The 60,948-nt window shown below is 31.1% G+C and overlaps 6 protein-coding genes across 14 annotated transcripts; 3 read left to right on the forward strand and 3 right to left on the reverse strand.

The window, feature by feature from the left end:
- Window positions 1-5,097: 5,097 nt before the first annotated feature.
- On the reverse strand, window positions 5,098-11,646 carry LOC109599919 (homeobox protein CHOX-CAD). 2 transcript variants are annotated; one of them, XM_020015969.2, is made up of 3 exons: window positions 10,866-11,646; window positions 9,015-9,059; window positions 5,098-5,922 (listed from the first exon to the last, which is right to left on the reverse strand). In XM_020015969.2, exons 1-3 carry the CDS (start codon window positions 11,308-11,310, stop codon window positions 5,519-5,521), a joined length of 894 nt encoding a protein of 297 aa, XP_019871528.2. In that variant the 5' UTR covers window positions 11,311-11,646; the 3' UTR covers window positions 5,098-5,518. The 2 variants fall into 2 exon arrangements, with proteins under 2 accessions (XP_019871528.2, XP_019871529.2); XM_020015970.2 differs by lacking the exon at window positions 9,015-9,059 and having other exon boundaries at window positions 10,866-11,643.
- A 9,951-nt stretch (window positions 11,647-21,597) lies between these two features.
- On the forward strand, window positions 21,598-23,925 carry LOC109599918 (apoptosis inhibitor 5). The gene is made up of 7 exons (XM_049970238.1): window positions 21,598-21,785; window positions 21,844-22,005; window positions 22,061-22,384; window positions 22,443-22,841; window positions 23,035-23,409; window positions 23,465-23,624; window positions 23,681-23,925. Exons 1-7 carry the CDS (start codon window positions 21,717-21,719, stop codon window positions 23,752-23,754), a joined length of 1,563 nt encoding a protein of 520 aa, XP_049826195.1. The 5' UTR covers window positions 21,598-21,716; the 3' UTR covers window positions 23,755-23,925.
- A 77-nt stretch (window positions 23,926-24,002) lies between these two features.
- Window positions 24,003-36,867, reverse strand: LOC109599925 (GRB10-interacting GYF protein 2). 8 transcript variants are annotated; one of them, XM_020015980.2, is made up of 18 exons: window positions 36,729-36,867; window positions 33,408-33,512; window positions 31,763-31,901; window positions 31,372-31,704; window positions 30,053-30,319; window positions 29,848-29,997; window positions 29,620-29,792; window positions 29,386-29,560; window positions 28,952-29,332; window positions 28,467-28,547; window positions 27,699-28,067; window positions 27,032-27,397; window positions 26,558-26,974; window positions 26,319-26,462; window positions 26,121-26,256; window positions 25,778-26,068; window positions 25,393-25,636; window positions 24,003-24,313 (listed from the first exon to the last, which is right to left on the reverse strand). In XM_020015980.2, exons 1-18 carry the CDS (start codon window positions 36,800-36,802, stop codon window positions 24,256-24,258), a joined length of 3,903 nt encoding a protein of 1,300 aa, XP_019871539.2. In that variant the 5' UTR covers window positions 36,803-36,867; the 3' UTR covers window positions 24,003-24,255. The 8 variants fall into 8 exon arrangements, with proteins under 8 accessions (XP_019871539.2, XP_019871535.2, XP_019871538.2 ...); XM_020015976.2 differs by having other exon boundaries at window positions 25,398-25,636; window positions 31,372-31,701; window positions 36,729-36,866; XM_020015979.2 differs by having other exon boundaries at window positions 25,398-25,636; window positions 28,467-28,544; window positions 36,729-36,866.
- On the forward strand, window positions 35,359-37,668 carry LOC109599926 (histone acetyltransferase Tip60). Its single transcript, XM_020015984.2, has 6 exons — window positions 35,359-35,516; window positions 35,596-35,653; window positions 35,705-35,773; window positions 35,827-36,675; window positions 37,197-37,359; window positions 37,415-37,668. The coding sequence occupies exons 1-6, from the start codon at window positions 35,469-35,471 to the stop codon at window positions 37,629-37,631; spliced, it is 1,404 nt and encodes a 467-aa protein (XP_019871543.1). The 5' UTR covers window positions 35,359-35,468; the 3' UTR covers window positions 37,632-37,668.
- Window positions 37,669-38,712: 1,044 nt separating this feature from the next.
- Window positions 38,713-48,732, forward strand: LOC109599928 (coiled-coil domain-containing protein 170). The gene is made up of 10 exons (XM_049969707.1): window positions 38,713-38,877; window positions 40,508-40,809; window positions 40,858-41,065; window positions 45,661-45,973; window positions 46,047-46,219; window positions 46,387-46,587; window positions 46,673-46,816; window positions 46,980-47,057; window positions 47,762-48,034; window positions 48,088-48,732. Exons 1-10 carry the CDS (start codon window positions 38,788-38,790, stop codon window positions 48,580-48,582), a joined length of 2,277 nt encoding a protein of 758 aa, XP_049825664.1. The 5' UTR covers window positions 38,713-38,787; the 3' UTR covers window positions 48,583-48,732.
- Window positions 41,077-43,234, reverse strand: LOC109599927 (cytochrome P450 6a2). Its single transcript, XM_020015985.2, has 4 exons — window positions 43,113-43,234; window positions 41,910-43,055; window positions 41,606-41,857; window positions 41,077-41,284 (listed from the first exon to the last, which is right to left on the reverse strand). Exons 2-4 carry the CDS (start codon window positions 43,042-43,044, stop codon window positions 41,121-41,123), a joined length of 1,551 nt encoding a protein of 516 aa, XP_019871544.2. The 5' UTR covers window positions 43,045-43,055; window positions 43,113-43,234; the 3' UTR covers window positions 41,077-41,120.
- Window positions 48,733-60,948: the final 12,216 nt, after the last annotated feature.

Genomic DNA, 60,948 nt, shown 5'->3' on the forward strand with positions numbered 1-60,948 from the left:
CCTTCGTAAAATTTATTTTTGATGTCTCATTAAATACAAATATACAAGTTCTCTCTAAAATAAAATTGTTTTCTAATTTTTCTATTATTTTTTTTTAATAAATGAATTGTTCAAAAGTTTATAGATAAAAGACAACAAAAAAATATTTATAGAAATATTTATTTATAAACCGAAAGTTGATAGTACAAAAAAAAAAATAAAATTACTCAATAATTTTATAATAAAACTATGATTTATAATAGATAAAATTTAATAATAGTATTCTAACTAACCATAAATTATGATTTTAATTATGGCTTATTACCAGATTATTTATATAATTATACTTTAAAGAAAGATCATATTTCAAATTGAAGCAATGATTTCACAAAATTTTTGTAATTTTTCAGTGTTTATAAAAATGTGAACTAATCCAGACAAATTACTATATATAAAAAAAAATTACATCATGACACAAATTATTTTCCCTCGTAAAAGTTATGTTTCGTGTTTTATTAGATACAAATATATAATTTCGTTTAACAAAAGTTTCAAATAATTTTTCAATATAATAATAAACATTTGTTGCTTCAATTTAGTTTTTTTTTTGTTAAATATCTTGAGAGAAAACTGATAAAAGACTTAACATATATTTAGAAACTGAACATCAATAAACCATACATTGTTTTTCTTATAATAACTATTAGATTATTTATATCATTAAAAGATATATAAGCTTCGTTATAATAGAAGTTAATTTTTCAAAACTTTATATTTATTTATTGATAGACAAAATAAAATACAAAAAAATAGGTATAAAATGTATTAAGAAACAGAAATTTTACAGCTTTAAAGAAAAACTAAACCATCTAAAGATTTTTTTAATGAAACTAAAAAACCAAAAGCCCCAACCATTTACGTGGGTCCTTCTGCGGTGTTAAGAGACGTGTCCAACTATGTAGAAGTGGCCAAAAAAAATACGAACAACAGCAATAACACTTTTGTTTATATTATTGCATGGTGAGATGGTCCAATAAAAGCTTTCGGAATGTTATGCGGTCGACGGCGGTTTTCCGGCGTGCACATATTTCGCCGGGGAAACTCGTGGCTGGGGACGGCGTTCGGCCCCCGAACCGTTAACCCCGACAGCGCCCCGGGGACCTCTCAACTTGCGCCCTAACAGACAACTCGACAGCCTTTCTTTTACATTTAGAACAACTTTGCCGGATATTGCGTCGTTATAACGAATATTTTCACTTTTATTTTGCCCACATTCGATGCCAACGCGAGCCATTTTTTTTTGTGTAAAACGTTATTTTTTTTTTCAGTTGGTTTCGGTTACTGCTCGAAATTGCGGTGGGGATTTTCATTAAAATTTGTTTAGTTGCCATTTACAATTGAAAATAGGGAGTGGGCCAAAGTAACCACAAATAAATGAAGATTTCATCAAATGCAAAATAACCAAATATTTTTAAGATATACAAAACATTATTACTTTTAATATTTTTTTTCCACATACATAATCGTATGTTACAAAATACCAAATAATATTAATAAATAAATAATAAATATTTTTTCTTAACTTCTTAACTATTCTAATTATTAAAATTATGAATATATATTATACTAAAAATTTATGTATAACATATTTTTTTAAAATTTTTAAATATAAAATATTACAAATCATAAAAAATATAACGTTTTACAATTTTCAGAATTTTATTAAAAACTGTTATGAAATACTTTTATATTCATACATTTAACGAAGAAATAAAAAATAAGAATCAGAATAAATAAACATTGTATAAACCAAAAATAGTGAAAAATGAAAAAAAAAATTGTTAATTGTTTCAATTATTGCAAAATTTAAACAATTTACAAAAAGTTATTTTTTATTTAGTAAATTCTAATACATTTTTTATGATATTTCGAATGAAAAGACTATTTAAATAAAATATTTTAATAATATGTTTTAAATTTGATTTTCATATTCTTTCAATAATTTTTAGTTTTTTACTAAAGACTAATAAAAAATTCTTCTATCTTTCTACATTTAACCAAATGTTATTTAGAAAACGTTAATTAGGAACAAAAATTAAAATAATAGATAAACATCGGGTAAACAAAAAGTAATAAAAAATTAAAGGAAAAAGAAAAAAAAAAATCAAAAATGTAGCAAAATGCAAAAATAATTAGATTTTTAAAATTATTTCAAAATTTATATAATAATATAAATTTTGATTCTATTCAATAGAATAAAAATTTAAATTATTTCTAATTTTTAAAAAGTTAATATTAATACAATTTTTATTATATTTTAAAATAATAAATAGATTTTTTAAATAGTATATTTAAATATGTAATATAATTTTTTTATTGCTTACTGATTTATTTTTTATATTCTTTTAATTATTTGCAATTTTTTACTGAAGACTGTTTAAATTCCAATATTCATGCATTTAACAGTCTGTTTAGAATATAAAAATTAACAATTAGAAACAATAAAAAACATCAAAAGACCGGAAGTTATGAAAAATGAAGAGAAAATAAACTAAAAGAAGAAAAATTTAGTATAAAAAATTGCTATAAAATTTTTAAAATTATCGCAAAATTTAAATTCCAAAATAAATTATTAAACAGATTATTTAAATAACATATTTTACAAAATTTTCTTTTATGTTCTTTGATTTATTATTATAGAGACATTATATTAAGATAATCTTATCTTGATCTTATATACATTTAACGAACGAAGAAATTTTTGTTTAAATAAGATAAATAACCAGAAACAAGAATTTCAACAATAAAAAAAAGCATCGGGTATTATCTATGTATTGTTTATGCCAAATGTTTCTTTTTAAGTTTAGTTAGTTATTCCTAATTTTAAAGTATATACAACAAAATTGTTATAATAAACAATTAAATAAATAAAATTAAACAATGTAGGTTCCTGAATGTGATGACAAGTACAACCTCAATTTTAACCTCCTGTTCAGAATTAAAACTTTTATTACATAACAAATTGGACGACAAAAATTAATGAATAGATGAAGAAATATCTTAACAATATATGTGTCTCTAATACGACATATGGTCTTGCATTGTCAAGAAAATGTAGAACATCATTTTTATCATCTAAGGAAGTTTATTTCAGGAACTTTGTAGGCAGTAGCTTCTTGTTAGGAAGTCAACATGTAAAATTCCACACATGGCCGACAATACAGCCATCAAAATCTTTTTTCGGTGAATAATTTTTAAAATACTGTTCCATCTCGTTTATCAGATTCTATTAGATTCCATTGTCTAGTCTTACGATTCATCCCAGTTCAATGCCTGGCATATTTCCAAATTTCTTTGTTGGTATAGATTTCAGGTCGACCATGACATTGTCCATCTTCAATGCATTTATTGCCACTTTTAAATCGACAAAACCATATCAATTACAAATGCGATGTGTTGCTTCTGCTGATGATGAAGTTTAACCCGAAAATTATTTTAAATAAAATTTAAGAAATAAATGAATTGCGTAGTTCAAACAAAGTTTTCAAATAATAATCCAAAATTGTTATAATAGACAATTAGAAAATCTTTCATTAATCAATATATTAACATATCAGAATATTCAACGAAAAAGCTTCGTTTATGAATTAAATGATAATTAATTGTATGCTTTTTAGGTAAATAAAACATAGGTGTAATGCTATGGCATTAAAAATGCTTAATAATCTTATCAAGAATGTTTGTTGTGCTTATATTATTAATTGTTTGAGAAAACACATTGTTCCATTGGATTTTAATGATACAGCATCTAACAATTTCATTTATTTTTAAAATATAAAAGTAATCATGAATATACTCTACAAGTACAAAAAGGTAATAAAAGAAGATTTGTCCAAACATTTTCAAACTAAGGCAAAATATTAATTTTTCTTGCTAAAATACCCAAAAACCGTTTGATAATAGTAATTTATCACCATCATTGGATAAAAACTTACGTACGTGTTTGTTCCTCAATTAAAATTCACACAATTTTGTTTGAACTTTTGCGCCAGTGATTAACCGAAATTTAAATTTTATTATTTCCTGCATTTCTAAATTCTCACTCCTTTGATTGTTCTCAATTACAAAGAGCCAGTTACAACATTGATGTATTCACATCGCTCATCCCAGATTTAAATTCAATATTAATTCCAAACTATCTAAAAACAGGTTTTTGAAACATTGTCATCACGTGAAGTAGTTGTTGAAGGCAGCGTCACAGACCGACAAGTTTTGATGCGATAAACGCACGGGTGTCACTCACCTGTTATTTCTTACTTAACTTGCCCGGATAGTTTGCGTATGTTATTAAAGGGTGAACTGCATTTCAAAACGCAAAGGGAATAGAAATGTAACAGATGATAAATTATAGTTGTCGGCAACTGCATATTTTACATACAAGTCTTTGTACTTACTTTGGGCTACAAGCGGTCGATTTTTACCATTTTAAGTTGCTTGAATATATTCCTACGATATTATTTTTCAGAATGTATTGAAAAATCTGTAACGAAAGCTCCTTAATTTATAGATTATTTGAAGATTATCCTCCTTGTTTATAAATTTATAAAAATCAATCAAAAACAGGTCTTGGCATTGGTCTAGTTCTTCTTGAGGTATCCCAAGCGTCCTATCTTGGAACCTCCAAAGTCAGTAGGGGCTTGTATAAATTTCCTAGATTTCTACTCATCATATCCCAAAAATGTTCTGAAAGGTGAAAGGTTGGGGGATTTTACAGGCCATGGCATTGGATTCACATGGGTCTCTTCAAAAAAGTTTAAACTAACCCTGGCAATAAGGACTACTTCTTGAAGAATGTCGCTGAATACTGCTTCCAAATTTTAATCGTGTTACTCCTTGTTGTAACATCTATGTTTTACCAAAAGAATATTAAATTTGAACAGTTCCTTCTTGGTGCAAATTCTTTGTCAGAGGGTATACTTACCCAACTTAAGTTGGAAGAAAGTTACAAACGAAGTTTACTTGTACTTAAATTAATCTAAAAATTGTTTAATCATGATGGAAAAATAATAAATCAAAAAACCAATAAAGATATGATGTGGGGATTAATAAAAGTCAACATTAAAAAACGATAGAATTTATTTAAGGAACTACTTACATTTAAAATCTTTTTACAAATAATTTAATATTAAGCCTGAAACACTTCTCACTAAAAAACTCAACATCCCGGAATGATCGTCGGGTGGAAATCAATCACATTTTGGTGAGTTTTCGTGGATTGCGCAGTTGTTCACTGCACAAAAAATAAAAATAAAACAATTCTGATTTGTTCATCTCACTCGGTAAGTCTTTCGAATTGGCTTCGAACATAAAAACTTAAAACATAAAAATTTCACATAAATATTATAACATATACTAAATTCTCTTTGAGAGAGAAAAAATTGCACTCAATAAAAAGTTTTTAAAAAAATTGCACATTGTTTAAAGGACGGGTTCAGATCTATCACTCTGAATCGCTTCAGCACGCGCACGCGAATCGCGTTTAACCCATTTGATCACGTTCAGCTTCGAGGTTCTCCAGCTTCATCTGGTTGTATTTCTCCATCAGCTGCTGATTCTGCATCATAGGCAGCCTGCTATTCGTCATGTCCATCTGATGCATGGCGGGATGCTGGGTCATTAGGTTGGGTTGGTACTGTGGCGTCGTGTTGATGGCGTCGATCTGATGCTTTTCTTCGTTCCTCTTCTTGTTTTGCTTTCTTTCTTTTGCCCTCCGGTTTTGGAACCAGATTTTGATTTGTCGTTCCGACAGGCCCAGATTGGCGGCCAGCTCCGATTTTCTTCTGATCGTTATGTATTTGTTGTTGAACGTGAACTCCTTCTCCAGCTCGATCCTCTGGTGATCGGTGTATACAACTCGGTACTTGTCCTTTGTGCGGGTTTTGCCTGGAACAATTGAAAGTGATGATGAGTGGTTGTACGAAAAAAATTAGGAGATTAATCTGCAAGTACGTTGTGATTTGTGTGTTGTCAGATTTTTGATTGATGAATTGTTCAACTCCATTTAAAAAGTCCATCATTATTAGGTACAATAATTGAACCAACACCTAATTTAGATAAAATTTGAAGTATCACGAGAAATATTGAACACATTTCGGCAAACTCTAGACTGAGATCAAAGGGAAGTCGTTAATCCCAACGAATTTTGTCATCAGTATCTCAAGCTAAACCAGGATAAAAACTTGGAAACGTATTTCGAGGACGGCGGCATTAGTTGTCCAAACAAGCGGTCTATCGAATGCAGAGAATTAATAGGTAATTATAAATACGGTTCAGTGTAAACATGACTGGTAACCACGGCGTAGATAAGGGCAGATAGTTGATCCCGGGATTAGAGTTGCGGTTCACATTAGAGGCGTCGGCGTTTTTGTCACACCGATAAAATCTACCCAACACCTGACAACGTTGCCCCGCGACAAGAAAACAACGGACGCTGTGTCTTATTGGTTGTTTGCGCTGGGTTTAGGTGCACCAACATCCTGCCAGAAAAGCCGGCCCATTGTACGGACGGACGATGGTTTCGAAAATCGATTCGGCACGACCAATTCGGGAACGTGCGTGGGGCGGTTCAGGTAGCGTGCATGTTTACACCAAATTTCCGATTGTCCTGTGACAGCCGTGTCCAAACAGGGGGCTGATAAACTGCCCTCGTGCGTCAAAACCGGATTGAGTTATGGATCTGCACCATATGTCCGTGTAATTCACCGTAAATGTCGACTAAGTGGTCTTGTTCAAACATGACTTATCTGGTTCTGATATGTTTTTAGTCAATGTTTAAGGACTTGCGTTGGATTACTATTTTTAGCACTCGCAGAATTGGATTCCCATTAAACACGGATAAAAACGAACGTTTTGGAAGGGCACGATTGTGATGAATGAAGATTTTTGCGTGCACCGTTGATTTATTCAATAAGTGGTGGATAAATGCGGCCTCATGGTTGCTGTAAACGCTAAATAGGGTTCAAGATGGCATAGGACGATGGCCATAAAGCGGTCGAAAGGCCTCTTTATGACGACGCGCGGCCATCCGGCCTTAATGCGCAGACAAACCAGGTTTGATCGTTATTTTCTCGCTGTGCCAACTCCCGTTTTTATCACGTAAAGCTCGTAACATAACTGAGGAATTTAATTCGTTTTGTAGGTCGAGTAGTCGAGTATTCTAGTTTGGAGTGGAGTTGGATTTGTGTGACACATTTTAAACTTGGAACTTTTTATGATCTACATATTTTATCCAAACGTAAATGGAAAAACAAAATAAAAACAACAACTTTATCTATTAAGTAAATCTTAACACAACACTATATATATAGTATGTCATTAAAGAAAATAAAACTGTTGGTGAAAAAGGTTAAATAAAGGCAAAAATTTGTAGTTATCAATCAAACATAGACTTTTGTCTATGAAAATAAGGTTTAAATCTTCAGAAGAGTGTCTTCGATGAATGCTTCTATTATAAAGAATAAAAACTCCGGAAGGGAAGATAATGTTTAGCAGGAAATATTTTAAACTAGAGACTTTTGGTAATCCAAAAACTATATCCAAATGCACTGAGCAAAGGAAAAGGTTAAATAAAGGCAAAAATCTGAAGTTTTCAATCAAGCATACTTTTATCTATGAAAATAAAGGTTAAATCTTCAGTTGTTGGATGTATTCGATGATTGCTTCTATTATACAGAATAAAAACTCAATTTTTAGGTGGAAAAGATATTAAAAATTATGTCTTCTAATGTGTTTATTTGGGAAGATAATGCTTTGAAGGAAATATTTTAAAGTAGAAACTTTTGGTGATCCCAAACTTATAACCAAAAGCAATTTATAGCTAAATAAAGGTAAAATCCTAAATTTTTTCAACAACTATTTGCTTTTATGTGTGCTTTAGATTATGTATTGAGACAACAATTCAGGAACGTCGTCGAAGAAATCACCAAAGTAGAAGATCGGAGCCTCTAACTGACCTATTTCAAAAGTCATACGAAAACGAATGATGCAAAAACCATAAAACATGCGTAATTATCCAGACCAAGAGGGGAGGATCGTGTTTGCGTGCGTGACGCGATGGCAGAACACCTCCCGATTGCAAAACCCATTATCTAAGTTTAAACAAGACCGTGCAAACATAATTAAACTTGGCCCATACATATTAAAATATTTGCGCATGTGAGCGTGGAAAATCGGTTTCGGTTAAACCGTCGTACACTCGACAACGATTCCGCCGAGTATTAACATAAATCGCACGCCCCGAAATTATTATCAAAGGGCAACAACAACAACGCGGAAACCGAACTCGCGACACTGTAATAGCGAAAATTGGTCCCCGGGGCGGCATAACCACCGGCCGGGGGACGATTCCAACCACCCTCGGTAATTATACGGCGGGGCGGCTGGCGCCACCCGAAATTGCCCCTATTGTTACGCGATGACAAATTGGGCGGCAACTGTTAACGTTTTTCGACGATTGTGCGACAATTTATTCGGTTGGAGGGCGCGATTATCTGATCACCACTCAATTAACCCTCAACGATTTGAGTTATGGGGCTCTATTAACTGTTAACGTTTGCTGCACCACCAATTACGTCAACCGGTCTTCCTCGCAGTTGTTGCAGGACGAGTACAAAAGTTTTTTGGACTTCCTTGGCTTAATGAAACAAATCCTCGTCAAATATTTATATAGAGATGTCAAAACACGTCCGAAAAGAGGATTTCTCGAACTGTCCCAAACATTACCATTTTACTGCCCCCTCAATAAAGCACCGATATTACCGATAACCGGGGTCTAATTGCTTGCCTTCCGACGTCCATAAAATTTCGGAAAATCGACCGTTTGATGGGCCGAAAAATTCGTGGAAAAGCCACCGATTGTTCGGTGTACTTGCAGGCGTCACAACACAGCAAAACATGCACAAATCCATGCCAAGTAAAAAATAATATCTATCAACATTAATTGCCCTAACATGCTTAAAATTTGGAAAAAACCCTACCAGCAACCGATGTGGAATATTCAGAATCAATAAGGTTATCTAACTCTATAACAAAGAAAAAAACGTACAGTAAGTGAAATTGGTTTGGAAACGAAACATGTTGTACATGATTTATGTACTGGTGAATTACTACAATAATAACGCCCGGCTAGATAATAAAAAGATTATTTATTAAATTATTATATTTGTTCAAGGCGTGCTATAAATTGAAATGCACCGTTTCCGTTTCTCTAAGTACAAGAAGCCTTTTTTCCTTAATATTTATGTAAACACAGCCGTTCGTCATGTTTGTCTTAGTCATTTTCGTGTGCGCATCGCTAAATTGGGAGTTAATTAAGGATCTGAGGTGCCGACAAGATAAACAGCCGAAGGAATTCGGAAAATTTTTCGATTGGGTTGAATTAAACATTTGGGGCGTTAAGTAAATGGACAAATGCAATTAAAAAGTATCGTAATTTTGGGACGACTCCTTAAAAGTACAAATTTGTGAACTTATATGTTATTGTTAACATCAATAATTGAAAAATTATTTCTCATTATTTAGAAATTTATAAATTAAAAACGGATATTATTATTAAAAAGTTGCTCCTTTCATAAAGAAGAATTTACTTTTTTCAACTTTTTTAAAAATATAAAAATAATTGTTTAAATAAAATGGCAAATAACATTATGCACTTGTAGTGATATTAAATATTACGACTTTAGTAATTTTTAAGATTTCAATGAATTCTAATTACGTATCTTTTGATAAAGGAGTTCAACGTGCAATTTTTACTATGTTTTTTAATATACAGATGACTTTGTTTATCCTTTAAAATAATCACAATAATGCTTTTGTTTCCTTATATATGATAATCAATCTTTGTTTAAAAAAAATTGTTCAGTCCTAAAATTAGTGGAAACATAATTTTAAACAATTGTGACCTTTAGAACTTCCAGAGCTGTAAGTACAAGTTCATTTTTCTTTCAGTCATTTTGGAAGGTATTTTAATTATTTTGTTATTAGAAATTAAATTAGAAATTTGTCATTAAAACTTTTTAGATATTAGATAATTCTATTATAGAAAAAATAGAAATTTGTTATTAAGCCTTCTAGACATTTGATAATTCTTATTAAAATTTAGAGATATTCCTTTACAACTTCCAGAGCTTTAGGTATAACTTTTTAGGTTTATATCTTCTAATATTTTAATTATTAATTAATTAAATTAGGAATTTTAATTATTAAAAATTACCATCTAGTTATTAGATATTTCTTCAGTTATTAATAGAATAGTTAATATATAGACACTCCTTTTTTAAATATTATATAATCCTAATAACTTAATTATTAGATAAGAAATTAGAAACTTTTATATATTTCACTTATTAAAAATTTATTATTTTATATTAATGGCATAAAATGTACAATGGACAACAAAGTATAACTTTTTAGACATTAAATAATTAAATTAAAAATTTAATTATTAAAAATCAGAAATTTAAAAGAAATTAAATATTAGACAATTCTTCAGATATTAAAATTAAATTTAATAATTGATATTAGTCCTAGTTAATGGCATAAAATTTATAGTCACTCCTTTACAACTTTTTGCATTAAAAATTAATGTATTTGAATTTTAACATTATTTAAAAATGGCAATAATATTAATAAATAATATTTAATAATGAAAATTAAACTTAGTTATTTCATCGTTTTACTTTGTTAAGAATTTTAAAGAATTCATCATCATTTCATTTCTTGAAACAGTCATGAAGTTTTAAGACAACTTTTGCTTGTTAGTTTAAAGTTTAAGTTAAAACTCGTTCTCGACACTGTTTCACATCTTACACAAGAGGTTAGTTACTTACCGGGTTGGGGTTGCTGTTGATAATTGTTCTTCTTGATCCACTCGTAGGGGCTCCTCGCCTGCACCGGTCTGGTCATCTGACCGCCCTGGGGCGACATGTTGCCGCCGGCGCCGGGCGACGACATCTCGCTGCCCGACACCGTGATCGGCGGCGACGGGAACTGCGTCTCCGGCTCCAGGTGTCCGCCGGTCGCGATCGCCGGATTCGGCACATAGTCCTGATAGTCGTGCTTGAAGACGGCCGGATGCGACGGTGCGGGGTGCGAATGCCACATTTGCTGCTCCTCCAAACAGGAGGGATACTGTCCGGTCGGCGTCATCTGGGGCGATTGGTGGTAGCCCGGGTACCACGCCATCGGTACGTTGCTCTGGAAGTGCGACTGGGCGCCGGCCACGGGCTGCTGGTGCGTGTACATCCCTGTGCCGTAATACGATACCATTGACATGGGTAACCCGTTTGCACTTGTCACTCGTCACACAAAAATAAAATATAAACACTGCGTTGGATTGTTTGAATTCCGCTGTTGGGCACACCAGATAACCGAGTCTACTGCGTAACTGTCTGTGACCGATGAGCTGGTCTCGGGTCGAAACTTTCAAACGGAATGATCCTGAGGGTAGATAAGCGTTGAGGAGGGAGTCTCGATAGGCGGGCTTAGCCGTGCGCCAATGGTGGAGCGGGAGTTTTATGGCCGGGCAGAGTATGGTGTTCTGTGGGGCGTCCCACTTGCCGTGTTCTTGACAAAGACTTCTATAATTACAAGCATATGGTGGACGTGTAACTACAATAAAAACCATACAATTTTATTTTTTACTTAATTTTTTCACTTCGCTACGTACACAACTGATTTAAGATCTGTAGTCGCACCGTATATATACTTGAAATATTGTAATTTGTACAGGTAGGTAGGTAAACTTGGACCTATAGAATTGAATTAAAGGGATTTTGGGAAAAACTTCCAAACTTTCAATGGACAACTCCCTATTAAATTAAAATAATGCATATATAATCTTGCCATTCTTAATCTTCCAATTCTGAGTATACCTTGAAATGTTAACTTCACTTACATAATTTTATATTAAAAGTACTATTTATTGGCTCATTTTCAATATTTCCGATTAAGAAATTATTAATGTCATTAAATATTAACGTTTATTTCTATATTTTTAAACAAAAATTGGTAAAGAATATTTCTTAAAATTATTATTATTAATAGTTTACACGTTTAAAGCATAAAAATAATAAAAAGTAATTAATAAATAGTAAAACAATTAATTGAAATACTTTTAAATATTTATCTGACTTTTTTAATAAAATTATGGTAACTTATTATGATAATTGTTAATAATGTATAAATAAATACACTGAAATTGACAATTGAAGTTTTTTATTATATTTTTACATAAAAAATAATATTTTATTTATTATAAATAAAATTTTATTATTTTTCACTAATTATTTAACTTACCGCAAATAGTCTGAATAAATCAATTTCATTTTATAACAAAATTGACTAATTTTAATATTTTTTGCAGCAATCATTAAAATAATAATATAAATAATATTTGTGACGTTATTTCAATTTTTTAAACAAATATTTGATTAACAAATAATATTTATATTTATTATTATTTATCGATAAATTAAACATTTAAAATAATAAAAAGCAATAAAAAAATAAAAAGATAATTTAATCTAAAAAGTCATCTAAAACTTATTTTTATATTAACAGTACCATTGCTTAATTTTAATATAAGAAATTACTAAAACCATTTATCGAGTTTATTTTATTGTTTAAACGAACTGTATACAAAATTATTTATTTTTATAATTTATAAGTGAGAAGAAATCAACATATATTTAAATTCATATCTAGAATAATAATAATAATAATAATAATAATAAATATAACAATAAACACGTTTTAAACATTAAAAATAATAAAAAATAATTAAAATAATATGTACAATAATTTAATTTGATTATGTTTAATTATTTTCTTTTTTATTTTAATTGTAAGACAATTCGTAATATATATTAACATTTATTGAATTATTTTATTAATCTAATTTATTTTAAATAATAAGATATAATTATGAAGTATGGAATTAACTAGAATTTTCGGAAAAACTCCCAAAGAACAACTTTCAGTGTATATAAAAGTATAATTATTTATATTTTTTTAAATTATATATATCACTAATTTATTTTAAATTATAAGTAAAATTATATAGTTTTTAATATTTTTAATAATTTTAAATTAAATAAATGTACTATTGTCAATCTGTACAAGAACAATTCAGTAAAAGGTCCAAAGTTGTATATTTTTTAATTAATTTATATAAATAATGGTAAATTATTGTTCTATAAATAAATATGCATCAATATTATGCAGTTAAATTTCAAACACAAAATTTAATAACAATAAAAAAATAATTTAATAAATAAACACTTTTAAAATGCTTCACATAAATTTGAATTGAATAAATGAATTATTGTCAATCTGTTCAAGAAAAATATTTCAGTAAAAAATCTAAAGCTTGCATATTTTTTTAATTAATTAATATAAATAATGGCAAATTATTCTCCCGTAAAATACTAATATATGTAATTAATTTTCAAATACACAAAATTTAATAAGAAAAAACTTTAAAGATAACATAAATTTAAACTATCGTCAATCTGTTCAAGAAAGAATATCTTCAGTAAAATGTCTAAGTTCATATATTTTTAATTGATATAAATAATGGTAAATTATTCTCTTATAAAATACTAATATATTTAATTAACAAAATTTAATAAAAATATAATTTAATAAGAAAAGACTTTAGAGAAGCTTTATATAAGTTTAAATTGAATAAATGAACGGTCGTCAATGTGTTCAAAAAAATATCTTCAGTAAAAGGTCTAAAGTTTATATATTTTTTAAATTAATTTATATAAATAATGGTATATTATTCATCTATATGCAATTAAATATCAAACACAAAATATAATAATGAAATGAACTATTGTCAGTCTTTTCAAGAAAGAATTTGTTCAGTAAAAGGTCCAAAGTTTATATTGAATGATTTAATTAATCTAATATATTTTTATATCTAATTAATATTATATGATAATATTTATAAATAGTAATGTGGATCTGAAGTATGGAATTAACTAGAAACTGCATATTGTTTAAATTTCGTAAATAATTTATTTTAAATTGTAAGTAAAATTGCCCAATTCTTAAAGTTTTTAACAATTTTAAATAATAATTTTAACTACTTATTTAAAATAATTAAAACAACATTATTGTTCATTTTACTGGACTTATTAATTATAAAAACTTATTATAATGTTTTTATATATTTAAAAATCGCAATTAAAATCAATACAGAAATCTTACGATTGAATATTTTTTAAAGATTAATTTAAATTAAAATTACCTTTTTAAAATTGTTATAAACAATTATACATACAATTTATATAATTCAATGTTGTGTTAAAAACTGAAATATAAGTTTTATAAAATTTAATATTTAACTATTTAAGAATAAAATAAATTAACTAAATTTTCATAATTGTTGTATGTAATTCAATAAATTTTTTTAGATTTATAATAGGTATGAAGAATTTTCAATATTTCTTATCTATTAAAATAATTTAATTAAATATTTTAGTGTTAGTTAAATAATATAATGAATTTTTAATAAATGTACGTATATTATTAATACTATTCAAATAGTTAATTATTACTATTTTGTCGATTTTAAATGTACCTATTATATTAATTAAGGAACATAAGTATTTATTAAAAACATGGTAAATTAGTTGTACTCGTTTACTTTAAAAATAATTTACTATAAAAAAATAATTTAAACAGTAATTATTAAAACAAGACAATTTTGACAATATAAAAAACAATTTTGTGTGTGAATAAGTATATTAATTTCTTGTTTTCAATGTTACTGTCTCAAATTATTATATATAAATTAAGTTTTTAAAAGTTCGTATCTTCTTATTAATGAAAAGAATCTAATCCCAGCATTGTATTAGTATATTATTTTAATTTATTTACAGGCCAATCTAATAAAACTAAGTATTTAACACAAATTATTATAAATTTATAACTTATTAACTTTTACAAATGTTAAAAATTAGTCCCCACCATAAATTACAAATTAAAAATATAACATCAAACATTATAAACAGATAAAACCTTGATTTTCATAAAAAAGCAAACAATTTCACCAGGATGTCAAGTGTCTTATCTATACAGGAACAAATATCCTTCAGAACAAGACTGCCTTAGCTCTTTAAGCATTTTCTGCACAATCACTGTTGTTATACTTACTAAAACATAAAATGAAACTTTTTTGTGTTAAAATGCTTTATTAAAAATTAATTGTGATCATACAAAGAATAATTATTCCTTATAGAATAATATATAAACCTTGTTGTTCCTAGAGTTTACGATTAGCTACAATGTGTTCGAACTGTTGCTTATAAAGGTCAATTATCAATTAAACCATTAAAACTGTTACCATAATCATATAATTACTAACTATTCAATAATGAACCCCCACAACAATGTAACGGAGGCAGTTAAAACTGTTATAAACATTTAATAAAGGTCGAAACGGTCGGTTTTCGCCAAACAAAACAAAACAAATCGAAATGCACCGATGATGCAGTCTCACACAGAATGTTTTCGACCGGACGATAATTAAATAACAGGATCTAGCGAAAAAAATAAATGAAATCGGGATGCTGGAGAGGATTTATCGTTGCGAGTTTATCTTCTCAGAAATGTAACACTCGGGTGTTAAAATGCGGGTTCATGGAAACGTGTTGTTTAGATCCAAAACTTTATTGGCGCGACTTTAAAGTGATATATGGTGGCGATTTTTTTTTTTCACATTTAATGTTTTTCCCCCGACATATTTTCCCACCGCAAATGAAGGACGGTTTCGTTGTCGGATGGAAATTTCTGGACGGTACTCGACCCATCAATAAACAACGTGCAATTTTTCCATTGTCCAGAAACCCCGGTCAAAATTGCGACCGGTAGCAGAGTCCGTCTGGAACGCAGCAAAATTTGCAAATTTTATTGCGTCTGCCCTTTTCGGTGCGCCAGGAAAATGGTTCATGGATACTTAAAATGTAAATTTACAATACGGTTGTATAAATATTCATCTGGGATTATTATTTGTGTAAACAAACACGAACCAGACTGTAAGAGTTGCAGAAAAGGGTGAATTTTATGTAAATAGAACTAGATTTCTGAAATTAGGATGCGTTTTTGGGTAAATGATGCGCAACTGGTTTTATCCCTTTTCCAACGCCGTCAACCTGCGTTTTATTGCACCAATAAACAGATTTTTGTTTATTTTTGTACTTGAAATATTTCATCTGTAATTTGTCCATGGATTATTAATATTATTATTGAATTTCTTCAGTCAGAAGTCTAAAGTTTAAAGTTTTTTTAATTAATTTATGTAAATAATAGTAAATTATTCTTCTATAAAATACTAATATATGCAATTAAATTTCAAATACAGAAAATGTAATAAATAGACTTTTAAAATGCTTTACATAAATTTAAATTGAATAAATGAACTATTGTCAGTCTGTTCAGGAAAGAATTTCTTCAGTAAAAGGTCTAAAGTTTACACATTTTTTTTAATTAATTTATATAAATAATGGTAAGATATTCTTCTCTAATAATAAAAAATTAATTTAATAAATAATGACTTTTAAAATGTTTCACATAAATTTAAATTGTATCAATGAACTATAGTCAATCTGTTCAAGAAAGGTCTAAAGTTTATATATTTTTTTAAATAATTTATGTAAATAACGGTAAATTATTCTCCTATAAATATGTAATTAATTTTCAAACCCACAAAATTTAATAAAAAAAAATAATTTAATAAGAAATGACTTTAAAAAAGCTTTATATAAATTTAAAAAGAATAAATATATATTTTTTAAAATTAATTTATGGAAATAATTGAAAATTATTCATCCATAAAATACTAATTTATGCAATTAAATATAAAACACACAAAATTTAAAAACAATAATAAAATTTAATTTAATAAAAAAAGACATTTATACTGCTTCACATAAATTTAATTTGATTAAATTAAATTAAATATAAAAAACACTATAAATTATTAGTTATTGAGCTGTACTAAAAATGTTAATGTTCTGTAATAATTATATACAAATTATACAAGTTATATATATACAAAAGCAGAATATTAATGTACTTATTAGAATAATAAACAAGATAACAATTACATCCAACAAGATTATAAGAAAATAACAGAACACAAACGGTTTAAACCATAAAACTGGGCGGAAAGGCTTGATAATCCATTCGCAATATTTAGTAGAAATTCAATTAGGCGACAAATGTACCTAACAAGATCACAAGAAACAAACAGTTAAGTTTGAAAAGAAACACTTTATCGCCCGGTTGTTATTTAAAAGGCTTAGGATTGGTAATCTTGTTAAATCAACTGCGTCTGCTGAAAGAGACGAGAGTGAGACGGATCGTCGTACTGTGGGCCGGACCAAGGTAACAAGATTATGTTGTAAAACTGGCGAATTTTTATGGATGACTATTGTAAAGCCTTAGTCCCAGCGATTATGAGACTCTTTGGCAAAAATTATTTAAATGAGATGCGACAATGGATGTCTTGCTTCAATATTTCTGACGCCCTCGGGGATGAGAATATTTAACATATTTGTCTACTTATAAGCAATATTTTTTATATTTACAGTTTTAATTGTACTAAATTAAATGTTAACAATTTTAATTGTATTAATTAATTATTAAAATGTTATAAAATTGATAATTCTATAAATTTCTAAAGTTATAACTGTTTTTGCTAAAAGCTATTTAATTACAAATTATTTTTAAATATTCATAATAAAATTCATTAAATTATAAAAATGACAAATTATAAATTTTATTGTATTATTAAAGCATCTATGGATTAAAAAAACTATATTCATTATATTCGTATGATTAAATTCATTAAATTAACATTTTGAAAATCTTAAAAGTTGTTAATTTCTTCATATTTCTTAATATAAACTAAACATTTCATCTTTTTTAATTTTTTTGAATAGAAATTTATTAAATTTAAATTTATTTTTAAAATTTTCATTTTGAAATATCATAAAATTTATAAATATATTAAAATTGTTTTTATGACAAGTTATAAATTATTGTAGAAAAAAAATTCTATTCTAATAATTTAATATTAAATGTATACTATAAATCAAAATTGTTGGATAAAAAGTATTTTTAACTGTTTTTCTATATTTATAATTAGTATTATTACCTTAAATTGAACAAATATTTTTCCCCATTTTTTAATATTTTTTACTGAATATTTAATTATTACATATTGCAATATATATATATTATTATAGTAGTATATATAATTTAATTTTAGAAAAATTATTTTTAAAATATTTTAAAATTGTTTAATTTGAATTTATTAAAAATGTTTTATATGATATTATATATGTATCAAAATGTACAAAAATTTTTATAAAATATTTTAAATTTTTTCCATTTGAATTTGATTTTATATGAAAAATAAAATATTAATTTTATAATTAATATATAATTAAATTATTAAATATTTATTGTACAAAAAAAACAATTAATTCTACCAATAATGTAATATTAAATGTACATCGTACAACAATTTTATTTTTATTTATTTTAATTTTTTCCATGAAAAGTTATAAATATTTAATTTTATAATAATTATTAAGTATTTATTGAATAAAAAAAACAACTAATTAGTAGAATAATATAATATTAAGTGTATACCATAATTCAAAATTGTTTATGAAGTACTTTCTTTAATCAATTTTTTGATAAAAAAATTTTCAATAAATATAAAATTTTAATTTCTTAGCATAAAAAATTAAGTATTTAGTGCATTTTTGATTTTTGTAAATTTGTAATTATTTGTTATTAATTTCAATCATAAATTGAAACAATGTCTACTTCCTCATTTTTTAACCATTCTATAAATTTATAATTAGTATTAAAATTGAACAATTTTTTTTTTAATTGAAAAAAAAATTTTTACATAAATTTTTCAACGATAAAAATTTTTACTATAAAGTTTTTAGAAGTTAATTTAATTTGTAATTGGGTTAAAAATTCATTTTGGGGTTTGTTTTTTATGATAAGTTATAAATTACAAATTTTATAATTGATTATTTAATAAGAAATTAATTGATAAAAATAGATCTTTATACATTAACTTGAAAAATCTAATAAATTTTATGGTAAGGTATGGTATGATATTAAAAATATCCCTTAAAGCAAAAAATGAACTAATGAAAAATTATAAATTTAAATAGAAAATCCAGATTTCTTAGAATAATCCAATCCTAAGTAAATCTGTAAATATTTTAATAAATTATAATAATTATATTGAATTGTAGACCAGGTATTTGAACAAGGATAATCCCGTTTAATATACTTAAATATTTTATTAAGCCCTAATTTCACTAGGTTTAAACATCCGTGCCAAATTTAAATAATCGTAACAGAAACAGAACAATCGACGTTTCCGTTATTAATTATATTAACAAAATTTGACTAAATCGTGATTAATCCTTGAAACGAGCACTCACGTGTTTGCCTTTGGTGCAATAAAATAAAAATTTTAAATGACATTTTGCCATCGACACTAGAACATAAAAAGTGCCGTTTTAGTATTAATAAAACAATTATAAAGCATTCGGGTATTGAGACATAAAACTTTAGTAGTGATTAAGTTTACGACGACAAAAAACCGAAAAGACTTTTTACCTGATTTAATGCATTTGAGGCGCGTCAAAATTGTTTTTTAGTGGCGCATTTGATGGTTTTTAGATGCATTTTCTCGCTAATTACTCCCGTCAAAGATTGATGATGGCCAGCAACAATCTTTAATATGTGGTCCAGACGAAGTCTATTACGTCATCATTATTTTATGCTCTCTAAAAACTTTATGCACGTACTATTTGTGTTGCATGATTTACGACAGTATTAATCCATACTTTGTCCAGCCACACTATTGTTAACGTTGAATTTTTGGCTAAAACAATTGACAATGGGGACACACAGAGTGATGATTTTTCTTTGTGAAGTGAATCGGAAGGTTTTTACCCTGAACCTCAGACAAATATGGCACGTGTTGTAAATCAGGCAATAAACACCTGATAAAGACGAACCTGGGCGACGTCACAAAGTTAGAATACTAAAAAAAACGAGAGATAACGATAGATAAAGGGCAAATAAAAAATGGTTTTGGCCCGAATTAGGAAAAAAATGCCGACAAAGGTATGAAAATGATGCCGCAACTATTTTCGTTGTCGATAGGCACGATGAAGAGTATCAGGTCGGAACGATCAAAACTGATAATAATTGATTAAATTATTATTTATTTATATACGAATGTTATATACAATTTTCAACAGTTCAATGGTACTTCCTTCTAGAAAGTCTCCAAAATAAATCACAAGTAATTGAGGAAAAGAAACATGGGTGAACAAGGCACAAAAATTACTGACATAATTCAAATAATCAAGAGGACAGTTAAAAACAAATCGTCGGTCATTAAAGGGGGCGTCCCACCGGATCGACGCCGCCACAAAAATATTCCGGACGCGGCGCATCGACACGATATGAAATCTCGGGGGGACGTCTACCGCCTACGGTGTATAAATCAAGCGGGGTCCCGGCGACGTTAAGCGACCCTCGGGGACGCATTTCAAGCGACGAAAATCGCGCTATATCCCCGATATGATTCATGGACCGACAAATGTTACTGTGGCGATTTCGCGGTCGAGATTTGTCTCTTGTCGCTCTGGCAAAACGATTGGGAAATTTGATCTTGGGGCCCGCTTATGTCGGGAGTGGGTGCTAACGGGTTTCCAGGTCGTTTCTTTGGTTTGGTTAAGGGTGATTAAGCTATTGCTGCTAATTTTAATAATGGGTTTTATGAAACTGGCTATGAAGAGAAGGAATATGAAGGAATGAAAAACTGTGAAAGATGCTAAAATTTATTAAATTAAAAATATACCAACAAAATAGTAATATTAATTTACTATGTTATTTTACACTGTATAATAAAACTATTATATTCTTCTGAATTGAGTGGATTTTTTAATTTAACATTCATACATTCTGTAATATAATACAAATCCTACAAGAATTCTTATTATTAAGAATATTGTTAAATAATTGTCAACCAAATCAGATTAATATGTTTAAAGTAATATTTATAAGAGGTATGGTATAAAAAATATATATTGAAATTTATTTTTTATAATAAAATCACAAAATTTGAATTAAATATCTTAAATATTTAATTTTAAATATTGTGCTATTTTTCTGGCCACCATTGTAATTATTTATAAAAATTTAACTAAAAAAATACATTTGGCGCTATATTTATTAGTAACATGAATATAAAAATAATAATATTAATTATTATTTGTGCAAGTTTAATTATATAATTTTGGAACAAATTAAGTATGCAAGTGACAATACACATAGTTAACTGAGATTGCCTAACCAACCAGTTTTAAAAGATTGTGTAAAATTTTATGGGGCAGTACACTTTTTAAATAGTAACTGGCGACATCTATTAATCAAAAGTTGAGCCAAACAATTCGTGCCGATAAGGTGGCTACCCTGCTTGCCGTTCGTTAAACATGGCCATTGCACGCGTTTGACTTAAGTTGTACCGGTTTTATTTTTCCGCGTATAATTGCCCAGAAATCGTTCATTTATGATTTAGATTTTCTGTTCCGGCCCGCATTATTATTTTGACTGTGAACATGACGGACAAACTGGCAGATCTGTACGAGAAGTACGGTAAATTGGCGGAAGCAAAAGACGTCTCCCAGGTTTGTGTTCATTTATAGTTTTGTATTGGTTTTTGTGACTTAGCCGTTTGGGTTTCAGCTAAGCGATCACTATGTTTCGTGTATCGAGGGCACTAAGTGCGGTGACAAGGAAAAGCAACTGGCGGCCCAAATAATTTCAAAATTTTTCAAACACTTTCCCAGTTTACAAGATAAGGCTTTGAACGCCGTTTTGGACTTGTGTGAGGATGATAACAGTCAGGTAAGTGTTTTAAAACCACCAATCAGTTATGTTTTAATTTAATATTTTATTTTAGATCAGAATTTGTGCTATGAAACAACTGCCCATCATCAGCAAAGACTCCAAAGAACATCTGTCAAAGATTGCAGACATTCTTGCACAGTTATTGCAACTAGAAGACCAGGATTATGCTGTGGCCTGTAACTGTTTAGTACAAGTGTACAAACAAGATCCCCTGCTTGTGACAAAAATTATTTTTAATTCTATGCACTCCACAACGGACTACAACTTGAGGGAAAAGTGTATCTCTTTCCTTTTCCAGAAACTGATCAAGATTCCTGAGAAAATGTCACAGGAACTTGAGGAAGTTCTCATTGAGGAAAGCAAAAAATCTATTCTGGTTAGTTAATTCAATGCCAACATATACGGATTGTTTATTAATGTTTGCACTTTTGTAGGAGTCTAGTCCCACAGAGTTTAGTGTTCTGATGTCTTATTTGAAGACATCAAAGTGTGGCAAAACTGTCCAAGGTACTTATGAAGTGGTGAATCTGGTGGCAGATAAGGCAGAACTTGACAAAGACTTTGATCCACTGGATGAAGAGAGCAATGATACTGCCAGAGTGATTTTATGTGTAGAAAGTGTTTTACCCTTTTTCAATGCCAGTGTACATTCAGACAAGTTTCTGATTTATTACTGTGACCAGATTTTGCCACAGCTCAACAACATCATCAAAGTTAATGATGGAGAAGCTATCAAGATTAGATTATTAAGGCAACTAGCCGAGTTAAGTTTCCATTGTGGGAAATTGGAAAATCCTTCTCTGCATGTTGTACAAATTTTTGACAAACTTAAGGTAATATATATTAAAAATTAAACTGTGTTATCAAAAGTGTTTTATCTGTGATAAAGTAAATAGTTATGTGTAAAAAGTTTTTAAGCATAAGTAGGTGGATAAATATTGATAAACTTTATTTAATTATTTAAAACATTTTATTTTCCATTTGAATATAAATAAATTGGACGTTTAATATTGATATTTTTCGCAGGATTACATGCCTCCCCCGCCGGCAGAAATCGTGGAAATGCCGAACCTGGACTTCACATCAGTCGAATGCCTGCTGTACTCGTTCCACCGTTTGGCACGTCAGTGTCCCGACTTTCTGACCGCCGATCCGTCCGTTCTGAAGGACTTTAGGTCACGTCTGACGTACTTTTCTAGGGGCGTGCAGGGCTGCAAGAAATCGTTGGAGGCGGTCATCGGTTCGAAGGTGCCGCTGGCGAACGAGAACGCGGTGAAAGCGAAACTAGCACCATCCGTTCTGAACAACATCAACACGCTCATCAAGGATCTGTTTTACACGCCACCGGTTTACAAATGTAACGTGACGCTGTCGTTCAAGGGCGAAGTCACAGAAATGAAGGTATGTTATTGTTATTATCTCTTTTGAGTAAACAATAATCCTTTTAAATTTTCAGGCGACAGTGGAGAAATCGGTCACAGCACAAAAACGACACACCCCAATCACCTTCGATGCCAGCAATGGAAACACGAAGCACCCCCGTAATAAAACCAGCGAAAACATTAAATTATACACCCCACCCAGTGGGAAATTCAGTAATAATTTCCAAAGTTACGGTAAGAGTTCACTCTCGTTAATATTTTACCTTGTTTAAAACTCAAAATTGTTTCAGATCGTTCAGGCGGAAGGCCGAGAGGTGGCAACCGAGGTCGAGGTGGAAGAGGACGTGGCACATGGAGGAAATAGTGTTCTAATATTGAGTTTCATCGAATTACAATTTGTTTTTTAAAGTCGATGCGATGAAAATTTTTGCAATAGTCTAATTTTGTAAAAAAACAAATTTTAAAATTATTGAATTTCAAACACTAGTATTTTGTGTTATATTTAATAAAACAGTATTTCTGTTTCTTAGATTAATTTGCTGTGACCAGAGTTTTGAACGTTTTTATAAATAAATAAAATCACTCATTGAGCGTGTAAATAAAACAAACCAGTCGTTTTTTATGTAAAACTAATATTTAAACAGTAGAATTGTAAAACATAAAATGTATTACATATAAATAAGCCAAGTAAACTGAAAAAAAAAATATTAAAAAAAACAATTATATATGTATATATTAAAGGTACATCGATTATAACAATTTCTGATTCTGGTACACATATAACTATTTTTTTTTATTTAAGAATTATCACCATAATCTCTATCACCCACATTGATTCGGTCTGGAGCAGAAGTCACATTGAATCCTAATATTCTTGAGTCGACTTTTTGCATTTTTGATTTTTTGTTTTTCTTGTTTTTGCCCTGCAACAAAGAATTGCGATCGAAACAGCATTAATATATCGAAAAAATGATTAGTACTCTTCCATAACTAATAAACTGGCAAAAAAGCGTGTAAACGTCATAAATGTGTGTCTGTTTGCATGTAAGGCTGACAAAAATGACAATGCGCATTCAAATTATAATAATTGTCCCATGATTTATAATACGTTAATTTTTTGTATTATGCAACACCAATCTATGGGGGGAATAAACTCATGTTTAAAAGTTAGATATATTAAACTATTATGAATTTAAATGGGTCCACTTTAATTGTACTTGATTGTATCTACATACATAGTGGCCATAACTAATTATAATAACTAACTAAAAATATTAAATACATGAACAATTCAAGATGCTTGAAGGAATACAGATTGCTATAACTGGACTAAAACTATAAAATAAAAAGGATATTATACAATGTGTTAATTAATGTTAAATTAAACAATAAAAATTTAATCATTGAAAATCCTTTTCAATATTTATGTCCAGCCCAATTCAGAAAAACATGTAACATCTTATAGAACAATAATTTTATAATAATCTTTATAATACTGTATATAGTAAATTAATATTATTTTAACAGTTCACAGTAACTAATTGTTATGGTTAAAATATTTTTTACATACTTTTTGAATGTAGTCAACTTTTGAACATGAGTTTATTGAACAGTAACTTGATTCATGTTACAAATTATGTAATGAAAGTTCATAATACATTAGTTAAATTTATTTATTATAAAGTTAATAATGCAGCAAAAAGCGTTAAAATAACCACCAAGATTAATCATTAACTTCAAGAAACAAAGCTCCTTTATTGAAGTCTCTTCAAAAATCATTGGAAAGTTCTTAAAATTAGCTCAAAGCAAAGCGTACCACAGAGGCGTGACACTTCATCTCGCCTCTTAATGTAAAAAGCAAATATTACATCTCAGGGTTAATTTAAATTAACATTCCCTAAACCAGTACTTAGTACTTATTTAAAGAAATGTAAAAGAGGCGAGATTTCTAGTGCAGATGGGGTTGTGAGTGGGGGCAAATAAGTAGAAGCGACACCATTACCTTACCTTGACCTCCTGGAAGTCCTGGTTGTGGTGGTGTCCGCCCGGCGTGATCGCCGGCGCCGGCGAACACATGTCGTCCTTCAGGGCGGCATTACGTTTACCGGCCGCCAGCGCCCTCCGCCGTTCAAGGAACGCGGCAGCGAATTGCTGAGCGGGCGCCCCGTCACCCAGGTACTCCTTGCAGTAGTCACGGACATCGGAGCCGCTCTCGATGTCGCGTAGGAAGCACACGAACGTCGGTACTGGAAAATCAACGTTCACGTGTGTATAAATTAAATAAAATACATCTATTAATTGTTTGACAAATCAATAAAAATAAATTTAAAAACGGAATGAATGCTCTTTAGTTTTATTGTAGGCACCTCAAAACAAACGACACTCACTGTCCACATCGTTATTCGTGGCAATATTCGCCAATGATTTGTAGCACCATTTCATGAACTCGTCGTTTGGTCCATTGTTATTATTCGTTTTGGCGTTTTGGCTATCGTCTTTTCTCTGTTGCTGCTGTTGCTGCTGCTGCTGCTTAGGTTGCTGCTGTTTTTGCTGCTGCTGCTGCTTTTGTTGTTGCGTTTTGACGCTGTTTACAACGGTATTGCTCTTAGTCATGCTGGACGGTCGGTTCGCAGATTGCTGCTGTGATTTGTGACTGTTGTCGTCCCAAAATCCTCCTGCTACAAGACACACATCATATATAAATAATAATTAAGTGCAAGTCTGTCTTACTTGAGTTGGACGAAGACCACTGAGACTGCGCAGCCGCAGTGCTTGCCCAACTTAAGTTGGAACCATTCCAAATACTGTTGGTGTTTGTGGTGACTGGAGCCTCCTTTTCCTTCTGTAAACGAGCCTCTGCAGCTTGCTGAAACGTTTTAAAAATAATGACATAAGGTTAATGTAAAGTTCAGTTTGATTATTATTTACCTTAGCCATTTTCTCCTGCTCCTCAGCCTGAATCTCTGCTAGAGATTTCACTTTTTTGGGTTCTACTGGTTTCTTGGCCCAACTGAGATTTAACCCGCCGGAACTCTTTTCCTGCTGCTGTTGCAACTGCATTTGCTGCTCCTGCTTAAAACACAACAAAATTTCGAATATAGCAAACGTTTACGTCTACAAATTATAAATTTTTTTGAGAAATCTATACGAATATTAAATGGACCAACCTGCATCTGTTGTCTTTGGAGTTGAAGCGCCGCCTCCTGCGCCCTCTTCTCCCTCTCAGCTTTCTGAATGTCAGCCAAAGACATGCCCTGTCCGGCCGCCGATTGCGACCACGGCGCCGCCTTGGCCGCCTGCTGTTGCCTTATTTGTTCCTGGGCGGCAAGGCGTTTCTCGGTGGCGCGGGCACGTTCCTCCTGTTCGCGTGCCTCCTTGCGCTGTCGTTCCTCGTCGGCACGACGCTGTTCTTCGGTGCGCTTGCGTGCCTCCTCTTCCGCCTTGCGCTGCTCCTTGGCACGTCGCTTTTCTTCCAGTTCGCGCTGTCGTTTCTCTTCGGCGTCGCGTTTCGCACGCTCTAGTTCGCGCTTGATGCGCTCCTCCTCTTTGCGCTTCTTCTCTTCGGCCGCCTTTTTGTCAGCCTCCTATTAAAAAAAATAATTAGTAACTGTTATAATTGTATAAATTTTTTGAAGTTTTACCTGTTTTCTTTGTTCTTGTTTCCGTTTCTCCTCTTGCTCTTTTTTGGCCTGTTTCTCCTCCTGTTCTTTCTTCTTTTTCAGCTCTTTCTGGTCTTCTTTCGCTTTGGTGGCCGTTTCTTTAGTCGGAGGCGACTGTTTCTCACCTTGGTCGACCGGTGGCTGTTGTGTCATTTGTGGAGGTGGTGGTGTGGACTCCCCGATTACTGATTGTGGCGGTGCGTCCCACATGCTCAGCGGCACCTCGGGAGGCTGCTGACTTTGTGGTGGCTGTTGGTGTGGGGATTGTTGTGGCGCACTGTTCACCGGTTGTTGCCACTGATTAGGAGGCGAGTTTGAATACTGGTTCTGGTGCCACAGTGTGTCGATCTAGGAGCAACAAATTTTGGTAGGTAAGTGACATTTGTGGGGTCGATTATGAGGTTTGAAAGAAAAGGTTTCATAGAGTCTGAATGTAATAAAATGAACTTGTTGTGTTCAATTCACAATTCTCTCATGAGAGAACTTGGCGATTGTCAGTGTTTTTCCTTCCAGTAATAATTAATGTTGTTTTATTTAGTGTCCATGAAGTTGGAGTAGTTAAATGAACTCAAAAACTCTGGCCAAAGACACAACTCCATTTTAAAGGGTGATTTACTGCAATAAACCAGCAAACAGAGAGTAATCTCACCTTATTGGGTGCAGTGCTCTGACTCAACTGTTTCAGTAAGTTACGCAGCGGCTCGTTATCCGGTGGCCCCTGATCCACCGACGGATTCTGTCGCATCAGTCCGATGCCGGCCAGTCCGGGTATGCCGGGTATGGGCATCATGCCCGACGGCCCCAACCCGCCCAGTCCGGCAGGCAGGGCGTCGGGCGCGAGAGCGCCGGGTACGCCGCCCGGTCCGCCCATGTGATTGGCCAGGCCGGCGGCGCCCGCACCCGGCAACCGGTTCTGCATCATCAGATTATTAATGTGCATCTGGTATTGTGGGTCCATCGGACTCGGGATGGTGGCGGGCGGCTTGTCGACCAGCGGCGTTCCCTGCAGCTTGTTCACCTGGAAAACGGGGCGGCGTTCGGTTGTGAAACGGTACAAGCTGGGGTTTTGCGGATGATAAAACACAGGTGCGGGGTGAACTTATTGAACATTCTCATTTTTAAATTGTACGGTCCAGACGAAACCAAAAATAGATTGGAAGTTTGGAATATAAACAACTTAATAATGTACAATATCCAACAAAAAGCACAATTTTAAAAAATAAATAACCAGCACCTCAATATTATACCATAATACCAACAAAGGGAACAAGTAGGTAAACTGATAAAAAATTTGCCTTATCACAAAACTGTTCATCATTTTAAAGGCTGTAATATGTAAAGATTTTACATTACTTTTTGTTTTACAGTTTTGTAAGTCGACATATTTCAGATATGTTAATTTAACAAAACTACTTACTTGTTGCATTTGAGATAACATATGCATTAATGGATTAGCAGCTGGCGCTTGCTGCATGAATGACATTTCTTGAGGTACCTGCTGTATTAAATATCAAAATTGTAATGAAAAACAAAAATAAAATGAAATCGCACACTACACACAATCATGATGTGTGCAAACAAAAAATCTGTGATGTGAAAATATATGCAGCAACATGCAACTTATAAATTACATTTTTTATGGTAATTTAGGTGTGCAGAAAATCGAAAAACATGTTCATTTTTGTCCTATGGAAGTAAATTGTCATAATTTGTACAATTACAAACATTTTAAGCTCCAGTAGATTAAAATCGGATAATAAATGAAAATGTTACGACAGCCAATACAAAAACTACCTAAAAAATGTAACTCTCCCTGTACATAAACATTATTACACAAATCAGCAATTAGTGCAAATATTTTACGTCACAGCCACACAACCCAAACGAAATCCAAACACGGACCTGCTGCATCAGCATCCTCTGCGCCGCCAACTCCTGCCTCTGTTGCATCGAAAGGGCGGCGGGGCCCCAGTGCTCCGGTGGTACGCGCCCGTGCTTAAGCGCCATCTGCAGATACTGAAACTGCTGCATCATGTCCACCTCCGAGGCGGTGCCGGCCGTCGGCGGCACCAACTTCGGCATTGCGGGTCCGACGTCGTTCTTCTGCACGGGGAAACGTATGCCGCAGGTGAACGGATTACCGCCGGCGCACAACGCCACGATCTCGCCCAGCAGGAAGAATCGATCGTCCACCGCGCGCCGGATTTTCAACTGGTTACTGAAGTAACCTGCCTTGAACCATTCGGCCATCTCGAGGTTCGTGAACGGGCCTTGCATTTGACCCTAGACATAATTTGTTAAATTGTGGCTATGTGTTGATTGGATTTGATAAATACCTGTGGATCCTGATAGAACCACTCGTCATTGAGTATTGGTGCCAGGTTTGGTGGAGGTTGCACCGGACCTCCTATGTCGAAATTGTTTGGCGTTGGTAGAGTTTTTATTGGTTCCTCGTTATCAACAAGTTTCAATACCAAGTCCTCGTGTAATTTTTCAAGATCATCATCCGCCCTACGCCATAAAACAAGTTAAATATGAATATTATTAAATTGATTAATTAAAAACCATACCTATTAAGTAAAATGGAATTCGGTTCGTGTAGCAAATTATTTGCTTCAGACTTATCTGTTTCGCTTGGGGGCTCCTTATCAAGTTTTTCTGGAATATTTGGGTTCGACTTTTCCTTGTCCTTTTCTAAGCTGCCATTTTCGTGTTTATTGGAATCCTCCCTCTTTTCCGATCCCTAACAAATTCAAACAATATAAAACACATTAACACAAATAATTGATATAACGGACCTCCCTCTTGCGTTCCATATCGGGGGGTTTGCTGAGAGACAGGGCCGATTTCGATGAGGACAAGGGCGGCTGATTTTTGGCGGAAATGTGCTGCTGCGAAGTGGACTTCTGCAGCATTATTTCTCGTTTGTTCGGCGACCGATTCTCGAACTACAATGGCACGTGAATGTTTCAAGATGAAGGAGACAATAAAATAAGATTTTACCGTCGATTCGTCGTCTGAACCGTGGAAGGCGCCCCGCTCGTCGAACGTGCCGCCACCTTCTGTCGGGTGTTCGGTCGCCCATTCGGGTAGGTGGTCGTCGTTGTCCCACGTACGACGGCCCGGTCCGCCCAGCGACCGATCGCTGTCGTGCGCCCAACTGGCACGGCCGCCCCTCTCGGGCGGTTGGCTGCCCCTCTCTTCGCCCTGGTCGCCCTCGCCCCGCCAGCTTGTCGACCTTCCCCATTTGTCGTGATTTCTGCCCTGTATCTTTATAAAAATAATAATTAACTATTATTCAAAAATCTTCATTGTAAAAAAATTATTAATAACAATTTACCCTAATTTTTATGTTTAATATAGAAATATTTATTTTTTTTAACTTTCTACTTTAAACTTCTTCTTTCACAAATTCTTTTTAAATACTTTAAAATTTATTAAATAAAAGTTTTCTATAAAGTACAGTTGAACCAACTTATTTTAATAAATTTTCTTCACAACTTTGATCACATAATAAATCATTTGGTGTATAATTAGTTCAGAAGTTGAATAATCTTTAATAGAATTGAAGGATAATAAAAAATTCTCATAGTTATTTATTTATTTGAAATTTTTGGAATACTCTCTCTACGTAATATTAAATACATTAATATAACAAAAATTAATTTTTAATTACGAAATATGGTATAAAATTAACCATAAAAATAATAAAAAAAAAATTAAATTTTGGAAAATAATTTCAACAAAGGAATACATTTAGAATAAAAAAATCTGTTGAACTAAATATAATAGATAAACAATATGTGAAGAAAAAAGAATCTTTAAAAATTATTAAACAGTACAAAGACTGGAAGAATAGAAATATATACTACAAAGACTGGAAGAATAGAAATATATGAAAAAAGTCGAATATTTCGAATAAAACAATAAAATACTTAATACTTATATTGCTTTAAAAAATTTAAGAATACAATTTTTTTCTTAAAAAATATTAAATTTCTAATTAAAAAAATGGGAGATAGATATAAGATTTAAAAAGAATCTTAAAAAAAAACTACTAAATTAAACAGTGTTTTAAAAAGTGTAGAATAATTTTTTTAAAAAATTAATTAAAGAAATTAATATATTTTATAGACTTTTTGAGAGAAGAAAAAACTCAAAAAAATTTTTCTACAGTATATCAAAAAAATGAAGAATATAAATAATTTACAATTATAAATTATAATTGTATATTTTCAAAAATAAAAAATCTTAAGAATTTTAAAGATTCTTAATAATAAATCAAGAAATTTAAAGGATTCGGAGTACCATCGTTTATATACCTGTGACACGTTTCTCCATCCGTCGTCTTCCTCGTGGGAGCCCCTCGCGTTCCTCCTCCAGTTGTCCACCGAAGAGCCCCTCGCCGAGTTGAACTCCTTGCGCGGACTGCTCCAGTCGGTCTGTTCGGCGGCGCCTGGTCCGCCACCGCCGCTGCCGTTGTTGCCTACGTGGCCGGCCGCCCAGCCGCCGTCGTAGCCGGTGGCCGATCTGCCGCTACCGTAGCCCTGGTAGCCGCCGCGGCCCCGTCCCCTGCCGCCGCCACCCCTTTCCATGGAGCCGCCGCCCCGGCCCCGGCCCGACATGCTTATCGGTCGTGTTTGCCATGTCCTCTGCTGGGGAGTATTCAATTAGTAACGATAACGAAACAAAACCAATATTAATCCAGTTTACCTCTTCTTCTGTAGGTGCTTGGAGTGTCAATGGTTCTAAGGTCGCTTCCGAATATAAGTATTTAAAATTTATTAATGAGGCCGGAGGTCGAATGCTCTTCGAGCGTTCGAACAACGCCAACATCTCCTCTCTTCCATATCTGCAAAACAAATTTATCTGGGGTTAGTTCGTATCTACCGCAATCATATCGTTCACCAACATTCAATGTTTTCATGTGCAATTGCTTTTTTTAAACGCGACTACATTGTTTTATTTTTGTAGAGCAAATTGAAATTGTTTCGGCGATTCGAAACAAGTCGACAGCTATTTTAAAACAGCTGTAACTAATGATTCATAATCCGTGAAGACCGTCAATTGACTAATTAAAAATAATGTATTCGCTTTTCATTTAACCAGTTACAGCAAATATTATTAAACAATTAAACCACGAAAAAAAATCAAGTTAAAAATGTTTTAAATAACACGATAATTTTTTATGACGTGTTATGTAAATTTTGTAGAAAATCTGTTTAACATTCAAGATTCTTATCACATTTCTATTAATTGGAAAAATCCTATTGGAAACGATTATGATGCTATAAAACTGAAAAAACCAGGAGACACAAGATTAATTTGATATAATTAAATGCAGATACTGAAAGCTGTGATCAATAGGCAAATATTTAAAAATAGATAAAATCAATTTCACCATTTCTCTCAATAACTTTCTCCAAAAACAGTTTATATTTATAATCTGTAAAACTGTTTTGGTGACAGTTATTTTGTTGTTCCAAAGTTATGGAAACCCCTTATAATTAATAAGACAATCTGTGAATTATTAATGCTAACTAATGAATTTTTAATTTGAATCAATAAAAATTACTATTAATGTTTAATTATTGTGCATATATAATTGAAACAAATTAAACACTTATACAAAAATTTTGAATTCAATCAAATTTTTGTTTTATTGTTAATAAATTATGCTTATCATAAAGTTTTATTTTATTGTTTTTATTTAAATTATATTGAGATAAAAGATAAAATATTGAAAGTTTATTTCACGTTTACTTTTAATATTTTAGTCAAGGAACTATTTAAACAATTATAATAAAGACATAAATGCACGTGATTTTTCTAATATGATTACTAAAATAGATAGATAATAAATTAGTTAGATATGAATACTATTTATACACTGCAATATATTATAGGCACTACTTATGTAATTTTAACAATATATAAAATAAATAAATAGTATCTTCTTGTTATACTTGCCAGGTACACATGACTCATTCTGTCTTATTAGAGTGTAATTTATTTCTTCATTTTGATGTCAAATTCCAGTAATAATTATGGATTACCTCATTTCAGGTTGGCAAAAGAATATCCATATAGTATCCAATTTTCTTGTGGGAAATATGACTAGACTTCACTTAACAATGAACTTGTATAACTGAATAAAAAATGAACATACGTAAACCTATCTAGGATTAAATAAACATTAACATTTTGGTCAAAATTAAAGTAACACTCAACACTACTGACACATACATGACAATTGTCAATATGAAACATTTGGTTATGAAATATGTCAAACTTAAAAAACCTGTGATTCATTATGGAATCTGGACTAACGGTCATATGAAAATCAAAGCTAACTTACCGATAATCAGCTAGCTGATATCTTGTACCTGTGCCTCCTGAAGTGTTACCTTCAGAGGACAGATTACGAATCCAATCTGGACCGAAATTCATTGAATCAGTCATACTGGAAATGAAAACATACATTTAATGTTTTGCACTGAAAATGCAATTATAATGTGACAAGTTATGTGCTGCACCACCTGACAAAATTAAATCAGTGTAAGTCTTACAGACAATCAACACAGAATGCAGATTTAAATGTATCAATCAACTGATATAAGATTACAGCGTTTGTTGTAACGAGTATTACATACAAAAATGGAGGTAACTATTTATAGACACCAGAAATTCGTCAATCCAACTGGTTGTCTTCGACACGGACGCTACTCATCCAACATCACGACCGTCTTTGTTGTCGGACCTAACAGATACCACAGTTGTGGGCACGCACGAGTGTGTACAGAGCCCCAGGCTAGATTAGGTGGCACTCAAAAATATAAATAAACTGAACTTTTTAAATGACTCGCAACCCCAATCGGTCGCCGGACCGACTCGATCGGCCTTTGAACGCGATCCTCCACCCATTCGATTGATAATATCAAACCAGTTACCTGAATAATAACGTTTTTGAGACGATAATCTGCGAACAACAAATGGCTGCAACGAAATTTTAGGTTACGGCGCATGTGCCCGAACGTCAAAAAACACACGGACGGAAAAAACCCTACGTTTGAATTTGAATGTCCGACTGCGTGTTTCGTCGGAACGATTTTTTAACTTTGCCGGCCAATTGGAAATTACTAGAAAAACAACTCGCAATAAAAATTATGAGGGAATTCCGTCTAATTGGATGCCCCAGGCCCATTTTTATTGGTGGAGAAGAAAGTACTAATGGCGCGAATTTGACTGGCGCAATTTAAATACGTGTAATAGTTCGGACGAATATTTTTATTTTCCACGCGTGAATCACAGGTTTATTTATGTGGAAATATTGCATCAGTAATTAATGAATTATATTACAAGAGATAATAGTTTACGGTATAATAAATAATAAAATTTATCATAATAATTAAAATATTTTACTTAAATTGATTCTCATACAGACTTATTGATTTTTAATTAATTCAATTTTAATTTTGTCATCATACATTTTATACGTTTAATAAAATAATAAATAAACAAATAAATTATAAAATTTAATATAATATTAATAATAACATGAGTAACACCTGTTAAAAAGAGACATACTGTCAGGGTTTATACAAGTGCGACAAAGATGAATATAGAGCACTCCCTCAGGTTGTTAATATTGATCATGACATCACTGTTTCTGCTTTGTCCCACCTATTTAAAAAGTATCTTCATTTCACATACACATATTTCTAGTCAAAGACATCTTCATTTTAGACAACAATTGTTGTTGCTGAAATACCAATCATTTTCAAGTTATAAACCGTCATTTTGACGGTTGCAAATGACAGTTTGCAATATTGCTTGAACCATTTAAATATTTCTTGGCTGTTAAAAAATGACGTGTCATAGAACATTAACTAAATTTTGTCCTGTAAGTATAAATTAAAACAACTTTTTAATATAAATGCAAATTTTATTCAAGATTTGAATGTCACGTGACCGAACTTCTTCGCGGTAATGTCAATTTCCAAATTAAAATTTAAGAATAATTGAAATTATAGCACAATATAATAGTAATTTTTTATTAAAACACGTTACATACATTAAATTTTCTTTAGAATTTGAATTTTTATTTCTATGCTTGTGATCATAGAAGTATAAAATATAGAAAAATATTTTTTAGAAAAACAAAACGTCAACATATTTTCCATGGCCAACGTGATAAGAACAACATAAACCATGTTTGCGACAAATTATTTTATTTAATGAAAGGTAAGTATTAAATTAAATTAAAAATTTAAAAATTCAGCGTTCGTACCCCATCTACACATTTCATTTCTTTAGTAGGTTTTAAGCTTGACATTTCCTTGTTTTTATTTACGAAAATTTTTAAACTATTTTATACACATTATATACATTTTAAAAATATTATCAGTCGCGCAACCTGATGAAAGTGGAAATGGAAAATGATTATAATACGATATGTGATTCAGTGGTGAGTGCAAGTGGCAGTAAACATAACCTAAAACAGACGGTATCAATTTTGTAACAATATTTTCAATGTTCAATTTCAGTCGTCTCTGGTTGAAGGATGTCGTTTATCCGTGCGGATGAAGGGCACAAACGATTGGCGTAAGTGCACAACCGTTTTTGTAACATTTATGATTAAATATTTGTTTTTAGCCCTGGCTGAGATAATTAGCATTAAAGAAGTATGTGGCCAAAAAGGATATTATGTACACTATGTAGACTGTAAGTAGACTAAAAACTCAATGACACATCAGTTAACCATAATGTAAACACAGTTAACAAGAGATTGGATGAATGGGTGACGGAGGAGGACCTAGACACGCGGAAGGTCCAGTTCCCGAGGAAGGACGGCGGCGGCAGCAACACTGGCGTGTCGACACCGAAGAAAGCACAATGCGCTACTCCCATGGTACCTGGAGCCAACAATACCAACACATCACGACCTTCGAGCCCGATCAACAATGTGGAACAGATCAACGGCAATGCCGTTTTGCAAGCGGCGCTGCAAAAACGGATCAACAGGAAACGCAAGGTGCCGTCGTTGGAGAGCGAAGACTCGCAGGATGGTCCCAAGCCACAGCCGGCGGCCGGTCCCAGGCAGTCCGGCAGCATGGTCTCCCACCACGACGATATCGTGACCAGGATGAAAAACATTGAGCTCATCGAGCTGGGTAAACACAGGATTAAGCCTTGGTACTTTGCGCCCTATCCGCAGGAGATGGTCGGACTGGACTGTATATATATTTGCGAGTTCTGCCTGAAGTACAGGAAGAGTCGGAAGTGTTTGGAGAGGCACCTGGCAAAGTGCAACTTGAAACATCCGCCGGGCAATGAGATCTACCGCAAGGATAATATATCGTTTTTCGAAATAGATGGCAGAAAAAATAAAGTGTATGCTCAAAACCTATGTCTCTTGGCCAAACTATTTCTTGATCATAAAACTTTGTACTATGACACAGATCCCTTCTTGTTTTACGTGATGACGGTGCACGATAATCGCGGATTTCACATAGTGGGGTATTTTTCCAAGGAAAAGGAGTCCACGGAAGACTACAATGTTGCCTGTATCTTAACTATGCCGCCTTATCAACGGAAAGGATACGGCAAACTTCTTATAGAATTTAGTAAGTGGGTTCAATTACATGTTCACTAATATTTTGTTAATAAAATCACTTACCTAACTTCAAATAAGGTGTAGTTTTGTTTGTACACTGTGCTGCACCTTTTGAAAAGGAAACCAAATGTGTCCATTTTTTCTTATTGTAGTTAGTGTGAAAAAAGTAAAAGTAACACAAAAAATTTTAATGTTACAGGGTGTCAAAATATTATAAAATGACGTTGACAAGAGGCCTAACACTTAAGGGGCCAAAATTAAAATTTATTTAACTCTTAATGAATAAACATTTTGAAATTGTTTCACTGAATAACTTTCATTAACAACTGAATACTACACTAAGAAAAACGTAAATAGAAATCTTTCAAAACGTCAAAAAGTACTTTTAATTTGTTGTTGGTAGTAACCATAGCAACATGAATTTATTTAAATTTCATCAAAATTGGTTCAAAATATAAATTAAATGACAACTAAGAATAATGTTCCAATAAAAATTGACTTAACAATTGGTGTAAATGGAATTTTTTTCAGGTTACGAACTCTCGAAGTTTGAGGGTAAAACGGGATCGCCGGAGAAACCCTTATCGGATTTGGGACTTCTGTCGTACAGAAGTTACTGGGCGCAAACTATTTTAGAGATATTGTTAAGCATGAAGCCTATTGGAGACCTTGAAAAACCTCAAATAACCATAAAGTAAGCATTTGCCAAACAACTTTCGACTTTAATTTTCGTAAATGTATTGTTTCAGCGAAATATGTGAATTGACAAGTATAAAAAAGGAGGACGTAATATCGACATTACAAAACTTAAACTTAATTAATTATTACAAAGGACAGTACATAATAACTCTGTGCAGAGACACAATAGAGAACCACTATAAAGCGATGGAGCTGAGAAAAATTCGAATAGACCCCAAGTGTCTGCACTGGACTCCCAAGGATTGGGGTAAAAGGGCGAAGTGGTAAATATCTTTTTTTAAAAAATAAATGTGAGATAAATGTGGATTTTGTTTTAATTGATGATTTTCCTTTTTACCTTTTTGTTTTATATTTTGTGGCGACCAGCAAGTCCTTAATGAATTTATATGTTGCATTGGATTTCTGCCTAAGAGCTTGTTTATGTAACTAAACTACGGTTGCGTCACTAGATTTTTACTAATAAAATTCTGACGTATGTATTATATATAACGGTGTATTTTTATAAATTTTAGTTCCAGTAGATCTTTCAGATAGACGTTTATTTTGCAGTTTAATTGAATTTACCGTGATTTATTAGTAATAAATTCTTGCTTGTTATACATAATATTGTGTAGCATTATTATTTCATATCTTCAACGGTAAGTAAATAAACAGTTATTTTTTACTGAACATTTTCAGTAATTTTAGAAATAAAACTAAAAGGAAAATTATATAAATTATAAATTGCAGTTGATAAATGGAAGCTCATTTATGTGTGATTTTTGTTACAGAAATTTGTAAACATAGTGACCGCAAAATTCAAGCTATAATTTATGTATACGCGTTGTTAAGTGGACTGTTGAATATGACTAATTGTATATTATACTTGTGATAAATAAAATTATGTTCTATGTAAAATAGTGTATTTTTTTATTCCTTAAAATATGAAAATATATTAAATGACAAAGAAATGCAACACTAAGAAGAGGGTGTTCAAATTTAATATTCTTTTGGTAAAACATATTAACAAGGCTAGTTTAAACTATTTTGAATAAATGAAAAATTATAATTTTGGGTACCAAGACCGAGAGAAATAAGAAGAGTAAGAGTTTATGTCTAAATAAGTTAATCGTTTCTTGTATTATTAAAAAAATTTAGAGAAACTTACATCACACCCGATAAAAGCAGCTTAATACAACCCATTAAAATTAAAAAAAATACGTGTTGAATGAGCCTTTGTACCGCATCAACCTGTGGGATTCCTTTGAATGAAACCCCCACAACAAAAACCCCATAACCAACTCCTAGGTAACATCGATTATATACCAGAGATGGCGTGACCGACAAAACAATCATACACACAAACCTTAAGTGACTGTACACAAAAATCACCTCCTTGTAAATTTTTTTTTTGCAGAGGTGTGAGATGATGTGATAGTGTGCGATGGCAGCCCCATCGGAATCTGCAGCATCCGGCAACACCGAAGAGGACTGGCAAATCTACGAGGTTCTGTGCAAAGACACTGAAGTCAAGGTGATGTTTGCGTTTAACTAGTTTCAGAGTATTAGCGTATTTTTAGATTGGGGATTATAGATTTGCTGTTTAGATGCGAATTGTTGATAAACACGGTGCTGAAAGTAATTATGCCACTGAGAAAATCAATGTGAATTAGTCATATTTATGGTGAAAAGTTAAAATGAATATTATATTTTTAGGAAATTAATTTTAAAATAAAGATAAAAAATATCTCAATTGTCATCTAATAAATAATATCATAATAAATAAAATAAATAATAATTTCGGTTTTAAAAAATAATAAATTATTATTATCATAAATATTAAAATAAGTTAATTTGGATTAAATATTATTTATATTTATTGTATTTAGTTCATAAACAATATTTTATATTAACACAGAAAATTTTTTCTAACTATGGTTATAATTAAAAAAATATATAGGACATTTATTATATTAATATATGGATATTGTTATATTTATTACTGTCTGGTTTAATAATTGCTTTAAAAAGGCTTATTTTTGCTATAAAAACGTAAAAATCAATTTACTATTGATTAGTTATTTATATCCAGATAATCAACATAAAATTGTTATCAGTTTAACCTATTTTTTGACGTTGTTACGAAGATGTTCGGAATTTGGGAATAAAATAATCAAAACGTACCAGGACATAACGGCCACCGTATCGATTCGCGGAGCGCATAATGTCAAATTCATCTGAAGTTTTCGGTATCACTTGCCGAAGGGCTGTCGCGAAACCTATGTTTGTTTATTTTTTCTTGTGGGGTAAATATGGGTAAGTGAAACGTGCATCTAAAGATCTCCATTTATTGCATTTCCAATATGTGAAAAGAAAATATTTATTTTATAATCTCAATATTGGATGTATCACTTCTTTACAAATTAATTAATTGTTAAGTATTGTAATTATTACTTGTTATCTTAGTTGTCATTAAGTTAAGTAATAAAATTTATCTTTGTACAACTTAAAACAAAAGTTTCAACAAAATAAAGATTAATAGTTTGATTTTAATTTCTTTGAATTTTCAGTCCTCAGTAATAATTATTAAACCTTTAGACGTCAACATAAATTATAATATTATTTAATGTATTATTGAGTTTAATTTCAGTGAATTAAATTAAAATTTAAAACTACCTTTCAATAATAATTATTAAACCTATTAAAGTCAAACCAATAATACCAATTATTCATGAACAGTCAATTAACTTAAGTCTATATATAACTTTGAAGTAGAAATCGCAATAATCACCATGAAAATTGATTAGACAACAGCAATTCGTTTATTCGACGATTGGGGATGAAAATTCGTGCGCAGTTGTTGCGTTTTTGTGTTACTGTTTACTGAATTGATCATAAAACTGTGATATCTCCCCCTAACCGTACAACACGGGCACGACACAGATAATGTGCTGCTATCGTCCATTTTTTTAATGATTGGTAAGTTTAAAATGTAAACAAATAATTAGAAGCGTTTGCAATAATTAGTGCAACTCTGGATCCGGTTATTTCACTGATAATTCCATGTATCTTTACGACTTCATTAACGGAATAAATTTTGTTGACATGGTAACCGTATATAATATTAATTTAAATTATAATCCAACGAAATATTCGAAAAATAGATGGAAGAACCTGACGTGGACGTAACAACCGCCCTTAGAAGCGAACTAGCAGCCCTCCAGTACAAGAGAGACCGTCTCTCGTCCGATCTGGAAGAGATGAGGAGCCAACTCAGATCCAGAGAGCAAAGATGCCTGGACTTGCAGGTGGAGGCGGACCAATTGCGAGAACAATCCGCTCGACAAAACTCCATCATATCGTCCTTAAAGAAACGCATACACGAACTGGAACAAAGAGAAAGAGATCTGATTGGTGCACAGGGTCGTAACGAAATAGCCCTTCAAAACGCCCACAGGGATGCCAGGTAACCACCACCACCTATATTCGGTACAGTTTCTAACAATTCTTGAAGGTATCAAGAGGAGAAGGCGAAGGAACTTGAGGTCAAAGTTAGGAACTTGGAACTGGATCTTAATGCTCAGGAGCAGAAGAAGGAGTCGGCCCGGTTGCAACTGCAGGACTTCGTCAGAAGACTTTCAGTTGCTTTGGGATCCGACATTATTGATACCTCGCACGTGTCGCCCGAAACATTGGTTCACAAAGCGACCGAATTGGTTCAAGTAAGTTTGCTACTGTTTAAATTTGTTTATATAAATTAAGTTACAAGGAATAGTGTTATATTTTGGTGAGTTGAAGCCAAACATCTCCCTTTGTTCTAAGTATGATCCCGGAAGTGTCAAACTTGAAAGGCTGAATTGTCTTTTTGCTTAAGGAAACTTGGTAGTTCCTTATAATCCCGATAATGCCTGCTTTAGACTGGAGCAATCCAAACCGTTTACCTAGAAAAATATTCGATTAATAGTTCACAGTTCAACTATTGCTATAAATTACTAAATGGTGTCAAACAAGAATAGTTGCTGTGTATTAGTGATTTAAAATTAATATAATCAATGTAATTAATTGTTAAGATAATGTTATAATGTCCAAAATATGGATAATTATTTTATTGCTTAAAGTTCATTATAGCAAGGTTCCTTAATGATGAAATAGTTTAATAACAAATAAATATTTTCTTGCTTAAATGAATAATATATTTATTTTGCGACTATTTCAAATAATTAATAAATAAAGATAAGAATATTTAGATACAAAATACATACCAATACAAATCCTTGGACCATCTCCAAAAGGCATATAGGCTGTGGTAGGTCTAGTGGCCTTATTTTCCGATGTAAATCGATCAGGATCGAAAACTAGAGGATCAGGCCAAAATTCTGGATCTCTGTGAAGGCCCATCTGACTCACTACTACAAGTGTGTCCTTTTCTAACACCAAATCAGTACCGGGAACTTGGTATTCTTTGTTACAAATCCTTGGAAGAATCGGGAATACAGGATATAAACGCAGAGTTTCTGCAACAAATACATTTTTTAATCAATCTTTGGTTTATAGAGCAATTTTTACCATCTACAACGTTTTCCAAATACTTCATTTCCAACATAGCGTCATAAGTGACGACACCATCGTATTTTTCCAGGACAGTCTGAATTTCTCTCCTCAAATTTTCCTGGATGTCTGGATTTTTGGCCAGTTCATACAAGGCGAAGGTCATTGTTGAGGAGGAAGTTTCGAAACCTGCCTCGAAGAAAACGTAGGCCTGGGCGGCGAACTCGTTGAAATTCATCGGATCAATGGTGCCCTTTCCGTTGAAGTCTTTAAAAAGCCGGTCGTCGGGGTTGTATTTTGTTAATCGGATCAGAAGATTGGTCAAGTCCTCTCTTTTATCATCAGTCTTCTCGCGGTGGTCCTTTATGTCCCCGAACACCTTCATGAAGAAGTCAGTGGCTTCTTTTTTCAACACCTTCAAGCCGAAAAACTGCAGATAATTCCTGGGACACGTTATCACTAAAGTGTTGTTGAAAACACTCCACTGGTCGTCGAAAAACGATCTGCCATGCGTGATGAAGTCCATGTCCTTGTTTTTTAAACAATTCGTTTCGATTCCGAAAGCTGTTTTGGTGATGATGTCAGTGGAGAACAAACTGAGAACGTCTTTGATGTTGACCGGCTGTTGTTTACTTTCGTACGTGTCCAACAGTTCGCACAAATTCTTCTGACAACCCACCATTTCGGCAAACATTTTCCTCATTTTGCACGTGCTGAAGGCTGCCGGCAATTTGGCCCGGAGGTTCCTCCATTTTCCGCCCTCCATGTTGAAAATGTGCCCCGTTAACGGCTCCATGCTTTCGCTCAGATACAGGCCGTGGTTGGGGAAGTATTCGAAGTCGCTTATTATGATTTTCTTCACAATTTCATTGTCGCCGGGTATGTAAACTCTTTTGCCCCAAAAATAGAAGCCTCCATGCTTCAGACCTCTGGATTTAATGTCCAGGTAGATTGTAGAAAATAATTCACCAAGACATTCTTTGCCGTTGTAGAAATTTATGGCGTTGCCGAAAGGAAATATAGGCTTTGGAGTGTAAAGTCCACGCTTCTCCCAATATTTAAAAAGATGGTGGAAGAATAATTTTAGTGCTATTAGGAGTGTCACTATAATTCCTATAAATGAGTAAAGCACTACATCTGCTTGTAGGACCATTTTGATTGATACTAGAAGAAACAATGTTTTTTTTTAAGATGAAGACTATTTCATAAATGTTTACTTACAAGCCTGCAATGTTTATTAGGATGAATTCTTGTCAACGCAACATTTGATACTGCCTTAAATGTAGTTGCAATGGATTAATATAGACTAACAGATGCTGACCTTTATTATCCCCGTCGTTGTAATTTCACTAGTTATTTTGTTCAAACAGCTTGTATCAAAACAAAGATCCAATTATGTGAAACATAAAAAATAATATTTATGCATAAATATAAAGTTGATTGACTCGGTTATCTTAACCTATATTGATATTAGGTTTGTGCAGACTTAAAATCCGTATGAAAACTTGTCCTAGTGTGACTGACCTAAAAATCAATTTAATTTGTCTGTGTTTTTATTGTCGTGTAAGAAAATTATATTTTCTATACTTTATTGCGTTTCTTATCAATTTTAAGAAGAATTTAAGTTGCATTAGGTCATCAACTTGCCACGTATTTGTTATATTGTTGTTTTTTGTTGACATGTTTTGATAATTTTTAAATATTTCATCGAAACTGAAGATAATTTTATATTTGAAATGAAAATATTGAATAACAACTTTTAAGTTTTTATAAAATAAATTTTAAATCAAATTGGATACGGATGTAGAAATAATTTGATATTTTTGCCTTATCTTAATAATTTTATATACAAAGATATTTTTGTTACTGTACGGAAAATGTTTAATGATGTTCCTTTCGTTTTTAAAAAATAAAATTTGGAAATATTTTACATTATTAAACCAAAAAATAAATGTAATTATCTTTATAATTAAAAATTATAATTTATAATAATAATAATAATTATAATTTTAAAAAATAAATATTGGACTACTGTTTTTTTAAAATACAGGGTATTTCTAAAATGAGTGGTGTGGTTTGAACACGTCTAATAATTTCTTCTGAAGAAAATACAGCCCCCAATTTTAAATTTCAAAAATAGTTTCTTCCTCGTATTTCTATAACCTTTGTTTAAATTTGATATGTATTAACTTAAAATATGTGCCTATATTTTAATGTAATAAACTTTTCCATAATTTTACCATGGCGTAGTCTCTGGGGGATTTCTCTCATTTTCTCGCCGTAGTTTCTATGCCACTGAATATTTTTTAAAACTATTGGGCTCTGCATATTCTTTGTACATTTTGAAATAAAAAAACGTACTCTTGGTTAATTTTGATTATTAGAACCGATATTGAGATATATAATCTTCTTCAAAACATTAAAACTGAAATATCTTAAAAACGGCTGTGAAAATAAATGTTAATCAAGTGAACCTTTTTTATTCTAAATTGAAAGATATTGAAAAGCTTAATAATTTTAAAATATACTTAATGGAAGTAAATAAAAGAGGTGAATTCCCCAGAGTCCACGCAACTGAACTGTAAGCATCTATTTTAGAAAAATACTTAATAAGATATTAGAATACACAATAAGATTTTCTTTTTATTGAACGCGTTGTAATCGTCCCCAAATTTTGACCACAAGTTTTAGAAACTCTTGTGTGTCATGTTATAAAATTTGATTTTTACACATTTTTTATATATTATTGATATTATTTTTTTCTAAACAAAAATTATCTACAAAATAACCAATATAAAGTAAATTTTCCAGTTGTTTGTTGACTACAATGATTTTTATTGCAAAAGTAGTTCAGTGTAACGCTAGATGACAAGGATTAATACGTTTTGATAATTTTGAAATATTACTTTGAAATATATAGAAATAACTTTTCAGTTTCTATAAAATAAAACTTAATATTAAATTTTCGTAAACTATAACACAATTTTTATAAATTTAGGTAAATAAATTGATAATTTTTATTTTTTAACATAATATATAACATATTATTGTAAAGAAAATAGTTAATTATATAAATTATGAGGTAGTTATTTAGAATGGCGCCTCCACCAATTTTGGTTATAAAATATATTCTTTTTTTTTTTTAAATATTCTACTCTTCAGCGTATTAAAGAATATATTAATTATATTGATTATTAATTACTATATAAATTATTAATTAATTATAACAATAAAAGTAATAATTTTTAAAAATAATGTATTAAAAATAAAAAAATATCGGCAAAATATATTACAAAGTAATAATTTTCCAGATGTTCGTTACGATTTTTATTTCAAAAGTAGTTCAATGTCTTCAATAAGGAAGTTTGATTCCGGTTTATCACAAACTGGTTACTGTTTATGGTTATGAGTTAGCAAAGAAAGTCATGAACATTACATTGAATTGTACGTTACTTCATTATCTCTTTAAACTGTTTTAAGGTTAAAGACAGTTTTATATTTTTTTTATATGCGGAAATTATCTCTTCAGTTTTATTTCAGGAAAAATTGTACGTATGTATTTTTTGATTACTTTGTTCCAGTATAGAGAACGCTTATCGTCCTTTGTTGGGAAACGCAAAGGTACATAAAACCCGCAACATTCTCCAGCGAATATTGCTCAGTCTAGTTAGTCCAAAATAAAAGAATACATCGCACGATCTGCATCCTTACAATCAATTTACCGGAACGACGAGCATTTACGTTACCACTAGCCCGTGTTATTTTCCAGGAAACATCCCGACTACGTAATCGCACCCACAACATCAGCGACACGCTCGGCACCACTGAGATGGAGCTACGCAGCTGCAGGGAGAACCTGGACCGCGCCATGGCCGACAAGGAGTGCCTCCAGAGGCAGTCGGCCGCCCAGATATTGGAAATCGACCGGCTGCGACAGGAGAAGGACTCCGTCGAGATGCAGCATCGCGTAATGGAGCGTGAGCTGAACGAAATCAAGGAGAAACTAGCCGTTTCGAACAGGAGCCTGGGATCGGCCAGCGGCAATATTGCGCAGCAGGAGTCCACCATTTGCCAAATAAGAGGTTCGTTGCGAATCGCGTTAACTGTCTCGAGTTAAGGGAATATGTGATGGGAATTACCCACGTCGTTTTACAGAGGAGCTGAAACTGCGCGAGGACAAGTTACAGAGGCTTCAGGCCGAACATCGACATTCTCTCGAATCTATCGCCATCCTACTTAGCACCCCTTCCAGATTTGTCGAGTCCATCGAAACTGCCATTAAAGATAGAATACACGAACTAGTAACCGATAACAAAGACAAACATGCGGTAAGAATCTGGTCGGGGCACCTACTTTACGTTCAGCTTCAGCTAATCGCACTGTGACAATTTCAAGCACAACTAAGGGAAGTATACCACTAAGCTTATCTAAAAATGCTTTCGCATTGTTTTGAGTTTAAATCGTTCAAAATATAAATAAATTTATGTCGAGTCAGCAAGTGGAGTCGCTGCGAGAGAAGCTGAGCCACGAGAGCACTCAATTGTCTCGACAGATTTCCCTGTACGAACAGGCGAATACCCGCATCCGTGCACTGGAGGATGAGAAGAACCACTTGGAAAGTCGACTGCACAAAGCGGACACGGAGATTAATGCCTGCGAAATGTCCAGGGAGGGACTCAAACGGGACAAATCCACCGTGAGTAATGCGGGGGTTAAAACGTTGCAGACTATTTTTGTTTGATAAAAAATTGGTCGGTGATAAAGCTAAAGTTTTGTTGTAGTTTATGAACTTTTTGGAGCGTTTGGCGCGGGCGTTGAACATGGACGAAATTTCCCATGACATCGGGGTGGATTTGCACACCGAATCCTTGCTGCTACGAGCCGAACAGCTGGCCAGATTGGAAAGTGACAAACTGGTGGATAAGGTGAGTGTACGAAAGTCCGCAACTGAAATCGAAAAAGTCGGAACACTTAATGATGTACTTTATGAAGACGCATCTTCTCTAACAAAAAAATGGTTACGTTAGAGAACAAGGTGCATTTTAAATGTGTGTTTGTTAAAAGTGTATTGTTTTTCTGTGCGAGTAGCTGCTTTGTTGTGGATACGGAACGTTGCCGAGACTTATAAGACGTGAAAGATCTTTTCACGACATACCGTTACGTGATGTAAGAGACAGCACTTCAAAGCCACTAGATGTAACGATAAAAAAACTATAAACTGTGCTCATTAAATTGAGATCAACAATTTAAAATGCCAAAATAAGAAGAATTTTACTTTGTCTCAGTTCGCTGAGGGACTAAATAATAATTTTAACAACCCCCATTTTCCTTCATCTCACTCACAATTTTCGTTTCAGGCAATTTGTGACCCTTTTTGTTGTATTTGCATAATTGGCGTGGACGTTTTGCCCACTTCATTTATTCTTTATGTTTATTCTACATTATTAGCTTTCTGTTTCTGTTACTACCTTTTTGTTTGAAGGAATTTTATTCAATTTTTCGACCTTCCAACGTTCATTTACCTAAATGGCCATTTTTTCTCTTGAAGGAATTTTTAAAATTTAAAGGCGATTAATTTTTTCTCGAGATAAATTGGTTGATTAATATTAAATTAAGCATAGTTTGTAGTTTTTTTTGCTTTATATTCTACTTTTAAAAGTAATTGTAGTATAACTGTTTAAAATATAGAAAAGATTATCTAGTTTTTGATTACATAACATCTGATACCAATAAAAAATGTATAATAAACAACAGATTACAATTTTATTTGCACTCAAAACAAGATTAGTTCGTATCTTGCATTGTTATTATCACTCCACCTCAACAATATTATCTTTACAATCCTTATTCACAAAAAATAACATTTCCAGACTGCCTTGGTTTATCAGCTTCAAAGACGTGTCAGAAATCTACGTGAACAAGTCCAAAGAAAAGATTTGCATTTGGATTTACTTAGAAGGAAATTGTCTCTTCAAGAGGATAACACCAAAACTAAGTGTCTTTTGCAAAATGAAAGGGACGAAGCTAATTTGCGCGTTAAAAAGCTTGTCAAACAAGTGGATAGACTCCAGCTTCAACTAACAGAAGCCAAGTCTCAACTCAGAGACGTGAACAGCCAACTAGCTGAAGCTGCAGACTATAAAGTAACCTGTTCAAATCTTTCAGAACTGATCGTTAATTAACCCGAGTGTTGTAGATAACCGCCCTAGAACGAGGAAGAAAAGTGGAGGAGCTACAGAAACGCCTCATCGAATCAGAAACCCTTAGAACCAAGTACAACAGAAAAGTGACAATTCTAAAAGACCAAGTCAGAGCAACGGGCGAAACGATCGAACAAGAACGCAACATCAACGAACACTCCGTCCAGCTACTCAGAGACGAACTGGCTAGAGTCAAAGACTCGTTATCCGAAGTGCAGCGACGGGAAGCCCAGTTGCAGAGCTTCAAGCACTCGGTGGCCAAAATACTGGGTGTCGTTCTGCCGATGCCGGACTACGAGTTGGTGTCGAGGTTGCAGAAATTGGTGGACGCACATCACGATTTCACTTTGGTGTCGCGTCGGTACGACGATCCCGTTTTGAGATTGGCCACCAGAAGTCCGACGGCCGGGAGTAGGTGCACCAGAACTCCAGATCGGTCCAGATACGACGATTCCGGTTACACTGATGCTGCCGATTTGGATGACATTTAATGTGTTCAATTGTCTTCGTAAGTTTAAGGACTACACTTTTTTTGAATCATGATATATATTCAATTTTTTATTAATGCGCACGTTGTGTATGTTCTAGATGTTGTTATTTGTTATGTAGTGTTAATGAATAAATAAAAACTTACAAATTTAGTTTCATTTCTTATTTTTTTTTACTCTATTTTAAAATACAATAATAAGAATAACTAACTTAACATTTATATGTAAAGATTGTTGCATATAGTTATGAATAAATAATCTGGTAATGATATAATATTAATTTTTAATATTTTAATTTAATAACTATAAGTAATTATACAAAAAAAGTATGAAATTTAAATAATAAAATTATAATTATAATAAACTTTTATATGTAAATAGTTATTTAGGTAATTCTTAGATTGTATATACAGGGTTGTTCATCAAAAACGTACCGCGAGGTGTTACAGGTTGGAAAAGGACATTTTAACAAAATACAAAAACACATCAAGTTTGTTTGTTTGTATTTTAACTCAAAAAGCATAGCAAAACCTTCAACCCCCTAGGTGAAAACCACCCCCAAATATTTTCAAATGAGAATGGTGTCAAGTGACACCTCATTAAAAAGGACTTTTTATTTCCTATAGATTGCCGTATATTTTTTGAAAATTATTCAAACCCAAAATTAATCAAATAATTTTATTTGAAATTTAATATGATAAGTTTTAAATAAAATGATCAAGTAAATGGTCAAATTATTGTCTGCCAACGTGTATACATTGATACAAGTTATCTTCAAGCTGGCGTACATTCTAGAGCACTTGCGTCAATGATTTGTCATCATTAATCTTCCTATGTTTCAGATGGAGTGTGTCTCTTGGAAATTTCTTGGATTGTAATCAGCCCATATTTTCTAAAAGTTGAAAAGTTCTTTTCCAGCTTGTAATTCCTCCCGGTATAAATTTAAAATATAATTAATGTACTTTTTCCTTTCAAACAATTATAATTTTTGTAGTAATACTTGTTCAATTCAAAAAATAATTTATTATTAGTTTCTATTTTATCCTAGAATTCTGAATCACCGAACAAAAATCCGAATTATTTGAGGTCCAAACGAAAGTAACATTTCAATGGCCAAAGGCTAGTGCAATAAAAAGCGAGATAATATTTAAATTTCGTCTTGGGAACAAGACATGAAATCGAAACAAAACGAATAACCAGAGAAAGTCACAGGTTCAGGTTCACTGAGAAAGTTGTTTAGATCAAATTGAATTATTATTTTTAATATTTCCGATCGCCATTCATCGAATCGGATTTAATCATTTATAATCTTGATTTATGGATTGATTAACTTGGTATGCCATTATGATTTTGGTTACTGAGCAACACAATTGAATATACAAGGTTTCTAATGTTATAAAATTCCATTGATAGTAATTAGTTTAAACAAAAATGTATGAAGTTTTAAGCATTTAATCAGATTATCAATGTTCTGCTGAAGTTTTGTTGTCTTAGGTCGGACACAGTGGTCACGAAATAAGTTATTATTCATTTATAGCTGAGAAAATATGTCTGTCACGACGAACATTCCTTAAAGGCTTCTTTAAATTGCTTTAACCAATTACAAACTTCAGAAGTGTTATAATAACTGCTTTTTTCCAATTTGAAACTCGGTCTAATTTCATTTGTTTGTCACGAGTTGAACTAACATTAAAATTGAATTTTGACCTTCCAATCATGATGGCAATAGTTGAGAACATCACCAGAAATAAAAGTAAAGCGTGCTGTTGTTCAAAATATTTACTACGACCGACCAAACCCAAAAACAAATTACTTACAACCTTCGTTGACTTATTCATCGAAAAATATTTACGTCTAATTCAAATCTAACAAAATTACCGTCGTAATGTTCCAACTTATTACTGATGTCAACAAATAATTGCAGTGAAACAATAAGCGTATCATTATATTACATCGTCAGAAGGCATTCCCATGCTGATCGTATGTGATCTTGCGATTTTCTCTAAATATAAGCATGAGTCGAGTAAAAGGTAGAGCCCGTAACTTATCCGTGAGGTTATAAGGTCAAATTAAATTAAAGTAACGCAGCCGTTTCATGGTCGAAAACTAGACATGAATCATTTTTATTATTGCTAAACCCAGTCATAGAAACACTCCTGAAATTACAATTATTTTTCCACTATATGTAATGCATTAGTTATTTTTTTAAATCGGCGATTATTAATTAACGTTGTATAAAGAGAAATATGTTAATTGCAGTTTTTTTACACTTAATGGTTGCTGAGATGTTGTTACTTTTGTATAATTGTGTGTTTTTACTAAAAATAGCTTTGTGTGCTGATTGTTCATGATGGAAAAGTTATTCGTTGATGGCAATTAAGTTTTACGTTCATATATGTTAAACAATTCATTTATTAAATGGTCTAAACCATAAAACGTAAAACAATTTCCATTTCACAAAAAAGGTACAAAGAGAAAATCGAAAGATCAATGCTAAGGTTACAAAAACAATTAAAATTAATTAAACATGTGTTTTGAAACGTTTCCAATATGATTACTGCAATTAAACCAAACAGATTGACTAATGTGATAAATTTAAATGACCGCACTTTTCAGAAAACGCCTTCTTACGGTGTTCAAACGCGCAATTTTCTTAACATTGTGCCGGAACACCAAGGTAAGAGTGTAACATTTACTTAATTACAAACTCTACGGTACTGTGTGTATTGTGCCCGTTTGTAGGACGACGATTTTTAACACTTCTGCATAGCTGAGATAATGACCCACAATTAATTCAACACAATACCGATGTGAGACCGGAAGTAAATAGACAATAAATTATAAAAAAAATACGGTGCAACGCATCCGTTATCAAAAGTTAGCTCTTAATGTGTGTCGTGTGAAAAATGAAATATTTGTTTAATTAGCCTTTGAATATGTGTAACAGTTACAAGATACATCTAGTTTGTACTATTTAATTGTGCCACATTTTACTTTATCACACATTAAATAATAGATTACGGGAGCTTATCTCTCATAAATTATAAAAAACGACAAACATGATTTTATCAGTAAACTAGCTTAAGTAGGAAATCAATAGCTGACTTAAAAGCATAAAATATTCACCTTTTTTCATGATGATATCAGACAATGTTCTACAAATCTTATGTTTATTTTTATATAGTGTAGTAAAATTTTCTTTTGTATGAAAACGAAAGGTCGATGTAAACGTTTTCCTGTCACAGCCATATTAATATTGAGATTTTATCTAACCATAAGTTCATGCAACACGATTACATTGACATATTCCTCAAGATGTTCCAAGGTTTCCTTTGCAATTGTCAATGATAACACGAACATAAAGTGTGCATTTGTGAACGACAATTGTATAAACATACAAATCCCCCTTTCCAATTTTGAATTTTGTTTCAAATATTTTATATGTTTCATTAGTTATTTATTATTGAACATATTCATAAATAACATACTTCCAGGCTTATATATAAATATATATTATTTAAGGACATAATGCAAATATTTCATTTTGTTTTTTAACTTTTATGGATTTTATTTTTATGTGATAGACTTTTACTAAATAATAATGTAAGCTAATCTAACCTACCCCAATAGAACCTAATCTAACTTAAAACAACTTTAATAATATATATATATATATATATATATATATATATATATATATATATATATATATATATATATATATATATAATGAAATTAATATATATATTTTAATGAAATTATATATGTATATTAATGTTTTATATTTTTATTTTAATATATTTAAAAATATATATAATTTTAGAACCAATATTTTTATACCTTAATCTTTTTTAGTAGATTAATTAATAGTCCAACCTCGTGTGTAAATTAATATGGATGTTGAAATTTTGACATCCGTTTACACACGATAATGTTTTAGAAACAATGCATTTCTCTAATCGTACAACGAACTTGAATTAAATGAACAGCAATGACCAATGACTAATACAAAAACTAGCTACGGTCAAACGACAAACATCCTATTTTCTCCATCAATCAGCGCAACTCTAATTACCAATAAAATCGATTAACATTTCACGTGTTCATGCATAATGCATAACAATTTTTGTCATATTTCCTTTCGTTCGTTCTTAATTGCTTGTCGAAAAAATATGTGAAAGTGTTTTGCTGCTTCCTGATTTTGTCGGGAGGAAAATAAACGTTCTAAACTCATTTTCGGTCGGTGGTTTTAGAAATATTTAATGCTTTTTTAATACGACGATCGTAACAATCCATATGTTGTGTTGCATCACACGCATTAAATGATGCTATTAAATTGTAATCGATTATATAAAATCGTCATAGTTTCATTCTAAAATATTCATTTAATTTTATCAACTTTCTGTTATTTTTTTTCTAAATTGCTGTACATTATGTCAAATTATATATAAGTCTGATAAAAAATAATGATAACTTAACTATCTGTTAAAACAATGTTGTTTCTAAAATAATACTTTGTGTTTCTATTCACTATTAAATTGATAATTCAATTTCAATATAAAAATTTGTTCTACTTATTTCTAAAATAATAATTTTCTGTTATTGTTTCCAAAATGGGAAGCAGTTAGAAAACGTCCAATAATTAAGAAACTATGAATAAATTTTTTTACAGTATCTCAATTTAAATTTCAAAAATTTCTTTTCTCGTATTTCCATAACCTTTGGTCCAATCCTGTTTAAATTTGATATATGTTTTCTTAAAATATATGCCTACAACTCAATGTAATAAACATTTTCCATATTGTACAGTGGTTCTATTTTTCTGGCCCTATTTTATACGCCTCTGAATATTTATTAAAACTATTAATCTTTTCATATTCTTTGTACAATTTAGAAGAAAAAGATACTCTTGATTAATTTTGATTATCACAGCCGTTTTTGAGATATTTCTGATTTAATATTCCTTAAACAATTAAAATTGGAATGTCGTAAAAACGTGATAATTAGTATTAACTAAAAGCACCTTTTTCTTTTAAATTTATACAAAGAATATATAAAGTTTAACAGTTAAAAAAATAGGATAGGAAAAGGAGGAGGAGAAACCCCCAGTACCTATGTCACTGTGTCAATATGAAATAAGTTTATTATACTAAATTGTACGCATATATTTTAGGAGAATACATACCAAATTTGGACACGATTGGACCAAAGGTTAAGGAAATATGAAATATAATTTTGAGTGGCTGTATTTTTTTTTCAGGAGAAACTTTAGAGGAAAAATTTTCTTCAATTTTGAAAGTATTCTGTTTCCAAATTTAGGCCACTTATTCTACAAATACGTATTATAAATGGTTGTCAAAATAATTTTTAAAAATATATTTTTAATATATAAATACGTATTCAATTTTTTGTAGTTCAAGTCTGAAAAATGATAATATAATAATAAATAAGTGTTTCTTTTCTTTCTATTTGTTTTTAATATTAATTTAAAGTAAATTAAATTATCTATGGTTTTCAAGACAAATATTTGAAATAATATTAAATAAAGGGTTCAATAAAATCTATTATGAAATTATTTACCTATATACATATTATGGAATAAATTTTGGGGGTTCTCCTTTTTTCTCGCCCTATTTTTTATGCCACTGAATATTTTTTTAAATATTAAGTTTTTCATATTCTTCGTACAATTTAGATGAGGTATTCTAATTAATTTTGATTATGTATTTTTGTGATATTTCAGATTTAATGTTCACATTAATATTCCAACAATTAAAAATGGAATATCTTAAAAATGGTTGTGATAACCAGTATTAACTAAAAGCACCTTTTTTAATTTTGTAAAAAGAATATAAAACAGTGAAAAAAAAATATGTTGTGGCATAGAAAATAGGGCCAGAAAAGGAGAAGAAACCCCCAGAATCTACGCCACTGTGTGATTAAGCTTAAGAGAATATGAGCATAAAACCATTTTTGAAATTTAAATTTGAGTGGCTGTATTTTCTTCAGGAGAAACTATAGAAGGAAAATGTATAAAGATTTTTTTCATTATTGAACGTGTTCTAATTGTTTCCAAATTTTAGAAACACCTTGAATGAATATAATTAAAAAAATATATTCAATGTATTTAATTTTTTGTATCTCAAAGATTACTATAATAATGATTTAGTTTCTATTAGTTCATAATATTAATTTAAGGTAAATTAAAATATTTATGGTTTTCAAAACAAATATTCAATAAAATCTATTATAAAATTATTTACCTACATACATATTATTGAATTCATCAAACATTTGCATAAAGTAAATACCCAAAATTTAATATATTGGGGGTAGAATTGTATAATAGATTAAACATTAATTGTTCCCTTTGTGCATCATTTTATGTCTGACCAATATATAATAATAAAAACCACATATTCCATTATGAAAATAAACAAAACTAACCGGGACTAATTTAATTTAAATATTTTCCACATCCGAAATTAGCATAATCCCATTTATTGAAAATAAACCAGACGTGTTACACGGTGTAATAATTCCCACGTGGAAAATTGTCAACCGACAGCAAACTTTCGACGGTCGAAGCGAAATTTTAAAATTCCCTATCAGGGGACGATTCAACGGAATTAGATAAAGCTGCAGCTACGCGACTGGCAAATTTTAAAATAAACTATGTTTATTTTGCCCTTCCGGCTACATCGAATATGAATTTTAAAAAACCCATCGATATTTTCCCATAACTTCGTTGTTCCTCTAATCGCACTCTATTTTTTTTTTCTAAATAATGTTACAACGTGGCTTAATAACAGATCGTTGTGTCTTTAGGGGGATTCCCACACCATCGTCGTACGAAAACCGATCGATTTAAAGGCAGAAACGGCCCGAAACCGTTTCTAGATGCATTAAAACAATAAGTGCAGTAATTTCATAACGAGTTCTGGCTGATGACCACTGTAATCGTGGCCGAGTCAAGTTATAATGGATGACTTAACGTGGGTAATTCTGAATCACGAACTGGTGCAAGTTTTGCCAGACCGCTTATCAACCACATCAAATTTTCTATTCCTTAATCTTCTATTGGTAATTGGTACGGAACAATTGTTAATGGATTGCATCAAAGTGGTTTTAATGTGTGTCATTTAGCAATACCTGGTTTAATGGCGCCAGTTGGGTAGGTAAATTGATTGGGAATATAAACCGAATTGCTTGTATTAAATGCTACTACAATCATGCTTTCAGTGTACAAGAAAGTTGTCGTGTGTGCGAAGAGTGTGAGCCGGGTGTATTCGAAATTTAAAACGGCAGCCGTACAAAATGTGGAGAAGCGAAGAAGGAATTGCGCTAGGAAACTGGATTTTGGAGAAGGCAAGGTAAAATATACAGTTAAACCGTTTAAAGGTTTGGTTGTCAGTAAAGCGTTTAAGAAGCGTGATCTGAGGCAAATACGGAGAATGATCAAAAGAGTAGAAGAGGCCGAGAATGATGCTGAAGCAGGGAGAACAAAAAAATAAATGAAGTGAAGACAAACCCCCCAATTTGTTTGGATAATGTTGGATAATCGTGCAAATATTTGTAAATTATTATATTTAATAAAAACATAGTAATATACATTAATTTAACTTTTACACTGCTTTCTTTCTTTTCATATAAATATGTTGTTTATTGTTTTAACTTTCGTTTCACCCCCACACAACAATACTGCATCAATACAGACCAAAGTTCCTCCAGAGTGAAAATCTGGAGAACAAACAGTAGAACAATACTGCATCAATACAGACCAAAGTTCCTCCGGATTGAAATTCTGGAGAACAAACAGACGAAGGTGTGCGTCGCGTTTTGCATTCTTCGATCACACACCAGCACCGGCAACGCAGGAATTGCATAAAGACGAGAGGAAGAAGAGTTTCACGTCGCTGGTATGCATGCCGGTCTCGCGGTGTCCCTGAACCTGAGGACCGCGATCCGCAAACTTGTTTCGAAAGTTTCGCCGGTCGCCCCGGGGCGCCGCCTCGGGACCGTTCGATTTTTTACGACACCGGTGTGTGTGGTGTGGGTGTCGCGGTGGGAAACGCTGCTCCTGTCCGCGGGATTATCTAACTCGTTGTGGTGGATTAATTGAAAGGAGTCACACTGAAATCGCATTATTTTCGAAATTCTCTGCTCTGCCAGATGTTGCTGAGTGTCAAAACGGGTTTCAGGCTATAGGATAATCTGAGGAATAAGAATAAATGTTTAAATGGAAAAATATAATTCTTGGAATAGAAATTAAAGAAATAATTCGGAAAAATATTCAAATTGAGTTATTTTTGACAATTTAATCCATAGACTACTTAAATTACAATACAATTGAATTTAAAAAATAACTAAAAATATAGAAATTTTATCTTATTTATTTTTTTTTGTTCAGCATTTTTCTAATTTAATTGATTAATATAAAATATTAAAAAGAATAATATTTAATTAAAAGAATAAAATGGAAAAAATACAATTATTGAAAAAAATTCTTCGTACAATTTAGATAAAAAAGGTATTTTAATTAATTTCGATTATGACAGCTATTTTTGTAATATTTCAGATTTAATATTCACATTAATATTCCTCAAACAATTAAAACTGGAATACCTTAAAGATGGTTGTGATAACCAGTATTAACTAAAAGCACGTGTTTTCTTTAATAAAACAATAAAAAAATATTTTGTGGCAATTAATTGATTAATATAAAATATTTAAAAAACAAGAAATATTCAATTAAAAGAATAAAATAGAAAAAATACAATTATTGAAAAAAAAACTAAAAACAATTAAATTTTAAAAAGTTCCACTAAAATTCATAAGAACAACACAAAATATGAAAAAAAACTTATAATGTACATCGTGTTATTTTTTTTATATTTAAAATAGAAAAACTGTCAAAATATAAACTAAAAAATTTAATCCGGATATTTTGAAGCATTATTTAGAAGATGTATAGTTTACTTTATCATTATATATATTTTCAAATTAAAAAAATCTATGCGGACACAAAACTGATAATTGAAAAAGTGATTTAATTGAAATAATATAAATGTTACTCTATACTTTCTTTTTATTCTATATCTAAAGCTTTTAAATTTATAAAATAAACTAAAAAATTATCCAACAAAATTAATATAAAATATATAAATTATAAAAATTTTAAAATAAATTTCCATATTTATTACTAATTATTATGTGGTTAAAATTAAAAAATACTTAATTTTCTACTAGTTTTGGTTTTGAAAAATTATCATGTTATAATTGAGTAACTGGTAATAAATTTAATTATTTGTGTGATTACAGATAACAATTTTTACATAAATTGGAATTGAATATTTTATATTAGATGAAATATTACATATATGTAATATATAAAATATTACTTAATAAAAATAATAATAAAAATAATGAAATTGGAAATTATAATAAATAGTTACAATAATTTAATAAGATATTAAAATTGTAATTATTTTTTTAAATTAAAACATTTTAATTTTGATTATATTATATTATGCAAAAGTTTACAATTTTGTTCAATATCTAAAAATTTCATAAAAAAATGGTTAAACATAATAATTTTTGTTTTTAAATAAATTAAATTAGATGAAATAATAGATATATGTAAAACATTTTTGAAACTTTTAATTTCAATAATTTAATAAAATATTAAAATTATTTTAGTTTAATATTTTTCTTTAATAAAAAATTATAATTAATTTAATAAACTTCATTTTTATTAAATTAAAACAATTTTTTTTTTGATTTTATTATATTATGTAAAAGTTTACAGTTTTGTTGAATATCTAAAAATTTCATAAAAAATATTGTTAAACATAATTTTTACAAATATTGAATTTAAATAAATTAAGTTGAATAAAAATATAATAATAATATATTACATATATGTAAAATATTATTTAATTAAAAAATAATAATAATAAAAACATTTTAATAGAAAATTAGAAAATAAAAATAATTTAATGAAATATTAATTTTAATTAAAAATGTAAAAATTTCATAAAACAAAAATATATTAAATTTTGAAAAAAATGACAGATCGAATTGAAATTGAATGAAACAAAAAATATATAATCTAAAATTATATAAATAATTTGGACATTATTGTCTGAATAAATACAAATAATTTATATTAAAGAATATACATGAGCCATTTGCAACTACAGTTTAAAACGCACAATCAAATGAGACGTAAGTTTTCACTTATTAACATAAAACTTGAACAATTCATTTCTAGACAATTAATATCAGACTCGATTTAGTACCGTTTTATGTCCAATTACATAAACATACTTTTACTGGCCTGTAAAATTCAATCGTAAAATTGAAACGTTAAAGTTATTAATTAAAATTTACAATTTTTGTGGAGGAGGTTTTAAGGTTCTGACAACATCGCAACCAGCCACATTCTCAATGTTGGAATTCTGAAATGATTAGTGAGATATTTCATAATACAGCAAGTGCAACTTTGGCTTCAAGCTTTGCACAAGTCTCTCGGAAATATTCCATTTTATCAAACAATAAACACACGATTTATTACCGTGTGTTTTGTGAACTATGCTGATAATACCATAAATTAAGCACGTAAACTAATTACGACCTGCAACGTTTATCAGGAGTATTATTTGCTTATTGCCGAGTGGTTTTATGAATTAAATGCGCAGGAAGTGCACATTAAAAATCTAAAAGCAAGGTGAATATGTACTTTGACCTGTGATTAATTGGTAATTAAAGCGGCTGATTCACTTTCCGTGAATCACCTTTTCTTCCAGATGAGTTTTTACGGCGTGTACACATGTTCCACATTTTTATAGTAAACCAGGTTAAGTCATATTGTTGCTCTTATCATATTTAATGCATAAAAATGGAAATGATTTGTTTACACGCTTCCCATAAAAAAGAAAGTCGCAGACGACGTTGTTACAATTAAGACCTTTAGAATATGGGTTAAGCAATTTTTGCTCAGAATTGTTATTCTAGGCGATATTTTAGTGCCATAATCCTTAACCAGCATTTGTAATATGTGGATCAAGGTTCGGTACGAATCTAAGGCTCAATTTGGTATTTTAAAGCGGTACGGAAAATGAAATATTCATAAATCGTTTTAAATTCATAAACGCATAGTTGAAGACCGACATAAAATAATACAACCTTAAAATTATATATATGGCGGGAAAGGGTCAGGATTTTGAGACTCCATATTGTTCATTAATAACGTTTATTTACACAAACAGTCGAAACGATACACTACTTAATTCTGTCTTAACAATAATATTAACAAAACGATAATGTGTCCGTGGACTGCGATGATCAATTTTTAATTAACATAACTCATCATTTCTTCAGTAACACCTTTTTAAGAGCGAGTCAATCCTCCAGTCCGTGACCACATTCGGCTATCCATTGGTCTTCGTTTTGCTTAGTTTATTTATTATTTATCTTAATACTTCTATTAATTATTGCTTAGTTTTTAAACTTTTAAATTTGTTTCGTATTAATAAATGTATGGTATTCTGAATTTTTTCGTCATGTTTGGTATATGTTTCAGATTTTGATCCTGAAACAATAAAAATAATAAGCAATTTAATATATTTTAAGAACTAAGCAAATTCTTCAATATTTTTGACTCCTTTCACTTTTCCTATAATTATTAAAATGTTCTGGCCTATTGGAGTGGAAGGGTTTAACCCAGTTTCTTCAGTTTTACCTAAAAAATAGTGGACGCAAATTGGTTCCTAATTTAAAGATTTGAAAAGCTTTTTTAAATATAATTAATATTAATTTCGTATCTACTTACAAAACACTTGACTGTATATAAATAATATAGTAATATATTTATAGATTGAAACATTTTTTAATGTAGAGGTGATATTGGAAAGAAAGGAAGTTTAAAAAATATAAAATTTGATAAAATCAAAGTAAAAAACACAAAAAAAAATTTAACAACTAAATAAATTTAAAAAATCTACAAATTTTGGAAGTTGATGATTGATATTAGTTTCTTGATTTAATAAAACTAAACAAAAATCTATAGATCAAATCAAATATTTAAGTTTAAATATATCATTCATTAAGTATGGGAAATGTCAAAGGAAGAAGAAAATGTAAATAAACTATAAGTAAAATATGTAACAATTTTGAAAATTTATGAAATTCAAGAAAGTCAAAAAAGGTACAAAAATGTGTGGAAAATTTAATTAGACCAGATTATCTCAAGAGTAGATTAAAATATAATATATATAATATGAAATATTATTTGTTTGAGTATGAACAGTTATTTATACAATATATGAAGATGATATGGTATCTACGATATTATTAACAGAAAGGAGT

Source organism: Aethina tumida, chromosome 7 (genome assembly GCF_024364675.1).
Source record: "Aethina tumida isolate Nest 87 chromosome 7, icAetTumi1.1, whole genome shotgun sequence".
Taxonomy (NCBI): Eukaryota; Metazoa; Arthropoda; class Insecta; order Coleoptera; family Nitidulidae; genus Aethina; species Aethina tumida.

What these genes read in the sequence shown, in the direction of transcription:
- LOC109599919 (XM_020015969.2), bottom strand. Translation starts at nt 11,310, where the DNA reads ATGTCAATGGTATCGTATTACGGCACAGGGATGTACACGCACCAGCAG. An exon ending in TCAACAGCAACCCCAACCCG is followed by an intron (nt 9,060 to 10,865) that starts GTAAGTAACTAA and finishes TCTTTGTTATAG; the next exon opens with AGTTAGATAACCTTATTGAT. An exon ending in ATATTCCACATCGGTTGCTG is followed by an intron (nt 5,923 to 9,014) that starts GTAGGGTTTTTT and finishes CAATTGTTCCAG; the next exon opens with GCAAAACCCGCACAAAGGAC.
- LOC109599918 (XM_049970238.1), top strand. Translation starts at nt 21,717, where the DNA reads ATGACGGACAAACTGGCAGATCTGTACGAGAAGTACGGTAAATTGGCG. An exon ending in GCGAAGTCACAGAAATGAAG is followed by an intron (nt 23,410 to 23,464) that starts GTATGTTATTGT and finishes TTAAATTTTCAG; the next exon opens with GCGACAGTGGAGAAATCGGT. An exon ending in TAATAATTTCCAAAGTTACG is followed by an intron (nt 23,625 to 23,680) that starts GTAAGAGTTCAC and finishes AAATTGTTTCAG; the next exon opens with ATCGTTCAGGCGGAAGGCCG.
- LOC109599926 (XM_020015984.2), top strand. Translation starts at nt 35,469, where the DNA reads ATGAAAGTGGAAATGGAAAATGATTATAATACGATATGTGATTCAGTG. An exon ending in CAAACTTCTTATAGAATTTA is followed by an intron (nt 36,676 to 37,196) that starts GTAAGTGGGTTC and finishes AATTTTTTTCAG; the next exon opens with GTTACGAACTCTCGAAGTTT. An exon ending in AAACCTCAAATAACCATAAA is followed by an intron (nt 37,360 to 37,414) that starts GTAAGCATTTGC and finishes GTATTGTTTCAG; the next exon opens with CGAAATATGTGAATTGACAA.
- LOC109599925 (XM_020015975.2), bottom strand. Translation starts at nt 36,802, where the DNA reads ATGGACACATTTGGTTTCCTTTTCAAAAGGTGCAGCACAGTGTACAAA. An exon ending in TGTTATCTCAAATGCAACAA is followed by an intron (nt 28,068 to 28,466) that starts GTAAGTAGTTTT and finishes CCCGTTTTCCAG; the next exon opens with GTGAACAAGCTGCAGGGAAC. An exon ending in AGAGCACTGCACCCAATAAG is followed by an intron (nt 27,398 to 27,698) that starts GTGAGATTACTC and finishes TGTTGCTCCTAG; the next exon opens with ATCGACACACTGTGGCACCA.
- LOC109599928 (XM_049969707.1), top strand. Translation starts at nt 38,788, where the DNA reads ATGGCAGCCCCATCGGAATCTGCAGCATCCGGCAACACCGAAGAGGAC. An exon ending in GTGACAAACTGGTGGATAAG is followed by an intron (nt 46,817 to 46,979) that starts GTGAGTGTACGA and finishes CTGTGCGAGTAG; the next exon opens with CTGCTTTGTTGTGGATACGG. An exon ending in ACGACATACCGTTACGTGAT is followed by an intron (nt 47,058 to 47,761) that starts GTAAGAGACAGC and finishes TAACATTTCCAG; the next exon opens with ACTGCCTTGGTTTATCAGCT.
- LOC109599927 (XM_020015985.2), bottom strand. Translation starts at nt 43,044, where the DNA reads ATGGTCCTACAAGCAGATGTAGTGCTTTACTCATTTATAGGAATTATA. An exon ending in TTTGGAAAACGTTGTAGATG is followed by an intron (nt 41,858 to 41,909) that starts GTAAAAATTGCT and finishes TATTTGTTGCAG; the next exon opens with AAACTCTGCGTTTATATCCT. An exon ending in TGGTCCAAGGATTTGTATTG is followed by an intron (nt 41,285 to 41,605) that starts GTATGTATTTTG and finishes ATATTTTTCTAG; the next exon opens with GTAAACGGTTTGGATTGCTC.